The sequence below is a fragment of the Notechis scutatus genome, chromosome 2 (genome assembly GCF_049901735.1).
Source record: "Notechis scutatus isolate UNSWTSFEM ecotype Mainland chromosome 2, rNotScu1.2, whole genome shotgun sequence".
Taxonomy (NCBI): domain Eukaryota; kingdom Metazoa; phylum Chordata; class Lepidosauria; order Squamata; family Elapidae; genus Notechis; species Notechis scutatus.
The window spans coordinates 10,478,436-10,548,565 of record NC_142010.1 but is presented as its reverse complement, the minus strand read 5'-3'; the positions used below and the strand labels follow the sequence as shown (position 1 = coordinate 10,548,565).

Genomic DNA, 70,130 nt, shown 5'->3' with positions numbered 1-70,130 from the left:
GGGATCCCTGCCTCCCCGCCTTGTCCTTGGCTCAGCCATTGTCCTGCGGGGAGAGAGGGTGAGGCCATGCTGGGTTGGGGAGCCGCCGCGCAAAAAACCTCCTTTGGCTACCCGCGATCGGAGCCTCGGAAGCGGGATAGAGGGTGGGGTGGGGTGGGGGGAGGAGGGAAAGAAGCAGCCCGGTTCAGTTTACTCCGGATCCGTTTCTCCCGCCTCTGCTACTTTTATTATATATATATATATTTTGCAAGCGAGCGGGGGAAGTTCCCTTCTGTTGCAAACACCTCCCGCCCTCCTCGCTCGCTCGCTGGCTTACCAACGCCGTGCATCCTCCGGCACATTTCTTCCTCTCACTCGATCTACCCTCCTCCCTCCCAAAAAAAGGGAAGGAATTAAAAAAAAAAGAAAGAAAACAACTCGGATCCAGTCGGGGCTCGCCAAGGGCTCGCTCCCTCCTCCCCTCCGAAAAAGAGGGGCCTGGGTTTCTCAAGCCTCTCGGAGCTCAAGTTTCTCGTCCTCTCTGGGAAAACGGCGGCCCTCTATCGGTTTAACCCGTCCGGCACCTCGGCAAGGAAAGGATCCGTTTCCCCGCGGCTTCTGACTAAAATAAAATAAAAGGAAACGACCGGTGATCTCGTCCGGTTCCCCGCAATTAGAAGCCCCCCCCCCGGGGCATTTGGGAGCGCGCGCCTTGGAACCGGTGCGTAAAAGCGCAGGCCGCGGAGCGCGCGTTTTGGCGCGGGGATTTGAAAAGGGCTTTTCCCCCCCCCCCCCGAAACCTCCCGGCTTTCAAACCGAAACAAACCCAAAACACACACAAACACACACACACAAAGAGAGATCCAGAAAGGGGCGCAGGAGAGGGTTAACCGGAGGTGGGCAGGACTGAGATATTTCTTGGTGGGGGGGGGGGAGAGAGAGAGAGGTGGAGGAGGCGGAAGGCGAAGGGTTGAAGGAGGGGTTTCCAACCCAGACAAAGCTTCCCATTGAAACAACCAAGTCCGCCTGTAGCAGACTTTTTGCGCGCGTGTGTGTGTGTGTGTGTGAGAGAGAGAGAGATATCGACGCGGAAGGAAGGACACACACGCACATACACACGCACATACACACACAAACACACACACTGAGATCGCGTACACACGAACAAAATAATAATAATCAGGCCAGGGGTTGCGACGGAGCCCCCGGTTACCTGCTTTGCGGGGTTCTGAGAACAAAGAATCCGGTGGCGGTTGGGGATCGTGGGGGCGGAGAGACGCGCTTCCCAGCTTTCAGGATGGCAAAGTCGAGGGAAGGTACTGACTGGGTCAGTGTTAAAAATACACACACATGCACCTGTCTGTCTATTCATCCAGCCATCCATCTATCTATCATCTATCATTGTCATCTATTTATCATCTAGCTATATCTATCATCTACAGATCATCTATTTATCATCTATCGTTTATCTATCTATCTCATCTAATTATCCACCCATCCATCTATCCATCATTTCATCTGTCATTTATCATCTATCTATATCTTATCTTATCCATCTATTCCATCCATCTATCTATCCATCTATCAATCCATATTCCATCCATCTATCATCATTTATCTATCTATCTCAATTATCCATCCATCTACCCATCTATCAATCCATCTGTTATCATTTATCTACCTAATCTGTCCGTCCATCTATCTATCATCTATTTATCATTTATCTATCATCTATTTATCTATCTCTTATCTAATTAGCCATCTATCCATCAATTCATCTATCATTTATCAATCATCTAATTAGCCATCCATCTATTCCATCTATCAATCCATGTATCATCATTTATCATCTATACCTAATCTGTTCATCCATCCTCTATCTATCTATCTATCTATCTATCTATCTATCTATCTATCTATCATCTATCCTCTCTACAGGTAATCCTTGATTTATGATCAAAATTGAGCCCAAATTTTATCTTGCTAAGTGAGAAATTTGTTCAGTGAGTCTTGCCCCATTTTACGACCTTTCTTGCCACAGTTGTAAAATGAATCACTGCAGTTGTTAAATGAGTAACACAGTGGTTCAGTGAATCTGGTTTCTCTGTTGACTTTGCGAGAAGGTCGCAAAAGGGGATCACGTGACTCCAGGATGCTGCCACCATCATAAAAATGAGTCACTTGTCAAGCATCAGAACGTAAATCACATGTCCACCTGGATGCTGCAACGGTCATAAGTGTGAAAAATGGTTGTAAGTCCCTTTTTCCAGTGCCTTTGTAACGTCAAACGGTTATTAAGTGAACTCTTGTAGGTTGAGGATTCCTTGCATTTGTTTGTTTAGCTTTTTTTTTATCCTGTCTTTATTACTTTACAGATAACTCAAGCAAACATGCCTAATAACGTGTTCTCCTGGTTTCCCCATAACAACAACCCTGTGAGGTGGGTTGGGCTGATAGAGAGAGTGACCAGACATAAGCCACCCAGGCGGCCTTCATACCTATGTTTGTTTGTTTATTAAATTTGTGTGCCTCCGGTCTCCTCTAAGCAACTCTGGGCGACTTACAGTATCCTAAATCCGCGGTCGCTAACCAGTGGGTCGCGGGCCACTGGTGGGCCACGAAAAAATTTGGATGGTTTGCAGAGAAATGTCACTCCCACAACACCCCCCAAAGCAATTAATCCAGGCTGCGCGAGAACGCAAGGCTGCACTGCCCACATGGCCCACAGGAACCCTCCCTGCCCATTTACTCCTTACCTGGAAAACTTGCCTGCTAAGTTGCTATTTTTCCTTTTTTTCCCCCTGACCATCAGCTGTTTTGCTGTGCCGGGAGATTTAGATTAGCTAGAAAACAGGAAATGTTGGGTTTCTTGCTTTCTAGCTAGTTTTTAGAATATTTTCGGCTCACCTTGCTTAGGACTGAAGCTTCTGTTATTCAGTGCAGATTTACTGCAAGCAAATTTTATGTGACAGACTCAGGTAGCCGATGGCAGATAGATAGATCTCTGAATGATTCTGTGAGCAACTCAATCTGCCTTCCTGCTTTGGCTGATTCTGGGTAAAAGTTGCTCTTTTTTATTAAAAAAAAATCAATATTTATATAAATATTTATAATATTTACATACAAGCCATGCCCAGCCAAGTCACGGGATCACCAAGCCACACCCACAAATTAGGCCACGCCCACAGAACCTGGGATTTAACGTTATGAGTTTGGTGGTCCCTAAGGTCCAAAAGGTTGGCGACCCCCTGTCCTAAATAACAGAATAAAACAATTATATGAGATGAACACTTTAAAACATTGGTCATTTAATAGCTGAAATGATAAAATTAATGGTAAAATTAGAGATATTGTTGGCCTCAATTGTGGTCATAAGTTGAAGACTACCTGTACATTCCAGTTTCCAAGTACCTGAATTTTGACCCTGGGGATGATGTGATGGTCGGAAGTGCAAGGACCAGTCATAAGTAACACTTTTCAGTGTGGTTGTAATGTTGAAATGTTGCTAAATGAGTCGTTGTAAGTCAAGGACTACCTTTACCGCGGGCCTGGCCATCAAACCCTTAAACCTTTCAATGTCTATTTAATACAGTTATTTTTCTCTTGGTTGGAAGATTCCATTCCTTGCAATGGTTGCAAAAATAAGAGGATCTCAACAGACAATTTGTCGAAATCCAGACTACGATAAAAAAAAAAAACAGGAGGAGGGTTTAAAGCAGATCCTACCCTCCAGATGGTTTGGGAATAAGGAATTCTGGGAGTTGTAATCCTGCCATCTGGAAAGCACCAGATGGAAAAATTGCTGTTAAAGCCTGGTTTACATATCACCAATTAAGCCTTGATGGGTGAGCCTTATTCAGCAGATCGTAGCTTAGCAAAAGCCCAGCCACCGTCCACCGAGTCTCTCTCTTCTTTTTCAAACCAGAGCAAGACAATTTCATTCATTCATTGCCTTCTAAGCCGACTGTTATTCTTAAGAGCCAAGACTTTGCATCTTTCTGCTTCACAGAGGCATAATAGAAGCATGGCATTTGATTGAGTGACATTTGGATCTTAATAATAATAACAACAATGACATTCTGACGGCACAAGACCAAGCCAAGAAGCTGAAGAAACAGTGGGACACCTAGGAAGCTGCTGCAAGAAGATTTAACAGATAATCGGAGTTGGAAGGGACCTTGTAGGTCATCTAGTCCAACCCCCCCCAGCCCAAACGGGAGACCCTACACCATTTCTGACACATGACAGTCCAATCTCTTCTTGAAAGCCTCAAGATCGCACTGACTGACTACAAGCAGCGGCACGACAAAGTAGCAGCAATGGTGCATTGGAAGATCTGCAAGAATATCATTTGCCTGTTGGCAAAAACTGTGGGGACCCATAAAATAGAGAAAGTCGTAGAAAATGAAGAAGTTAAACTGCTCTGGGATTTTAGAATCCAGACAGACAGGCACCTGCCACATAACACCCTGGACTTAGCAGTTGATGATAAGAAAGATAAAAAAAAGTCTGGATAGTGGGTGTGGCAGTGCCTGGAGACAGCAGAATAGAAGAGAAAGAATTGGAGAAGATAAAAAAAAAAGACCTACAAATAGAAATAGAATGACTGTGGCAAAGGCAAGCAAGGGTAGTGTTAGGAATATAAGTCACCTAACAGGTATTTGGGTTAGAAATATATAAACCAGGATAAACATTTTAGTACTATGTCTTTAAAAGAAAATGCAAAACTGTAATTAGGTGTGGTTTCTCAAACGGCCATAAGATGGAGCCAGAAACCTGGGTTGTTTCAGTCTTAGTCTCAGAAGAGAGTGTGTCTGTATCTCTGTTTCCTTCTGTTGGAAAGTATTGCCGTTGCTCCATTTCTTCTAATTGACTGATATTACTGGATTTAATGTAAGTCTGATACTGAACTGTTTTTGACACTGGAATTTGATATTTGGATTATCCCTGGATGAAAACTGACTGATTTTACCTGTGAATGACTTTGGGTTGCTTATTTTGGACTTTGCTTAAACCTTTCTGGAAGTAAAAACCTACATTTACTGTACAGTGTATCTGTGTGCTGTGTGTGTATTATTCAAACACTACTCTCAAATACGTCTCCCTGTATGCGCTCATTCTCCTAACGGGGAATTACCTCAACAGGTAGTACCAATAGTAACTGATACTTTGGGTGCAATTCCAAAACAACCAGAGCACCACTTGAACACATCGGCTGAATCCATCAGTCAATTGAGAAGATTTAAGACAGCTATCAAGTCAACATTGCAAAAAGATTGCACCAGTCTTGTACTGGTAGAACATGCAAACCCAGTCTAACATCAGGCTGCTTCCAGATGATGATGAGATTCTGTAGACACTTGTCAAAAACACTTCCAGAGTTTGTTTGCCGTATACTGACCAGGTAATATCTGTGTTGTTTCCGGTATAAGGTCTGCAGCAACCACCAAGTTCAGGGAGGCACCAATGCCTCCCAAACCCTGAGCCCAGTCTGCCTCTCTGACACATCAGGCTGACTTGCTGATGATGATGATGATGATTGTGCTGTCCAGACAGTATATAGTTAATTGGGATTTGGGAGCTATCCCGCCCGGGGGAGGGGCCCCCGGCCACCCCCCCCCCCCCCCCCCCCCCCCCTTTTTTTTTTTCTTCCTTCTTTCTTTTTTTTCCTTTTTCCCCCCCCCCCCCCCCCCCCCCCCCCCCCCCCCCTTTTTTTGCCCCCTCCTTAAGGGAATGCCTCATGGGAAACGTAGTTAATGCCTTATGGGAAATGTAGTCCATGTCATGTGATCACATCTGTAACCCTGATTGGTCACTGAACTGACCTCTGCTTGGGTTGGGGGAAGCCTTTGCTCCTTTCCTTGCCTGGACCCAGCAGGATGCTGGATCCCTTTGCTCCATCGTTATGGGATGAAGATAACTGTATTTTCACACTATGAAGTCGATTTCGACATTAGATGAATCTCGACATAGCTGTGAGTTATACCTTGGAGGATGCCTTGTGATCCAATAAAAAAACTTTGTATGGAAGCCTTTGTAGAGTTTATCTAACCGTTTTTATATTCAGCCAGCAACACCAGTCAATGGTATTTGTAATGCATTTTTGAATGTTCAGTTGACTGACTTTCATGTTTAATGAATAAAGTTATATAATAATAATCTTCATCATCATCATCGCTGTACCTGGAGACGCCACAGTCGAAGAAAAAGAACTGGGGAAAAAAATCACAAAATATCGCGACCTGGCCATTGAAACTACACGGTTATGGATGAAACATGCAACAGTAATACCCATTATCATCGGGGCACTTCGTACCCTGTCCAAGAATTTTACAAAACACATCAAGAAATTGCAGCTTCCTGCAATAACGCCAGCAGAACTGCAAAAAAACTCTGCTGCTCGGAAAGTCGTATATTTTAAGAAGATACTTGGTTGATACCTAGGATGCTGGCAGCAGAGGTATTCAGCAGGTTCTGACCAGTTCTGGAGAACTGGTAGTGGAAATTTTGATTAATTTGGAGAACCGGCAAATACCACCTCTGACTGGCCCTGCCCCCATCTATTCTCTGCCTCCCAAGTCCCAGCTGATCGGCTGGGTCTTCTTTTGTTGCCCTGCACAGGAGAACGGAGCTGGAAAGCAGGTTAGTGGGGTGGGGAGGGAATGGGGATTATGCAATATTTTCCCCTTGCCATGCCCACCAAGCCACGCCCACCAAGCCACACCACGGCCCACCAAGCCACGCCCACAGAACCGGTATTAAAAAAGTTTGAATCCCGCCACTGGCTGGCAGCAGCCATTAGCACCAGTCACTGGTATTTGTGATACATTTTTAAATGTTCAGTTGACTTGAGTTTCATGCTTAATGAATAAAAGAGATAATAATAGCAATACTTTAAAAAGCTGGCAACATTACCAAATATATCAGCCTTCCTGGATATCCTAACATCCAGATGTGTTGTCAATACAATTTGTGGGCTGGATTCTCATATTATCTCATAGCTATTTTCTTTAGCGCCTGTAGGCCAGACAAGGAATAATGCATGGAAACTAAACAAGGAGAGATTTAACCTGGAGATAAGGAGAAACTTTCTGACAGTGAGAACAATCAACCCATGGAACAGAAGTTGCCCTCGGAAGTTGTGGGAGCTTCATCACTTGAGACTTTCAGGAAGAGATTGGACTGCCATCTGTCAGAAATGGTGTGGGGTCTCCCGCTTGGGTGGGGGGTTGGACTAGATGACCTGTAAGTTCCCTTCCAACTCTGATTATCTGTTATATCACATGAGACCTCATATATTTAGTGCAGTGTTTTAAGATGGGGGGGGGGGGACGTCAACTCCCGGAATTCCCTGGCTGGGGAATTCTGGGAGTTGACGTCCACTCATCTTAAAAGTTGCCGAGGTTGATAAATGCTGTTTTCCAGGAAGGGAAAGAATATGTTTCCTGGGGATTATGGTCATTGTAGTCCAACCTCTGAAAGATTCTGAGTTGGGCTGGGGAAAAAAATATCTAATGAAGGAGAGGGACATTAAGACAAGAAATTGTATCTTCCAACAGATGTGTAAAGAGGCAGACACTGCTTCCACTTCAGGTAGTCCTCGGTTTATGACCACAATTGTGCCCCACATTTCTGTTGTTAAGTGAGACTTTTTTAAAGTGAACTTTGCCCCATTTTATGGCCTTTCTTGCCTCAGTTGTTACGTGACACACTGCAGTTGATCAATTAGTAACCCGGCGGTTAAGCGAATCTGGGTTCCCCATTGACTTTGCTTGTCGGAAGGTCGCAAAAGGGGATCATATGACCCCCGGGGATACTGCAACCGTCATAAATATGAGTCAGTTGCCAAGAGTCTGAATTTTGATCACGTGATTGTGCGGCAGTTACTCCAATTACATCATGAGCCTTAAGCCACACTCTGAAAAACTAAAGAGCATTTATTTGAAGGTCTGGCCTTTATCTGGGCATAGCCAACTCTGAGATACGTAATTCACTGTCACCCTTGATCCTGCTTTTCCTCCCACCCCTCTGGGAACGTCCCACCCAACGAGAAACGTCCATAGCCAGAAGTCGTCAATCATGTTCTCCAATTAGATTTTTGCCGGCAGAAGCTTCAGTCATCTATCTAATCAGGGTTTGAAGAAAATATGAATGGAATGTACTTTCGATTCCACACTGCCACCTGTTCTTTGAAACTCCCCCCACTTCCTTCTGTTGTCAACTATAAAACATGTATACAAAATGTTTTATGAGTTGACAGTCATAACTGTGGAAAATGGTCCGAAGTCACATTTTTCAGTGCCGTAGCAGAGGTGGATATTCAGCAGGTTCTGACCAGTTCTGGAGAACCGGTAGCGGAAATTTTGAGGAAAGAACCGGCAAATACCTCCTCTGACTGTCCCCGCCTCCACCTCTTCTGTGCCTCCCGAGTCCTAGCTGATCGGCTGGGTCTTCTTTTGTTGCCCTGCACAGGAGAACGGAGCTGGAAATCAGGTTAGTGGGGTGGGGAGGGAATGGGGATTTTGCTGTATCCTCCCCCTTCTACGCCCGCCACACCATGCCACGCTCACCAAGCCACACACACAGGACCGGTAGTAAAGGCACGTGGTCCTGTCCACCATTAAACCTTTCCAAGCAACTTCCATGAATATAGTGTCTTTTTTCCCCACTTGGAACTGAACCCAGAAGGATATTTTCTTCCAACAGTTTTAACAATGGGGGGAGGGAAGTCTTTGACATGCAAAGCCCTCTCCTGACCCTTTTCTGGCGGAGTGGTGGGGTCTGAAGAAAGCTCACAGCAATCTGGTTAGCCATCTGGCCTCGTGTCAGCAAGCGCCTCCCCTTGGGGCTCTATAATTTCATTTTCACGCTTCCCCTTGGGGCTTCATTCGTGCTTCCCCTTGGGGCTCTATAATTTCATTTTCCCACCTTGCTGTCCCGGGTCATTGCTGTGCTTGTCCTCTCTCTGGCCTAAGAGCGCAGGGCTGAGCTGGGAATCAACCCCCCAAAATGAGGTTGATTTAGTCCTTCAGTCAAACATTTGAGAAGTCCCTGCAATAGATCTCCAGAAGATTTCTGTGGTAAAAAAATGGGAAATCTTATTCTTTTTATTACACAGAAACACACCTGCACATTTACAGCTGATCCATGCTCGATGGGGAATTCTGGGAGTTGAAGTCCACCCTTCTTAAACCTGCTAAGGTTGGGCGGAGGGCGGGGGAACACTGGGGAAAAAGCCAGGAGACTGTGAAGTTTTGTCTTCGGCACAAAGCCAGCAGGTGAATATGCCTGGTCCCTCCTTCTTGGCCCCAGGAAGAAAGCATCAATGGTAGACCCAAAAATGTGACCCCCCCAAAAGGGCAAGGAGTTGGCCAAGGTCGTCGCAAAGATTTGCAGGCTCACATACACACACGTCTTCCATTACAACCCTGAGCTCCATGTATCTGCCCGACAGGTTGTGTATTATAGTACAGAACTCTATCACTTCTGTCTCATCTGCTTTTATTACACCTTCTCCCAGGCCCTCGGAGAGTCCTTAACATCAGCCATTGCATGGAGGTAGCAAATGGCATCCCTTCCTTTGACCCAGCCATGCATCTTTGGGGGCAAGGTGGCCAGGAATTGCTCCCAGTTCACCAGCTCTAAGATCTCTGCTCCTTGGTGTGTGTGTCTCTCTACTTCAGGGGTCGGGCTGATACTGGTTCACCCTGGTTTGGGCGAACCGGATGCTAATTTGACGTCTGGTTCACCAAACAGGTAGTTGCAATGACTGGCTGGCCCCGCCCACCCTGCCCCTCCCAGGAGTCTCCACGTGGCCTGTTTTGAATCCCAGGTAAGTGCAGGGCCCACGCGAAGGCTCGGGGAGGGTGACAAATGGGCCTCCTAGAAATTCGGGAAGGCCGGAAATGGGCCCATTTCCAGCCTCCAAAGGGCCTCCGGAGCCTGGGAGGCCGTTTTCACCCTCCCAGAGGCTCAAGGAAAGTCTCCAGAGCCCGGGGAGGGCAAAAATACCCCCTCCCGCCATAGTGCAGGACCATGATGGCGAACCTAATGGCATGCAGAGCCATTTGTGTGAGCACGCGAGCCCTAGCTAAACTTACCTGCATTGCACATGCGCGCGCCTCCCAGTTGATTTTTGGCCCGTTTGAGGCTGTTTTCGCCCTCCCAGAGGCTCGAGAGAAGCCTCTGCGGCCTCGGGAGGCCGAAAAATGGGCCTTCTGGAAATACCACAAGTGCCCATTTTCAGCCTCCGGAGGGCCTCTGGAGTTTGGGGAAGGCTGTTTTCACCCTCCCGGAGGCTCAAGGGAAGCCTGAAACTAGGCCCATTTCAGCACTTCCGGTATTTCTGGAAGTTTTTCGGCCTCCCGAGACTGCAGAGGCTTCCCTCAAGCCTTGGGAGGGCGAAAATGGCCTCTCAAACGGGCTGAAAATCAGCTGGGAGGTGCGCGCATGTGCAGTGCAGGTAAGGGGGGCAGGGCGCATTGCATTGTGGGTGCCGGAACGTGTGCGTGCGCGCGCTATTGCGTATGCATGTGCTATTGTGCATGCGCGCGCTTTTGGTGTACCACAACAAAAAGGTTCGCCATCACTGGTGCAGGAGGCTGACTAGGCCACCCACCCACCAGGGCCACGCCCACCCAGCAACCAGGCAGAGAACCGGTTGCTAAAATTTTTGAAGCCCACCCCGCTCTACTATCAAACACCAGTGAGTGGTAGAGATACCAGGGTTGGCTGTGCACCTGTGGCAGACCTTCAGCCTCTTGGTAGCAGAAGTGATAAAAGTTCAGCCAACGCAAATGAAATTCAACGTAGAAAGAAATAAAGTTTTACACTTAGGCAAGGAAACCCCAACGTACACGTACAGATTAGGTGAAACCTGGCTTAACATCAGTCACTGTAAGAGATCTTGGAGTCCTAGTGAATGGATAGGAAAGCACTCCGGGGGGTTAACGTCATTGCCCAGAGGATCATGGGTTGCCCTCTCCCCTCTTTGGAAGAGCTTTATAGCTCCGGCTGCCTCAAGAAAGTTCAAAACATTCTCAAAGATCCATCTCATCCTGGGCACCCATTTTTTTAAACTATTACCATCTGGCAGACAGGATAATAAAAATAAGGACAAATAGGTTGAAAAACAGCTTCTATCCCAGGGGAATAGCTCTGTTGAATTCTGCTGTATAGTGCAGTGTTGGTGTGGTGTTGCGGGTTTTCGGTTCAATGTGTGGAGTGTGAAGGATGTGTGTTTGTGTTTATTTTCATGGTCATGATATGCACTGAAGATAGTGTTTGATTTCATTGTATGAGGTGCAATGACAATAAAGTAAACTAAAACAATCAATTAAATATGAGTCAACAGTGTGCGGCGGCTGCTTAAAAAAGCCAATGTGAGACCCTCAAATATGGGAACGCTGCTATCATGTCTCCCCTGGTCCTTCTCTTCACTGGACTAGTTGTTGTGGCTGGCTGGAGAATTCTGGGAATAAAAGCCAAGGTGATCCATGGAGTCAACCCCCGCTTGATCGAGATAATCAATCAGCCAGTCCATCGGCTGTCTGGCTGAGGAATTCTGGAAGTCCAGGTCTACATGTCTCAAAGTCGCCAGGTTTTGAGGAACAGCGCTCTAAACTAGGGGTCTCCAACTTTGGCAACATTAAGCTTGGCAGATTTTTGTTGAAGTCCTCCAGGCTTAAAGTTGCGAAGGTTGGAGGCCCCTGCTCTAAACAATGCACTCTATGATCCCATAGGTCCACTCTTAAGCATTTAAGGGTCCCAAAGGTGCTTTTTCAAGAGGCAACTGGACTTTCTTGTTGCTGTTTTTTTTCTTTTGAAGACATTTTGCTTCTCAGCCAAGAAGCTTCTTCAGCTCTAGCTGGATGGTGGGGAATGGAAAGGTTTATATATTCCATGCAGACAGCTGGTCATCGGCATTCGTTTGGACTAGAATCAGATAACAGATAATCAGAGTTGGAAGGGACCTTACAGGTCATCTAGTCCAACCCCCCATCCAAGCGGGAGACCCTACACCATTTCTCACAAATGGCAGTCCAATCTTTTCTTGAAATTCTCAAGTGATGAAGCTCCCACAACTTCTGAAAGCAACTTCTGTTCCATTGGTTGATTGTTCTCACTGTCAGAAAGTTTCTCCTTATCTGCAGGTTGAATCTCTCCTTGTTCAGTTTCCATCCATTATTCCTGGTCTGGCTTACAGGCGCTTTAGCAAATAGCTTGACCCCTTCCTCTCTGTGGCAGCCCCTCAAATATTGGAAGACCGCTATCATGTCTCCCCTGGTCCTTCTCTTCACTAGACTAGCCAGGCCCAGTTCCAGTAACCGTTCTTCATGTTTTAGTCTCCAGTCCCCTAATCATCCTGGTTGCTCTTCTCTGCACTTTTTCTAGAGTCTCAACATCTTTTTTATAGTGTGATGACCAAAACTGGATGCAGTACTCTAGGTGTGGTCTTACTAAGGCTTTATAGAGTGGTATTACTACCTCCCTCGATCTTGATTGTATCCCTCTGTTAATGCAACTTAGGATTGCATTAGCTTTTTTGGCTGCTGCTGCACACTGCTGGCTCCTATTTAGCTGGTTGTCCACTAAGACTCCAAGATCCCTCTCACCGTTACTGCTATTGAGCCTGGTTTCACCTCAATCGTTGAGGCCACATGGAGGTTTATCTGTGTCCTCAGGGTCACCTGAGTGGTGCAAACGGGTGTGGAAGCTTCTTGGCTGCAGGGTGTTTTTCGGCCATGTGCGTCGCAGGCTGTTGGGGATGAGTCTGTGTTGAAGGGGTTAAGCATTTAGGGGGTTAAAACCTTAGAGACGCCTCTTCGAAGCCGTGTCCTAGAGCGGCAGCAAAGGTCAAAGTCCGGCTGGATGGTATAAGAAGGAGGGGGGGAACTGAATGAAACGCAAAAAGAGCGGGGAAAAAAACATGAAGGTTCCTTCCGGTTGGAACGTCCAGCAGCTGCACGGCAAGAGATGAATGGGGGCCGCGTGGTAAGTGGGGAAAAACGGGGGCCGGGAGAAGGCGCCGGTAACGCAAAACGGGGCGGTGGGCTGCAAGGCTCTGCGGGCGCAGAGGCGGCGGGGACGCCCGTCTGTGCCGTCTTTAAGCCCCATCCTCCCCCCCCCTTCGCTTTCCTTTAATCACCAACTCCATCCTCCCCAACGATCTTCCCTGCTACATCACCAGATGAGATAAGCTTTATTGTCATTGTTTTACTGTAAGCAAACTGGCCCACGTTAAAAATGAAGTTTTGTTGCCTGCTCTCAAAAGAATCTGTCTGTCTATCTATCTATCTATCTATCTATCTATCTATCTATCTATCATCTATATATCTATCTCATCTATCATCTATCTATCTATCTATCTATCTATCTATCTATCTATCTATCTATCTATCTATCTATCTATCTATATATCTATCTATATCTATCATCTATCTATCTATCTATCTATCTATCTATCTATCTATCTATCTATCTATCTATCTATCTATCATCTATATATCTATCATCTATATATCTATCTATCATCTATCTATCTATCTATCTATCTATCTATCTATCTATCTATCTATCTATCTATCTATCTATCTATCATCTATCTATCATCTATCTTCTATCTATCTATCTATCTATCTATCTATCTATCTATCATCTATCATCTATCTATCATCTATCATCTATCTATCATTATCTATTTATCATCTATCTATCATCTATCTATCTATCTATCTATCTATCTATCTATCTATCTATCTATCATCTATCTATCGATCTATCATCTATCTATCTATCATCTATATATCTATCTATCTATCTATCTTCTATCTATCTATCTATCTATCTATCTATCTATCTATCTATCTATCTATCATCTATATATCTATCATCTATAATTATCTATCATCTATCTTCTATCTATCTATCTATCTATCTATCTATCTATCTATCTATCTATCTATCTATCATCTATCTATCATCTATCTTCTATCTATCTATCTATCTATCTATCTATCTATCTATCTATCTATCATCTATCATCTATCTATCATCTATCATCTATCTATCATTATCTATTTATCATCTATCTATCATCTATCTATCTATCTATCTATCTATCTATCTATCTATCTATCTATCTATCTATCTATCATCTATCTATCGATCTATCATCTATCTATCTATCATCTATATATCTATCATCTATATATCTATCTATCATCTATCTATCTATCTATCTATCTATCTATCATCTATCTATCTATCTATCTTCTATCTATCTATCTATCTATCTATCTATCTATCTATCTATCTATGTATCAACTATCTATCTATCTATCTATCTATCTATCATCTATCTATCATATATCTATCATCTATCTATCTATCATCTATCATCTATCTATCATCTATCTATCTATCTATCATCTATCTATCTATCTATCTATCTATCTATCTATCTATCATCTACCTACCTACCTACCTACCTACCTCCTACCTACCCACCCACCCACATTGATAATACACACATGCTATATACATATACATACGTACATATATACACACAGACACACGTGCATATGTATTTGTGTATAAATATATGTGTATGTACACACACGCACACACACACACCATATGGCAAAGAATGTTCTTTCTGCGCCAACTCAGAAAGCTCAAACTGCCCAAGGAGCTGCTGATCCAGTTCTACAGAGGAATTATTGAGTCTGTCATCTGCACCTCTATAACTGTCTGGTTTGGCTCTGCAACCCAACAGGACAGACACAGACTTCAGAGGATAATTAGGACTGCAGAAAAAACAATTGCTACCCACCTGCCTTCCATTGAGGACCAGTATACTGCACGAGTCAAAAAGAGGGCTTTGAAAATATCTACAGACTCCTCACATCCCGGACATAAACTGTTTCAACTCCTTCCCACAAAACGACGCTATAGAGCACTGCACACCAGAACAACTAGACACAAGAACAGTTTTTCCCTGAAAGCCATCACTCTGCTAAACAAATAATTCCCTTAACACTGTCAAACTATTTACAAAATCTGCACTACTATTACTATTAACCTTCTCATCACTCCTTATCACCTATCCCCTCCCATTTGTGACTATATGACTGTAACTTTGTTGCTTGTATCCTTACGATTTATATTGACTGTTTCCTAGTATGATTTGATTGCTTATTGTACCCTATGACTATCATTAAGTGTTGTACCTGATGATTCTTGACTCTTGACGAATGTATCTTTTCTTTTGCACCAAGACAAATTCCTTGTGTGTCCAATCACACTTGGCCAATAAAAGAATTCTATTCTGTTCTGTTCTATTCTATTCTGTTCTGTTCTGTTCTGTTCTATTCCTGTTCTATTCCTATTCTATTCTATTCTATTCTATTCTATTCTATTCTATTCTATTCTATTCTATTCTATTCTATCCTATCCTATCCTATCCTATCCTATTCCATTCCTATTCCATTCCTATTCTATTCTATTCGTGTGTGTGTGTATGTGTATAGGAATAGCTCAGTGGCTAAGACGCTGAGCTTGTCGATCCGAAAGGTCGGCAGTCTGGCGGTTTGAATCCCTAACACTGTGTAACGGAGTGAGCTCCCGTTACTTGTCCCAGCTTCTGCGAACCTAGCAGTTCGAAAGCATGTAAAAATGCAAATAGAAAAACAGGGACCACTTTGGTGGGAAGGTAACAAGTGCGCCTTCGGTGTTTAGTCGTGATGATGGAGACGTCGCTGGCTCTTTGGCTTTGTAACGGAGATGAGCATAACCGCCCCCTAGAGCCAGAAACGACTAGCACATATGTGCGAGGGGAATCTTTACCTGTGTGTGTGTGTGTATGTGTATCAATACTTATGTATGTATAAACACTGCCTATACATTTAAATGGTGATGGTAGAAAATGTTGGCTGAGGGGGAAGAGATGCTGCCTAGGGAATGATCAGATAAAGGACCAGGGAGCCCACTGCTAAATAACAGCTGGGAGAGAAAGAAACTCCAAAAAAAACCACCTTTAGTTTACCAGCTGTGAAAAAAAGAGAGAGAGATGCCAAGGGATTTATACTTGCAAGATTCTTGCTAATGTAGCCTTACCATAAAATAGAATTAGTTTATCTGGATGGATTTCCATTCTGGTCTACTTGGAAAGACTGACAATTTTAAAAAAAGGGATTGGGTAGGAAGTATGGATAGTCCTCAATTTACAGCCATTCCCTTAAGTGACCGTTCGAAGTTACAAGGGCAGTGGGAAAAGTGACTTATGACCTTTTTTCACACTTACAACCGTTGCAGCTTCCCCATGGTCACGTGATTTACATTTGGGTGTTTGACAACGGACTCGCCTTTATGACGGTTGCAGTGTCCCAGGGTCATGTGATCCCCTTTTGTGACCTTCTGACAAGCAATGGGGAAACCACAGATTCACTTAACAATCGTCAGCATTCCAGAAAACCTCCACTCCAACAGACATCTTCACAAAAGTTCTGTTTTAATTGGATAGTAAACTGGCACGTCTGGGGAATCCCGAATCTGAAAGTTCCCGGCTTCCTTGCAATCAGTAAAAACTACAAATCCACCCCCTGCATCCATCCTCACCTCACATGCCCCAATCATCCGTCCCAACTCGAAACCTCCCCTCACCCAGGTGCAGAAATAATGTGACCTTGACTTAGAAAAAGAATGTTGTTATGTCTAACTACATACACTCCAAGAAGTCCCCCCCCTCCCATTTTCCCAGGCTCAAAATGTGGCTGTCATGGCCTTGTTGGAGTCTGATTCTGAGGTGAAGATGGAGCAGCTGACACGGTGTGGGAGTGTGGCTCCAGTGGCTATGGAAGAAATGGGGGAAGGGAACAGTCTAGCTGGGCATTCATAGGAAGACCCAGGGCCACCTCCTCTTTATCCTAGGACATGCAGGGAGAAAAGGAGAAGGGAGCAACGTGGCTTATGGGAGAGAAAAAGGCTCTGATCCCTTTCATTAGTTGCAGCTGGGAGAACAGGATATAAGAGGGGCGTCTGCACACAGCACCTTGGTGGAAGCAAAGCCTGCGAGGCTTATCTGAGTTGGCATCCTCCCAACTGTGGGTGCTGCGTTATCTTTTGGAAGTCTGCAATTTATCATCCTGGCCTGCCTGTTAATTACTTCAGTATGGTTTGTGTTGGTTTTTTTTTATTTCTAATTATCTTTACTTTGGGTTCGGACTGCATTTCTTCCCTTCATAGACTGTTTTTGGGAAGAGTATGATCTCCAGCCAAGGATAACTGGACATTGGGGGCCAAGTTGGAGGCATTAAAAAGGGAATTTATTCTACTTTTGGGACTTTGTTATTTTTGTATCATGCCCCGGGTCATCACAGCGGCAGCGTGGAAGCATCTGGTCTCAATATGGCTTCCATAGCTGACGTGTGTGTTGCTAATTTCACAACTGCAAGGATTCACTCAACTAACGTGTCAGGAAAGGTTGTAAAACGGGGCAAAGCTCACTTAACAACACTTAGCAACAAAAAAAACATTGTAATTTCTACCGTATTCCCTCCCCCCCCCTTTTCAGAAAGAAGCTTGTTGGCATTGTGCAACGCACCTACCTCTAATTACTGGCCCCCTGGCAAATGTCCTGTAATCCCAAAAGGCCCGCAGGGATATGCTCTGGAAGGCAAGGCTGAGGGTTGCCCATTAACCTTGTGCAGAATGGCGATGGAAGAGGGAGCCCTGTTGGATTTGGGGCCCGCAAGCCAGGCCAGGCAAAAGCCAGAGAGGACCTTGGATGAGGAAATGGAGGAGCAGGAAGAGGAGGCAGACGTGCCAGCTGAGGAGGAGATGGCGGGATGGGAGGATGCCTGGCGGGAGACCACAGATGCCAGAGCAGGAGCGAAAGGGAGCGAACATGCTGGAACCTTCCCGGCTGGAAGTACCAGCGCTTTCCTGATCAGCTCCCCAAGAGACTTGGGTAAAGAAGAGTTGGACCTGGGGGTTCCCATCTGTGAGGAGAGCCAGTGGAAAGACTTACTTAAGGCAGTGGAGGCTCCTGGACTCGGCTGCTCAAGCCTACGAGAACTGCGCTCCTCCCTCCACGCTACGTCTGGGATTCTTCCAGCCTCTGTCGGGGTGAAGGCCGAAGGTACCCAGTTCACCGAAAAACAGGAGACCCAAACCCAGCCCGATTTCGTTGGGGGATCCCAAGAGCCCCATGGAAACCCGGAACCCTTCAAGCCGCCGAAAGAAGAGGTTCCGGAGGCAGACGCTGTCGTTTCGGAGGCTCAGCGTCAGCACTTCCGCCAATTCCGCTACCAGGAAGCCGGAGATCCCCGCGAGGCCTGCAGCCGCCTCTGGTTCCTGTGCTGCCGGTGGCTGAAGCCGGAGAGGCACACCAAGGAGCAGATCCTGGAGCTGCTGATCTTGGAGCAGTTCCTGGCCATCCTGCCCTCCGATCTCCAGAGCTGGGTGCTGGAGGGTTGCCCCCAAACCTGTGCCCAGGCAGTGGCTCTGGCCGAGGGCTTCCGGCAGAAGGAATGGGTACCTGAGACGTCGGCTGAGCAGGTGAGAAGGGCGCGTGGTTTGGGATGAGGGATCGGAGGCTGTGGCCCTAGCTAGAATTGCACTGACCAGCCATTCTCCACCTTGGCAACTTGAAGATGGTAAAGGACTTCAACCCCCAGAATTCCCTAGTCAGTCCATGTAGTCTTTGACTTAACGATCATCATGGAGCCTTTCCCTATTCGTTAAGCGAAGCCGTTGTTCGCTATGGGCGTTTTATTGCCAGAATCCAGAAGTAAAATGGTGGTTTTCGGCACAAATGTTGTCCATTCCAATCACATGATCGCGGGATGCTGTAAAAAGTGGTAATTGCAGACTGGTTGCCAAGCACCCAAAATGCAGTCATGTGACCACAGTAGGGTTAGTCCAGTCTCTTTGAAAGCCTCCAGTGATGCACCACCCACAACTTCTGAAGGCAAAGCTGTTCCATTGGTCGATTGCTCTCACCCTTAGGCGATTTCTCCTTAGTTCTAGCTTGCTTCTCTCCTTGGTTAGTTTCCATCCATTGTTTCTTGTCTGGCCTTCTGGTGCTTTAGAAAACAGTTGGACCAGGGTCTGCTTTTTTGCAAAGGGGTGGGAGTAGAGGAAAGCTAATGCAATCCTAAATCGCATTAACAATCCTAAATTGCATTAACAGAGAGATACAATCAAGATCAAGTGAGATACTAACGCCACTCGATCAGATCGGATCAGATTCAACTTTATTGTCATTGCCCGTGAACCCAGGCAGCGAAATGTAGTTAGCATCTAACCAGCAGTGCAAAACAGCAATGAATATAAATCTGTGAATATACATATCTATCTATGGAAGGAATATATATACGACTGTACAAAGTGTTTATGAATTTTGGTATAACGCATAGACATATTAAGTATAAGTATAATGCACTAGGAGTTTATACAAGATATATCATATATTATCAGAGGAAGATCAGTGTGTATGTGGAGGTAAATGAATTATGGAATTCAGTAAGGAAACGGCTGTGTGATAGAAGCTATTCCTTAGCCTGCTAGTTTTGGACTGCAGGCATCTGAACCTCTTCCCAGATTGGAAGAAGAGTAAACAGTTTACAGGCTGGATGGGAGGAGTCCTTAACGATGTTGTGAGCTTTTCGCAGACCTCTTTTCATCTGAATGTCCACAATGGCAGGAAGTGGGATCCCTATAATGCGTTGGGCGGTTTCCACCACCCTCTGTAGTGCCTTCTTTTCTCTAAGGGTGCAATTTCCATACCAAGCTGAAATACAGCTGGTTAGTATGAAGCTTTAGCGAGACCACACCTAGAGTACTGCATCCAGTTTTGGTCACCACACTATCAAAAAAGATGTTTGAGGCTCTAGAAAAAGTACAGAGCAGAGCAAGCAGGATGGATGAGGGGACCGGAGACTAAAACATATGAAGAACGGTTACAGGAACTGGGTAGGTCTAGTCTAGTGAAGAGAAGGACCAGGGGAGACATAATAGCGGTCTTCCAATATTTGAGGGGCTGCCACAGAGAGGAGGAAGGGGTCAAGCTATTTTCCAAAGCACCCGAAGGCCAGGCAAGGAATAATGGATGGAAACTGAACAAGGAGAGATTCAACCTGCAGATAAGGAGAAATTTTCTGACAGTGAGAAAAATCAACCAATGGAACAGAAGTTGCCCTCGGAAGTTGTGTTGAGACTTTCAAGAAGAGATTGGACTGCCATTTGTCAGAAATGATGTAGGGTCTCCTGCTTGGATAGGGGGTTGGACTAGATGACCTATAAGTTCCCTTCCACCCTATCTGTTAAATTGAGGGGGGCTTCCCAACCTACTGGGTGGTGCCAACCAGATGTCCTTTAAGGCCTCTCTGCTTCTTTGACCTTAGCACTTTCTTTTCTGTTTCAGTTGTCGGGGAAAGAGCCAGCCCTGAATTTTTCTGGGCCTGAGCAGAAATCCTTGGACTATCAACAGGGAGATGACAAGGGAATTTCCAACATTCATGGTAAGTTAACTGATGGGAAAGTTTCGTCTTTTTTCATTGGCAAAGCATGAAGGATATCCTAACTCTGTCTGGATCTGAGATGTTTGGATCATCTTCACACTTCACTTTGTCATAGAAGGATCAGGATTTTAAATCAGGCTGCTTGCCCGCGTTAGATTAACCGAGGTGGAAAGGGACTTTGTAGGTCATCTAGTCCACCTCCCCACCAGCACCCAAGCAGGAGGCCCTACACCATTTCTGACAAAATGGCAGTCCAGTCTCTTCTTGAAAGCTTCCAGGGATGAAGCTCCCACAACTTCTGAAGGCAACTTCTGTTCCATGGGTTGATTGCTCTTGCTGTCAGGAAATTTCTCCTTATTTCCAGGTTGAATTTCTCCTTGATCCAGCGGTGGGATTCTACCGGTTCGAGTGAACTGGTAGTAAAAAAACAGCTACCAGCTTGGCCGATCCGGTATTTCTTTTTTTTCCTCGTGATGATCAGCTGTTCCGACGATCAGCTGTGCTGGGATCCCCGCCCCCCGTCTTACTGCTACACCCAGGAGGCTTCCCTGAGGCCCAGGAGGCAAAAAGGAATGGAGGAGAAGGAGGAGAAGAAGAAAGAGGAGGAGATGGAGGAGGAGAAGGAGGAGGAGAAGAAGGGGAGAAGGAGGAGGAGGAGGAGAAGAAAAAGATGAGGAGGGAGGAGGAGAAGAAGAAGGAGGAGGAGACAGAGGTGGAGGAGGAGAAGGAAGAGGAGAAGAAAGGAGAAGAAGGAGGAGGAGAAGAAGAAGAGAGGAGGAGAAGGAAAGGAGAAAGAAGAGGAGGAGGAGGAGAAGAAAGAGGAGGAGGAGGAGGAGGAGGAGGAGGAGGAGAAGAGGAGAAGGAGGAGAAGGAGAAAAGGAGGAGGAAGGAGGAGAAGGGAGGAGAGGAGGAGGAGGAGGAGACGGAGGAGGAGGAAAAGGAGAAGGAGAGAAGGAGGAGGAGGAGGAGGAGGAGAAGAAGAAGGAGAAGAAGAAGGGAGGAAGGAGGAGGAGGAGGAGGAGGAGGAGACAGAGCGGAGGAGGAGAAGGCGAAGCAGAAGGAGAAGGAGGAGGAGGAGGAGAAGGAGAAGAAGGAGAAGGAGGTGAAGGAGGGAGGAGAGAGGAAAGAAGAGGAGAAGGAGGAGGAGGAGAAGATGGAGGACGGAGGAGGAGGAGGAGAAGAGGAAGGAGAGGAGGAGGAGAGAGGAGAAGAAGGGAGGAGGAGGAGGAGGAGAAGAGAGGAGGAGAAGAAGGTGGAAGAGGAGGAGGAGAAGGAGAAGAAGGAGGAGGAGGAGGAGGAGAGGAGAGGAGGAGGAGATGGAGGAGGAGGAGAAGAAGGAGGAGACGGAGGAGGAGGAGGAGGAGGAGAGGAGGAGGAGGAGGAGAAGGGAGGAAGGGAGAAGGAGGAGGAGGAGACGGAGGAGGAGGAGGAGGAGGAGGAAGGAGGGAGACGGAGGAGAAGGAGGAGGAGAGAAGAAGGAGGAGGAGGAGAAGGAGGAGGAGGAGAGGCGGAGGAGGAGGAGGAGGAGGGACGGAGGGAGGAGGAGGAGGAGGAGGAGGAGGAGAAGGAGGAGGAGGAGGAGGTGAGAGGAGGAGGAGGAGGAGGAGGAGGAGGGAGGAGGAGGAGGAAGGAGAAGAAGGAGGAGACGGAGGAGGAGAAGGAGAGGAGGAGGAGAAGGAGAAGAAGGAGGGAGGAGGAGGAGAAGGAGGAGGAGGAGGAGACGGAGGAGGAGGAGGAGATGGAGGAGAAGGAGAAGAGGAGGAGGAGAAGAAGAGGAGATGGGAGGAGGAGAAGGAGAAAGGAGAAGAACGAGGAGGAGACAGAGGAGAAGAAGGAGCGAGGAGAGGAGAAGGAGGTGGAGAAGGCGGAGGAGGAGGACAAGGACAAGAAGGAGGAGGAGACGGAGGAGGAGAAGGAAAAGAAGGAGGAGAAGGAGGAGATGGAGCAGGAGGAGGAGGAGACGGAGGAGGAGGAGACAGAGAGAAGGAGGAGGAGAGGAGGAGGAGAAGGCGAGGAGGAGGGAGGAAGAAGGAGGAGAGCGGAGGAGAGGGAAGGAGGAGGAGGCGGAGGAGAGGAGGGAGGAGAAGAAGGAGGAAGAGGAGGAGGAGGAGAAGAAGAAGGAGGAGGAGGAGAAGGCGAGGGAGGAGGAGGAGGAGGAGACGGAGGAGAAGGAAAAGAAGGAGGAGGAGAAGGCGAAGGAGAAGAAGGAGGAGGAGGAGGAGGACGGAGGAGGAGGAAGGAGAAGGGAAGGAGGAGGAGGAGGAGAAGGAGGAGCGGAGGAGGAGGAGAAGGCGGAGGAGACGGAGGAGGAGGAGGAGGAGGAGGAGAAGGAGAGGAGGAGGAGGAGAAGGAGGAGGAGACGGAGGAGGAGGAGGAGGAGGAGGAGGAGGAGGAGAAAAGGAGGAGGAGGAGGAGGAGGAGGAGGAGGAGGAGGAGGAGATGGCAAAGGAGGAGGAGGAGGAGGAGAAGGAGGAGGAGGAGGAGAAGGAGACGGAGGAGGAGGAGGAGATGGCAAAGAAGGAGGAGGAGGAGGAGAAGGAGGAGGAGAAGAATTTGTAGGAGGAGGAGGGAGACGGAGGAAGAAAAGAAGGACGAGGAGAAGGAGGAGGAGGAGAAGAAGAAGAAGAAGCCACTCCCACCTAGCCATGCCCACAGAAATGGTGGTAAAAATATTTGCATCCCACCCCTGCCTTGATCAGTTTCCATCTATTATTCCTTGTCCGGCCTTCAGATGCCATGGACAATAGCTTGACTTGCTCCTCTCTGTGGCAGCCCCTCAGATTTCCTGGAGGAGGCTGCGCAGATCGGTGCCTTTTTTTATCCCACCTCTAAAAAGGGGGGCAATCCCAGCGGAAGGTCTTACTTAGCACAAAGAGCAACCACCAATCACTGCCAGGAGCAGAAATAACAGGCGGGAGCACCAAAACTATATGGGGAGAGGGGGCATAATTTTGGCAAGTCAATTTCTCCCCCTCCCCTCTGTATTTTGTGGCACTCGATGCCTTCACATTTTCACTTTGTACGTTGGCTTGGGAAGCACTTTTGGGTTCCAAATGGATTTGGAAATAATCGTACAGATAGAAACAGATTGTCGGTTGCAGAAAAGTGCGGATGGAATTTATTACTCTTTTAAATAAATATTGGGGTTTAGCCAACCCTGAGTTATCTCAAAGAAAGCTAAGCAAGTTAAACCTGGTTTCCTATGGGGAGGGGAGACCACCAGGAAATCCAAAAGACCAGAGATGGTATTCAGCCGGTTCTGACCAGTTATGGAGAACCTGTAGCGGAAATTTTGAGTGGTTTGGAGAACCGGCAAATACCACCTCTGACTGGCCCCCAACCCTTCTCTGCCTCCCGAGGCCCAGCTGATCACCTGGGTCTTCTTCGGGTTGCCCTGCACAGGAGAACAGAGCTGGAAAACAGGTTAGTGGGGTGGGGAGGATGCCAGAACCCTGATAAAACTTAACAAACAAAGATAATTCACGCTTTGCTTCCAGCAAGGTTCTGTGTACAAACACCCTGTTTATCCTGTTTTCCCAGCTGCAGCTAATGAAGGGAATCAGGGCCTTTTACTCCCCCGTAACGCATGTTGCTCCCTTCTCCATTTCTTCCTGCGTGCCCTAGGATGAAGAGGGGCTGGGCCTTGGTCTTCCTCTGAATGCCCAGCTGGACTGTTCCCTTCCCCAGTTTCCTCCACAGCCACTGGAGCCACACTCCCACTCCCTGTCAGCTGTTCGACCTCCCCCTCGGAATCAGATTCCAACAGGGGCATGACACTGGGTTCAAACCCCTATATAGGCCTAAAGCTCATTGTCTTACCACCTTATTTCTTGGAAAAAGGCCTTTTTTTTTTTGGTCTTTGCCAAGCTTCATCATAAAATTGACTAAAGCGTTCCCCAGATGAAAAAGCCACCATCTTGGGCCCCAAGAAAGCATATCGCATAGGTCAGGGCTCTCCAAACTTGGCAACTTTAAAGACTTGTGGACTTCAACGCCCAGAATTCAACTGGTGGACTTCAACGCCCAGAATTCAACTGGTGGGCTTTGATTCCCACAGCTGGCTGGGGAATTCTGGGAGTTGAAGTCCACAAGTCTTAGAGTTGCCAAGTTTGGAGACTCTTGATATAGGCCAAGGGTGTCGAACTCGACGCCCGTGGTCCATATCTGGCCCACAGGGTACTTAGATCTACCCGAGGGGCCACCCTGGAAACAGCAAAGGACTGACCCGTGGTGCCTCTGCCAGCAAAAATGGAGCTCAGGGGCTCCATTTTTGGCTGCGATGGCCTCCTGCAGCCCTCTTCCAGCTCAACATCACTCATCCAGGTTCCGTTTTCACTGGCAAAGGGCTGCAGGAGGCCGTCACGGCCAAAAATGGAGCCTGGGCGGATCTCCTGGAACTTCGTTTTTGCTGGAAGATGGCTGCAGGAGCCATCACAGCTGAAAACGGAGCCCGATAGGGCCAAGCAGAGCCTCACCGAGCTTCCTTTTCACTGGCAGAGGCCTACAGGAGGCTGTCATGGCCCAAAATGGAGCCTCAACGAGTGATGTAAAGCTGGCCACACCCACTCCTGATGAAATTGCATTTGACACCCCTGATATAGGTGAACAAGTCTAGAGTTCTCCCACATTGAAATATGAATTGAAAGTGAATTTAAAGTTCTAGTGAATAGTGTGGCAGTGTGAAGCCAAAAGGAAACATTGGTTTTCCCCCCCTTTCATCTCTTATTCCTTCTGCAGGTGAATCTTTGAGCAGCGCTGATAAAGCCGCCGATCTTCCAGAAGTTTCAGGAGAAACCACCAACGGGGTAGTGAAGGGGAACTCGGAGCTGAAGGATTCCCTGAACGGTGACCTGCAAGCCATTCCCAGAATTTGGCATGGAATTGAAGGGGAGCGTTCTCCAGAGAAGAACATTGGGAAGGCCGTTCTTTGTGAAGCCATTGAGCTCATCGGAGGAAGCACAGAACCAAAGAGAGTCCATCAGGGGAGCAGTGAGGCTGCCGGAGGAGCAGATGATCCCTCGGATATCATCGAATTTCAGGTGACCCACACGGGGAACATGCCTTACAAATGTCCGGACTGCGGGAAGAGTTTTAATTACAGCACCAGCCTGGTTAGACACCAGAGAATCCACACCGGAGAAAAACCCTACAAATGTTTGGATTGCGGCAAATGTTTCTGCCAGAGCTCAGGCCTCACAATTCACCAGAGGATCCACGCGGGGGAAAAGGCCTACCAGTGCTTGGATTGCGGGAAGAGTTTCCGCGTGAAGTCTCACCTGATCAGGCATGCCATCATCCACAAAGGGGAGAAGCCGTACAAGTGTCCAGAGTGCGGCGTCAGCTTCTGCGAACGATCGGAGCTTCGTATCCACCAGAGGATCCACACAGGAGAAAAACCTTACCACTGCGCTGACTGCGGGAAGAACTTTTGCCGGAAGGCGGATCTGACGCTCCACCAGAGAATCCACACCGGGGAGATGCCTTACACGTGCTTGGAATGCGGGAAAGGGTTTCGCTGGAGCTCCAATCTCATCACGCACCAGAAAACTCACACCGGCGTGAAGCCGTTCGAATGCGCCGAGTGCGGGAAGAGTTACTACTCCAACATGAGCCTCGTCCGACATCAGCGGGTCCATACTGGAGGCACCCCGTACATCTGTTCGGACTGCGGGAAAAGTTTCTGTGACAGCACCAGCCTCACCCGGCATCAGAAGATCCACACGGGGGAGAAACCATACGTCTGCCTGGAGTGCGGGAAAAGCTTCAACCGTAACTCGAACCTCATTTCCCACCAGAGGACTCACACGGGGGCCAAGCCGTTCCTGTGTACCCATTGCGGGAAGAACTTCCGGTCAAAATCGGAACTTCACCGGCATTACACGGTTCACGCAGGAGAGAAAAATGTAAAGTTTTTGGCGGGAGACACTCTGGAGGATCCTGCTCACGAGAAAACAGCCAGTGAACTGGGAATTAGGAATGAATAGAGGTGGCAGGACAGGGGCATGTGGCGAAGGACAAGTAGACCGTCCAGAACAAACATGAGATTTTCAATAATTCTTGGAAATCATCCAGTTTTGGCCAGAAAGCATTTGGTGGTGCCATGTAGCCCTTGGTAAAACTGTTGATCGTCCCAATGGCTGGTTTTCTTCCTTATTTTTCTTCCTCTACAGCAGGGGGGCGAGTCTCCAAAGTCGACAACTTGTGGACTTCAGCTCCCATAATTCCTCAGCCAGCTGTGGGCGTTGAAGTCCACAACTTGGATTCTGGGTGTTGGAAGTCCACAAGTTGAATTTTGGGAATTTGAAGTCCTCGAGCCCGGCTGGAGAATTCTGGGAGTTGAAACCCACAAGCTGAATTTTGGGAATTTGAAGTCCTCAAGCCGGCTTTGCCGACTGGAGAATTTCTGGGAGTTGAAATCCACAAGTCTTGAAGTTGCCGAGTTTGGGGATCCCCGCTCTACGATTTTATTTTATGGACTATGTTTTTTTTTTTAAAAAAAAACATGCACACTTGCCCCTCCAGTTGCTTGGGAAAACAATCTAATGTTTACATCAGGAATATTTTGCTCCTTTGATACGGAATGATGAATGTGATGATGTTTATTTTTGTACGATATTTTCAGGGAAGGGGGTACATTTTTGTCTAAGGCGATTACGTCCTTGCATAGGGATCCCTTTCTGCTGGCTGACCCTTGTTAGGTTTCCTCTCTATCAAGGAGACCTTGAACAGATTTCAGATTTTTCTTTAAAAGGAAGTGGGGAATATAGCTCTTAAAACATTGGACTAAAGATTCCTTTACTTGTCTACATTGGCTAGCTAGGGGCTCATGTGGGATACCAGGTAATCTTTCCAGGATCTGTAAATCTAGTTGATAATCCCTCTTGAAGACCGAGCAGGAAACTTTACATTTTCTTGCTTGGATCTCCCTAGAGTAGTATTTTTTTCAACCTTGATAGCTTTAAATTTGTGTGGACTTCAATTCCCAGAATTCCCCAGACAGCAAGAATTCTGGGGATTGAAGTCCACACAACTTAAAATTGCCAAGGTCGAGAAATACGGCTCTAAGAGCCTTTGTGTGATAAATCTTAAGAGATTTGCTCTGTACATCAACAGTATATAGGAATGATAGTACCTGGCTTCTACTTTATCCACATAATGTGATTTTTTGCCCCCCTGTGGAAGTACTTAATTAAGTTATTAGGAAGGCCAAAAGAAGGCATTTAAAACATAATGGTTTAAAACAAAGTATTTGTGATTTTAGTTCTGCTCGCACGGTGGTTCCTCAGCCATCTTCTGTAGCTTTCTTTCTGAATACTTTGAGAAAAAGATATTCCCTTAGTGTATTATGCTTTGCATGGTATTTTCTAGGTTGTCACTTACTTTTTTTCCCCTTTTATAATTATGATTTTTTTTAAACAATTAACTAAGTAAAACTCATTAAAGAGCTGTTTCTGACATTGATGCTGTTATTTAAATCATGTTTTCCCATCTGAAAAAAAAAATGAGGTTGCAGAGTTGGAAGGGACCTTGTGTAGGTCATCTAGTCCACCCCACCCAAGCAGGAGACCCTACTACACCATTTCTGACAAACGGCCATCCAATCTCTTCTTCAAAGCTTCCAGTGATGAAGCTGCCACAACTTCCGAAGGCAAAGCTGTTCCACTGGTTGATTGAGGATGATGAGAGAGCTTCCTATGATTTTTGGCCCAAAGAATTGGAGGATGAATTGTACTCTAATTCCAGATAGTTGTCAAAAAATACTTCTTTGGTTTTTTTAGTTGTCAGCAGAAAGGGAGTGGGGGAAAGCAGTGCATCCCTTAAAGCCGTGAATGGCGAACCTATGGCACGCGTGTCACAGGTGGCACACAGAGCCATTTGTGCCGGCATGCGAGCTTCAGGCAAACTTTCCTCACTGTGCATGTGTGTGCCTCACAGCTGATTTTCAGCCAGTTTGAGGCCTTTTTGTAGGCTTTTACAAGCTTTGTAGGCCGAAATCTAGCCCTGTTTCGTCACTTCCGGTTTTTTTCCAGAAATACAGGAAGTGACGAAACGGGGCTAGATTTCGGCCTGCAACACTTGTAGAAGCCTGCAGAAGCCTTCCTCGAGCCTTTGGGAGGCCGAAAAAGGCCTCAAACTGGCCGAAAATCAGCTGTGAGGCGCAGTGCAGGTAAGAGGGCAATGGGGGCGGGTGGGTGCGTGCGGGGGGGATTGTGTGCATACATAGAGGACCTTGGGAGGGGCGCGCTTTGCCTTCTGGGTGCTGGCACGCAAGCGCGAGTGTGCAAGCGCGCACACAATTTTTGGCACAGGAGCCCAAAAAGGTTAGCCACCACTGCCTTAAAGGCTTCAGTTAATCGCTTTGGCAACCGAAGCTTCTGGCGGGCAAGATTATTACTGGAGAGCATGACTGATAACTCTTGGCTATGGATGTGTCCCATTGGAGAATATACATGCAGGGCATGGGGGGAAGACCAGGGTCAAGGGTGAAATGAATGAGTTGGCTGCAACCGGGAAACGCCGACATGTCAACTCCTAATAAATCAATCTTTTTTACTCTGAGAGATGTGGCTAGAGACTTATGATTTGAATGGGGGTGCATGTCGGATCATGACATTAGTCCTTGGCTTACCACCATTCGTTTCGTGATCGTTCGAAGTTACAACAGGATAAGTAGTCCTCAAACTGACGACCACAGTTGATTCCGGAATGTCTGTTGCTAAGGGAGGCAATTGTGAGTTTTTCCGTGTTTGATGACTTGTCTTGGTCCAGTTGTTAAGTGAATCACTGGAGTTGTTAAGTTAGCAACACGGTCGTTAAGTGAATCTGGCTTCCCCATCGACCTTGCTGGTCAGAATGCCGCAATGTCAGGGCTTCAGCAGCTACCCGCATTTAAATCATGAGTCTCGAGCCAAACTTCCAGAACTTCCAAAGGATTTATTGGGAGTTAACATGTCCGGCACTGCCTGGGTTTAGCCGACTCTGAGACACATCACTCATTGTCACCCTTGACCCTGTTTCCCCCCTCCCCCTGGGTGTATCGTAATTTATATTCTCCAATGGGACACATCCCTAGCCAAGAGTCATCAATCATGTTCTCCAGTTAGAATTTTGCATGGCAGAAGCATCGGTCCCCTAGTTACTATCTTTGAAAACATTTATGGAATGCACTTTCAGTTTGCAAGCTGCCTCACTGCTCCCCCCCTCCTTTTCTGTTGTCAACTCTAAAAAGACCATAGATCAAAGATCATATTTGATGAGTTGACACACAAAAGGGGAATCACGTGACCCGGGGACAGTGGCCAAGCATCCGGATTTTGATCACATGGCCATGGGGACGCGGCAACCATTATAAGTGTGAAAAAATGGTCATAAGTCACTATTTTCAGTGCCACTTTGAATTGTCACTGAATAAATGGTGGTAAGTCGAACTACCAGACCTGAAAATAATGGCTAATCTCCAGTCTTCACACTTACGACCATTGTGGCATGCCCAGGGTCACATGATTAAAACGGGTGCTTGACAACCGACTCATATTTGTGACGGTTGCAGCATTTGAGGTCATGGGGTAGCCATTTCTGATCTTCCCAGGCTGGCTTCTGACAAGCAAAGTCCATGGAGGAAGCCGGATTGGCTTTACAATCACGATTCACTTAACAGATTAACAGAGTTGGAAGGGACCTTGTAGGTCATCTAGTCCAACCCCCTGCCCAAGCAAACCCTACCCCGTTTCTGACAAATGGCCGTCCAGTCTCTTGAAAGCCTCCAGTGAAGCTCCCACAACTTCCGAAGGCAACTTCTGTTTCATCGGTTGATTGCTCTCATTGTCAGAAAATTTCTCCTTATTTCCAGGTTGAATCTCTTCTTTTTTCAGTTTCCATCCATTATTCCTTCTCCCGGCTGCAGAAAATAGCTTGACCCCCCTCCTCTCTGTGGCAGCCCCTCAAACTGTCAAGTTTGAAGACCCCTGACTTAAATTACTGAAAACCATTAACAATAAAACATGATTGTTCTTTAGGTAAGTGTGGGTTTCTGTTTGAAATGTTCCTTTTCCCATCTCTCCAACAACAACATCAACTCATTTTGGCCACTTATGGCAGGGGTGTCAAATCCGGCCCGCGATGTAGTCGGATCTGGCCCAGCCACAGGGCCATCCTGGTCTACCCAATGCAAAGAGGAAAGTTCGGGCCATCCTGGCTTTGGCCCGATCTCAATGCAAAGAGAAAACATGCCACCAGTTTGGGGAGTGGCGTTAAACTGGCCGTACCCACCCAGTCGGCCATGCCCGCCTGGCCAGTGGTGGGATTCAATTTTTTTTTTACTACTGGTTCTGTGGGTGTGGCTTGGTGGGCATGGCAGGGGAAAGTTACTGCAAAATCCCCATTCCCTCCCCACCCCACTAACCTGCTTTCCAGCTCCGTTCTCCTGTGCGGGGCAACCAAAGAAGGCAACCCAGCCAATCAGCTGGGACTCGCGAGGCAGAGAATAGATGGGGTTGGCGGGGCCAGTCAGTGGTGGGATTTGCCGGTTCTCCGAACTTCTCAAAATTTCCGCTACCGGTTCTCCAGAACTGGTCAGAACCTGCTAGAATACCCACCTCTGAGCCGGTCCCCCTGAGGTCAACCACGGCCCCGAATCTGCCCTCAATGAAATTGAGTTTGACACCCTGCCTTTTGGGCTCCTAAATTGCACTACTTTGGAAAATGGATTAATTCAATAGCATCCCATATATTAGCAGACGGAGAAACCATGTTCTTTTTATTGCTGTATTCCTGTCAGTTTTTTTCCCCCCCAAGAGGATATACTGGAATGACTCTGCTTTTCTTCTTCCACCCTTTTCAGGTAGGCAGACCCATTATTTTGCACAACAGGCTAAATTGGTTTAAATTGATAAATTTAGCATAGCAGTGCGAGATCCAGCCGCTTTAGTTGTAAACCAGTATCATGGCTCTTTATGTTGTGTGAATCCAGGCAAGAAAGCTTTATTAGAATAGTTGTTGTTTGGGAACTGCCCAAAATCTGATATAAAATGGACAGCTCAGTCAAGTAGGCCTCGACTTAACTGGTTGCTTAAAAAATGTTCAAAGTTACAATGGACCTCCCCAGAGCTATTTAGGATTTATTTTCAGAGTTACCATGGCTGCAACACACATCCTGTGGTCATGCAATTGTATTTTGGGTGCTTTGTGGCTGTTTGCAGTGTCCCGGAATCAAGCAAACATAATTTGCAACATTTTCTGCTGGTTTCTGGTGTTTATTTCTGGGTTTTCACACACACACACACACACACACACAACACCACCACCATCTGAGGAAATAGATTTGCATGACAGTCATGGTGATGGTTTAACCGTCATAACAATCATAAACAGATTTAGTAGTTTAAAATTCTTTTGGCCTGTTTCACAAGTGGTGGGAAACTAACTAATCGTTGTATTATATTATCCAGCATACAACTAGGGAGGACATTATATATGTTAGTCTTTTTTTAAAGATACTTTTTAATGTTTTGTTTGCTGTATTTTTTTCTTCTTTTGTCCACCTTTTCCAAAAAAAATATATATGGTGTTTTCTGTTTTAACGTTTGCTGAATAAACTAAAATTTGAGAAAATCCATCATTAAAAAAAGAGTCATAACATCAGATCTAATTGTGTGATGCCTCAACATATGACAAGTGGTGACTTACCACCAGAATTCCAGGTTCAATTCCCATAATACGTTGAGGGTTATCAGTATAAATGTTTTAAACAAAACAATGAATCACTAGAATAGGGGTGTCCGACCCATCATGAAGTGCTTAGATTTGGCCCATGGAAATAGCAAAGGACCGGCCCGCGGTGCCTCTGCCAGAGAAAACTGAGCTTGAGGGGCTGTGCACAGCCCTCTCGGGCTCAGTTTTCGGCCGTGACGGCCTCCTGCAGCCCTCAGCCAGCAAAAACAACTTAGCGCCCAAAGGCAGAGGGCTAGCAAAACAAACTAAAAACAAAACAAAAGGAGAAATGTTTCCCCTTTTGCATTTGAGCATGCAAGAAGGGATGGGAAAGGAAAAAGGAAAACAGGAAAGACGAAGGGAAGATGGGAAGGAAAAATAAGGAAAGAGGGGAAGGAAGAGGAGAGAATAAAGAAGGAAGGAAAAAGAAAAGGAAGGAAGGAAGGAAGATTATAATGGGAGTGAGGGAGGGTGTCAGCTTTGGAAGCCATGTTCCACACTGCTGCATAGCCTGAGAAAATGGGAGGGGTGTGTGATTTCAGTTGAGTAGTTCTAAGTAGACAAAATTAAATTCTTTTGTTACTTCAAGGTGTATTAAGTGTGGCGCAGGATGAAAAAAAGATCTTACACTGGGACGGATCGTGATTGGTCCATGTGATGTGATAATGGCAAAAAGGGGATGGATTGTAGTTTGGGACATTGTGGGAAGTCCGGGAAACTTTTAGTTTCGAGATTCCACAGATGTGCCAGGTGCTCTTCTAATAAAGGTATTTTGGGGATATGTTTGTCTCTATTGTGGTTAGCCAGCAGCAGGTGTGGACGGCTGAGGAGAGCGAGGACTCAGATGAGGGGCCAGGACCATTAGGGAGTGGACTGCTGCCTTCAGAGATTGTGGGGGCTGGCAGCAGTGATGAGGAGGTTCCCGAGGAGCCTGTGCCAAGTGCGGATACGGCTGCTTGCAGGAAAGAGCAGCTGCAGCAGCACGAGTGACTCAGGAGTAAGGCTGCAAGGTAATGGCCCCTCCTCCAAAAGCTGTGAAGTGAACGTTCTTTGCAGAAGGCAAAGACGTTTTGAAACTACAGCCTCGTGGACATTCCAGTATCCTGAGTTTGTATTTGAAGATTTTTATTTTGCAAATCATTTCTTGTCTGTTATCTTTTTGGCAAGTCTCACACAGTTTGGCAAGGCTTGTGCTTATCACAGCTAATTACTTTGTAAGGTTTCTGTTCTTTTTGAATTGTGTTTGATTTATTGGAAAAGGGCGTGGGTCAGTCTCGGAGTTACTCATTGGAACGGAGGTTTGCTGGAACGCTGACAGAGGGTTTGAGGGAAGACAGGTGCAGAGGTGGTATTCAGCAGATTCTGACCAGTTCTGGAGAACTGGTAGTGGAAATTTTGAGTAGTTCGGAGAACCGGCAAATATTGCCTCCTGACTGGAGATTTTACAGTATCCTTCCCCTGCCACGCCTACCAAGCCACGCCCACAGAACCGGTAGTAAAAAAAAATTGAATCCCACCATTGCACAGGTACCCTTGACACAAGTGACGTTGAGCTGGCCACGCCCACCCCAGCCACACCCCCGGCCCTCCAAGGTTAAACACAACCCTGATGCAGCCCTCAATGAAATCAAGTTTGACACCCCTGGCCTAGAATGAAAGCTTACCTTACTTAGCAAATTTATGGTTGTATTTAGATTTCAATCCTGATTCAGTTCTCTAAAAATATTAAAACCATGGCAACAATCTTAGGGGAATCTGAATGGCATTTGAAAAGTTCTATTTTGGCTTCCCTGACATAAATGTGGATGAGGTTTTGTTTTTTATTTTTATTTTACAAACAGTGAAGTCTGTCTGGGCAGGTCACAAGCACTCAACACTTAAAAAGTTTTGTATAGATATATATTTTATTATCATTTTTTTCATACTTACAAGAAATGTACGAAGAAGTTAACACTTCTTTCATTTTGGCAAAGTGTAAAGAAGATTTTTCTTTCCTATTTTGGGGGGGGTGGGGGCATGGCAATGGGAGTTTTGTATTAGTTGCATATTGTTCTTTCTTTGCAGAAAGACAAGGCGGTATAACTTACGCGGAAGCTTTTGTCCTTTTCTTGAATGTTTGTAAAAAAAACAAAATTGTCCGTTTCCGAGTCTCCCACTTCTACAGCTGTCCCATTTCTGTCCCATACAGCATTTTAGAAACACTTTATTCAAAGTAACAGACGCAAAACGACCCTTCTTAAAAGGCCGGTGTCTAAGGTAAGTTCAGGAAAAGTAAAATAATTCTAATGGAGAAAACACTCCAGTCTGAACTGCTTTTCCTACACTTTTACGGTATTTTTCAGTATTTCTTTGAATTCTCCTTCACGGTCGTTTGCTTCCAACGTCCATTTTGTTCTTAAAGTCACTTCCTTCCAGCGTCCATTTTGTTCTTAAAGTCGCTTCCTTCCAGCGTCCATTTTGTTCTTAAAGTCGCTTCCTTCAGGTGTCCATTTTGTTCTTAAATGGATTGGTCGTTTCCATTTCAAACATCTACTCCAAAGGCATGTCAATATCATGAGCGTTGCCAGAATTCCTACTCTTAATGTTCCCTTTCTTTTTTATCAATTCCCTCCCTCCCCCTATTATTCATATTTTGCTGCCTACGAAGACCATGGTTCTTTTCTCTTTGGTTGTTGCCTGGTGGACAGTTGGAGGAGCATTATCCTTACCAAGACATGGTCTACCTTTCCACGTTAAAAACAGTTTTTTTAATATCCTGGAAAGGACCAAAAAAGGCTTAGTAGCGGTGCCACTTCCCAAATGGAAGACCTCTTTCCCCATTGGTAAAGGAGGAAGGACATTTTCGCTCAATACATCTCTTGTCTCAACGTCTTCTGCACCGATTCTAAGATGCCTGACCAAAAACACTAGATCTTGTGGCACCTGAAAATCCACCGAGTCTCGCCAACGAAGTATTTTTGTGGCTTTTCTCCTGGCCTGATCCTACTACCTCCATTTTTCCCTTTTTATAGGAGCTTAGGGAAGTCCCAGACTTAGGCAGTCTTTCCATTTTTCCAAGATTGTGAAAAAAGAATTCACTCAGAGCGCGGGACAGGGATGTCTCCATGAAGATGACTCAAACTGAATCCCTTTTTAAAAAAACAAAACAAAAGGCAGCAGATAAGGTGACTGGAAAGACGTGGTCAACCTAAGATCTAGACCAAGGGTGTCAAACTCAAGATGCACGCCCTGGAAAGAGCAAAGGACCAGCCTGCGGTGCCTCTGCCAATGAAAACGGAGTTTGGGGAGGATCGTATGGCCTCCGAGCTCCATTTTCACTGGCAGAGAGCTAGCAAAACAAAAAACCAAGCAAAAGGAGAAATATTTCCCGTTTTGCATTTGAGCATGCAAGAAGGGACAGGAAAGGAGAAAGGGAAAGAGGAAAGAGAAACAGAAAGAAGGAAAGATGGGAAGAGAGCAAGGAAGGAAAAAGGAGGAAAGAGAGGAAGAAGAATGAAGAGGGAAGGAAAAAGAAGAAGAAGGAAGGAAAGGAGGAAGGAAGGAAAGGAAGGGAGGGAAGGAAGGAAACGAAGGGAAGGAAGGAAGGGAAGGAAGGAAGGAAAGAAGGGAAGGAAAGGAGGGAAGGAAAGGAAGGGAGGGAGGGAAGGGAAGAAAGAAAGGAGGGAAGGAAGGAAAGGGAGGGAGAAAGGGAAGGAAGGAAAGGGGAAGGAAGGAAGGAAGGGGAGGAAGGGGAGGAAGGGATGGAAGGAAGGAAGGGAAGGAAGAAAGGAAGGAAGGAAAGAAGGAAAGGAAGGAAAGAAAGAAGGAAGGGAAGGAAGGAAAGGGAAGGAAGAAAGGAAGGGAAGGAAGGAAAGGGAAGGAAGAAAGGAAGGGAAGGAAGGAAGGGAAGGGAAGGAAGAAAGGAAAGGAAAGGAAGGAAGGAAGGAAAGAAGGAAGGAAGGGATGGAAGGAAGGAAGGAAGGAAGGGAAGGAAGGGAAGGGAAGGGAAGGAAGAAAGGAAGGGAAGGAAGGAAAGGAAGGAAGGAAAGAAGGAAAGGAAGGAAAGAAAAGGGAGGGAGGGAAGGGAAGGAAGAAAGGAAAGGAGGGAAGGAAGGAAAGAAGGAAGGAAGGAAGGAAAGGAAGGAAGGAAGGAAAGGAGGGAAGGAAGGAAAGGAGGGAAGGAAGGAAAAAGGGAAGGGAAGGGAAGAAAGAAAGGAAGGAAAGGGAAGGAAGGAAAGGAGGGAAGGAAGGAAAGGAAGGAAGATTAAGAGAGTGAGGGTCTGAGGGAAGTCTTGTCTTAGCACTTAGCCACCACAGGTGCCTCCCCGACACGAGTTAATGTCGAGCTGGCCACGCCACCCTGACCACACCCATCCCGCCCCTCCCCCATCCAAGGTCAAACCCAACCCTGATGCAGCCCTCAATCAAATTGAGTTTGACACCCCTGATCGAGAGAGTGATGCTACTCCGAAGAAATCAAGGCTCGGCTCCAACCCTCCCCCATCTTTGACATGCTTTAAACTACTACCCACAATTTTTGTACGTATGGAGACCGCGTTAATCCATATGGAGAGCGCTGGGTTGCCTTTCTTTAAGGTAAACAAACATTCATGGACCTTTCTAGCTAGCAGAAGAGAGTCCAAGATATCAGCGCAAGGCTGGTCACCGCAGACGATCAGAGCAGGACGATGGAGACCCATCTGCAGGTCCATCCTATAAACTTGGGAGGCCCTTGAGGGACCTGGACACACTCTCCTTCTCTCTCTCTCTCAGCTGAACCTTCCTGGCAGCGTCCATCATTTGGGCAGATAAGATTAAAAAAAGGGATCCCTTTGTAGGCCTGAAGAAAAGATGGGAGATTAAGTCCAATTGAAAGAAACGCATCTGCAGGGACTACTTAACGGACATGAACTGGAAGCTTTTGCCAGAAAAGAGCTTGTTCTGGTGGCCTTTAAGAATCCCTCTGAAGCTGGCTGATGGATGCAGACCCAGACTCACTGACCCTCTTAGCTCCTCAGTTTAGAAGCAGCACTGAGTTCAAATCCGGAGCAAAGGCTTCCCAATACATGGGAGAAACTCCCCCTGAGAGGGCTTTCTCCGCCTTGATGTGATACATCTTGATGCTCTGATGAGCAGCAAACGGTCACGTTGTGACAGCAAAACGGCATTTTCTCATTGTAGGGCCTTCTTGGTAGCCACTTGGCTAATGAGTCATAATAGTGTTTCTCAACCTTGAGGACTTTAAGATGTGTGGACTTCAACTCCCAGAATTCTCTGGGAGAATGGGGAATTCTGGGAGTTGAAGTCCACGCATCTTAAAGTCCCCAAGGTTGAGAAACACTGGTCCGTAACCTTTTCTTTTAATCAACAGATCGTTCAGGGTGTTTAGGTGTGGATTCTCTGGTGTTTAATCAGATTCTCGTGCGAGCAGAAGCTTTTCCCACAGTCTGAACATTTATAAGGGTTCTCCCCCGAGTGAATCCGCTGGTGGCGGATCAGGTTGGAGCTCTGGCTGAACCCTTTCCCGCAGTCCAAGCACTTGTACGGCCTCTCCCCCGTGTGGCTCCTCTGGTGAATGATGAGTTGCGATTTGGTGACAAACGATTTCCCGCAATCCAGGCACTGGAAGGGATTCCCTTTCATGTGCATCCTCTGGTGCTTCAGCAGCTTCATGTGGGAGTTGAAGCTCTCCTCGCAGTCGGAGCACGGGAACATCTTCACGCGGCGGTGGGTCTTCTGATGGACCGTCAGGTGCGAGCTCTGGCTGAAGCACTTCCCGCACACCAGGCATTTGTAGGGTCTCTCGCCGGTGTGGATCCTCTGATGGACGATCAGGTAGGACTTGGAGATAAAGGTTTTCCCGCAATCCAGGCATTTATTGCTATTCCCGTCGTTGCTGCTGCTGCTGCTGTTGCTGTTGCTGTTGGTGGTTGGGTTGGTGTAGGCCTTTTTGGCCGTGTGAATGGTTTTGTGGGCTAGGAGCTGGGAACTCACGCGGAAACTTTTCCCGCATTCGGAACACTGGTACGGCTTCTTCCCCAAGTGGGTCCTTTTGTGGACGTTGAGGTGGGAACTCTGGCTGAAGCTTTTCCCGCAGGCCAGGCACTTGAACGGCCGCTCGCCTGTGTGCATCCGCTCGTGGATGATCAGGTAGGACTTGAAAACGAAGGACTTGTGGCAGTAGGAGCACTTGTGCGGCTTCTTGGTTTCGTGGATTTTCTTGTGGGCGAGCAGGTGCGAGCTCACCTTGAAGCTCTTCCCGCAGTCCGAGCACTGGAATGGGTTCTTGCCCGTGTGGGTGCGCTCGTGCACCGTCAGGTTGGAGCTCTGCGTGAAGCTCTTGCCGCAAGCCAAGCATTTGTAGGGCCTCTCCCCGGTGTGGATCCTCTGGTGGATGATGAGGTAGGACTTGGCAAAGAAAGACTTCCCACAGTAGGAGCACTTGTGCGGCTTCTTGGCCACGTGCATGCGCTTGTGGGCAATCAGGTGGGAGTGCACCTTGAAGCTCTTGCCACAGTCCGAGCAAATATACAGGTTTTCTCCTGTGTGGATTCTCTGGTGCTTAAGCAGGTTGGTGCTGGAGCTGAAACTCTGCCCGCAGTGAGAACACGGGAAGGGCTTCACCCCGGTGTGGGTGCGCTTGTGGACGTTCAGGTGGGAGCTTTGGCTGAAGCATTTCCCGCACGTCAAGCACTTGAATGGCCTCTCCCCAGTGTGGATCCTCTGGTGGATGATGAAGTAGGATTTGGTAAAGAAAGCTTTCCCGCAGTAGGAGCACTTGTGCGGTTTTTTGGCAGCGTGATTCCGCTTGTGTGCCATCAGGTGAGAATTGAGGCGGAAGGACTTCTCGCATTCGGTGCACTTATAAGGGTTCTTGGCGGCGTGGAGGGTTTGGTGCTGGCTGAGGTTCAACCTGGAGTGGAAGCTTTCGTTGCAGTCGGTGCACTGAAACTGCTTGCCTTTTTTATGGATTTTCTGGTGCACTTTGAGGTGAGCGTTCTGGCTAAAGGTTTTCCCGCACTCCACGCATTTATAGGGTTTCTCTCCGGTATGAATCCGCTGGTGGATAATGAGGTGTAATGCGGCAAGGAAAGATTTCCCGCAGTCCGGACAGGAGTGAAGCTTCCGTCTGGTGTGGATCCTTTTGTGGGCGATAAAATGGGCATGGATCTTGAAGCTTTTCCCGCAGACTAAGCATTTGTACGGGGCCCCTTTCACGTGGACAGCCTGGTGTTTGCTGAGGTTGGTGCTGGAGCAGAAACTTTTCCCGCAGTCCGAGCACTGGAAGGGTTTCACGCCTGTGTGGATGCGCTGATGGACGGTGAGATTGGAGCGCTGGGTGAAGGTCTTCCCACAGGACAGGCATTTAAAGGGCCTCTCTCCGGTGTGGATCCGCTGATGGATGATCAGGTGGGCTTTGGCAATGAAGGACTTGCCACACTCGGGGCACTGGTGCGGCTTCTTCTCCTCGTCGTTGTCATTGCTGGAAAGGCAGGGGGAAATCGTTTTGAAGCTCCTGCCGCCGTCTGAGAATTTGTAAAGATCGTTTTTCTCGTGTTTAATCAGATCAGCTCTCGGCCTAAAGCTCCAGCCGCCCGCCAGGTAGGCGTCTTTTCCTTCGTGGAATTGCTCGTCATCCCTGGGACCGTCCAGCAGTTCCTCGCCCTCCCACAGGGGGGAGCCAGATTCCTCTCTGTCCCCTTGCAGGCCACTTGCTTTCTTCCTCTCGGCTCGGTACCACCCCTGCAGGACGTCCTCCTCCTCCTCCTCCCCAAAGTGGGAAACTTTGTTTTCCAGTCTCCCCCGTTTCAGGCTCCTGTTGAAAACTTGGTCGAAACTTTCGGCATGGGCCATCTTCTCATTCATGCACGACCATCCTGCATCCACAAAATCCAAGAGGAAATATTCAATAAGGCGTTTGCATTAAAAAATAAAATAAAAAGAGGAACAGCGTTAGGCGAAACCAGCCATCCACAATGGCTCCTTCTCTGTCTGTCTGTCTGTCTCTCTCTCTGTCATCTATCTATCTATCATTTATCCATCATCTATCTATCAATTGATCTGCCAATCGATCTACCAATCGATCTATCTATCCATCTATCTATTATCTATCAATCGATCTATCTACCAATCGATCTAATCAATCTAGCTATCTATCATCTATCAGTCATCTATCAATCTATCATCTCTATCTCCGTATCTCTCTCTCTCTATCCATCCATCCATCTATATCTGTCTATCCATCCATTCATTCTCTATCCATCATATATTTATCTATTTATATCTATCTATCTATCTCTATCTATCTATCTTCTCTCTCTCTCTCTTTCTCGCTCTCTCTCTCCATCCATCCATCCATCATGTATTCATCTATTTATCTATATCTATAACTATCATATCTATATATCTACATCCATCCATCCTCTAATTATCTATATCTACCGTGTTTTCCCAAAAATAAGACCCTGTCTTATATTTTTTTTGCTACCAAAAAAAAGGCACCAGGTCTTATTTTCGGGGGATGTCACCAACCGACTAACCTCCCTTGTGCGTGTCACCCCCCGGCCTCCTTTTCTCTATCTGAGGCCTTCAGGAATTTCTTATGCAGCCATCAAGGCTTCCCTGAAGGTCTCTGCAGCCAATAACAAAGCTCCGGATCGATCCAGAGCTTTATTATTAGATACCTTCAGGAAAGCCTTGCCAGCCTTGCCGGCTGCAGAAGAAATGGGCTGGCAAGGCAGGTGTCGGGGTGTGTGAGGCCTGGCTACAACTGTCCGAAGGTAAGTACTAGGGCAGCTCTACCCCCTCCATCCCCACCCTAGCTTAATTTTTACCTGTTCTCTCTGGAGTGGGTGAGATCTTAATTAGGGCTTATTTGGGGGGTAGGGCTTATATTGGGTGCACATATAAAAAATCAAGCTAGGACTTACTTTCAGGGTAGGTCCTATTTTCGGAGAAACAGGGAATCTATCTGTCTACCTACTTACCTATCTACCTAATCCAAAATCTATCTAATAAAATGTAGAGGTCGACTTATGGCCAGAATGTTTGTTGCCAAGCAAGCTGGTTGTTAAGGGAGGAGAGATTTTATGACCTTTTTTTGCCACTGTTGTTAAGCAGATACTGCAGTTGTTAAGTGAACTCTACGGTCATTAAAGAAGCTCAACATCTCGCATTGATTGTGCTTGTTGTTGTTGGAAGCCAGCTGAGAAGGTAAAAAAAGAAAAATGGGGGAGCACATGAGCCCAGAATGCTGCAACTGTCGAAAACGGATGCCAATTGCCCAGTGGTCATAAATCAAGGACTACCTGCATGTGCTCCAGATAAGAGTATATGGTTCTTTCCTCTACTCCTGTTACCTAATTGACAGCTCTCTGGTTCAGAGTCTTTCAAGGAGCTTTGCACTGAGCAGGGAATTGAATCTGGATTTCCCACATTCGAGTCTACCACTCTAACTACTATGCAATACTGTTCCAGCAGCTGGATAGGTAGCTCAGCAGGCTGCAACACCAGGTTAACTTTCTCTAGGGCAGGGGTGTCAACTCGATTTCATTGAGGGCCGCATCAGGTTTGTGTTTGACCTTGATGGGGGGGGATGTCAGCCAGCTCGACGTCACTCATGTTGGGAGGGGGGCACCTGTGGTGACCAAGTGCTAAGGTAGGATTTCTCTCAGACCGTTCCTCACTCTCACTATAATCTCCCTCCCTCCCATCCTCCCTTCCCTTCTCTTCCCTTCCCTTCCTTTTCTTTTTTTCCTTCCCTTTTCCTTCTCCTTTCTTCTTCCTTCCCCTCTTCCCTTATTTTTCCTTCCTCATTCTCTTCCCATCTTTTTCTTTGTCTTCCCTCTTTCCCTTTCTCCTTTCCTGCCCCTTCTTCAAAGTTCAAATGCAAAAGGGGAGAAACATTTCTCCTTTTGTTTGGTTTTTAGTTTTTTTCTGCTAGGCCTCTGCCAGCGAAAATGGAGCCTGAGGAGACAGTATGCGAGTTCCATTTTTGCTGGCAGAGGCACCTTCCTTCCTTCCTTCCTTCCTTCCTTCCTTCCTTCCTTCCTTCCTTCCTTCCTTCCTTCCTTCCTTCCTTCCTTCCCCTCTTTCCTTATTTTTCCTTCCTCATTCTCTTCCCATCTTTTTCTTTGTCTTCCCTCTTTCCCTTTCTCCTTTCCTGCCCCTTCTTCAAAGTTCAAATGCAAAAGGGGAGAAACATTTCTCCTTTTGTTTGGTTTTTCGTTTGTTCTGCTAGGCCTCTGCCAGCGAAAATGGCGCCTGAGAAGACAGTGTGTGAGCTCCGTTTTTGCTGGCAGAGGCACGTGGGGCCGATGACACCCCTGCTCTAGGATCAAATTTTAAATTAGATTGACTAATCTTCCTGCTAGATTATGCTAGTCCACCACTCTAACTAAAGGTAGTCCTCAACGTACAACAGTTCGTTTACTGACCGTTCAAAGTTATGAAGTCATGAACAAAGGGACTTATGACCGTTTTTCACACCTAGGACCGTTGCAGAATTCCCCCATGGTCACATGATCAAAACTTGACAACTGACTCCTATCTACAATGGTTGCAGTGTTCTGATGTCACGGGATCCCTTTCTCCGACCTTCTGAAAGGGAAAAATCCATGGGGAAACCAGATTCACTTAACAACCTTGGCAAGAAAGGTCGTAAAATGGGTCAAAATTAACTTAGCAACTGCCTTGCTTAATAACCAAATTCCTGGGCTCAATGGTGGTCATAATTTGTGGGCTACTATATATTATAAATGACATAATGACCTGCTTAACAACCGGCACCTCTTACAATGGTAATTCCAAGCTCATTTATGGTCATAAATCGAGGGTCTGTATCCTTGCAAACCCCTTATGGATTATTACAGGGGGGGGGGAAAGGAGGGGAAGGTAAAATTCGTTTATTCTCACCCAAGGAGTCAACATCTCTCTCCTGTGCATCCCCGTCAGCCTCGTTTGATGGTGAGTCTTCTCCCTCAGAGAAGTCCAGCGAAATCTCTTCAATGGGTCCCAGCTCCTGGAAGGAAAGGGGAAGACGTCACTTCAAGGAAAGATCTGGAAGGAGAGGCACTACCGGGAAGAGGAGAAAATGGTGGTATTGGTCAGGCACCAAAGTTGGGTGGGTGGGGGCATCAAAGAAGAGGAACCACAGCTACCTTTGACCCGAGACTTAGCTGGACTACAGATGCATTTTATGACGAGCAATTCCATCCAACTGGTCCTAAATCAGGAGTCTCCAACCTTGGCAAGTTTGTGACCTGTGGACTTCAACTCGGGGGTGGGATTCAAATTTTTTAACAACAGGTTCTGTGGGCGTGGCTTAGTTGGCGGATGTGGCTTGGTGGTCATGTGACTGGCTGGGCGTGGCCAACTCAACATCACTCACACTGAGGCACGCATCTCCTCGCCTGGCCTCTCGTGACTGTGGGGATGCTGCAACAGTTGTGTGAAAAAGAATCATAAGTCACATTTTTCAGTGCCACTGTAAACTTTGAATGGTCACTCCACACAAAGTACCAGCAAAGGAGGGGAAAAATAACTCCAGAGAAGTTCCAGAGACAGGAAGTCTAGTCCTGCCAAGAATGTAATAAGGGTTAACGGAGAGACAGTTTCTGTAAGCAACACCAGAATGTTTCCTTCCTGCCTTCCTTACAGGATTAGGCCAGGAATATCTTCTAACAACCGGTTCTCCGAACTGCTTAGAATGTTAACAACCAGTTCTAGCAAATAGGTGCGAACTGGTAGAATCCCACCCCTGCTTCAACTCCCAGAATTTTCTCAGCCAGCGCATGCGAGGTCAAACACAACTCTGATGTGGCCCTCAATGAAATCGAGTTTGACACCCTGTCCTTGATTAACAATCATTTGTTTAAGAACCGTTCCAAGTTCCAATGGCATTGAGCAAGGGAACTCACGACCTCTTCTTCCACTTAATGAGGCCGAGCAAGCCCTGAGACCAGAAGAAAAGAGAGCAGAGCTAGCACTCCGTAGGGGCTGGAGGGCAATTCTGGACCTAAAGCGTTTGAACAAATCATTGGTTTATCGAAAATTCAAGATACTATTCTCCAGTGCATTCTGATTAGTATCAGAGGGAATGATATCATGACCTCTATAGATCTCATAGAGGCTTATCTACATATACCAATCAGACCTGCCCACTACAGATATCTTAGATTTGGTTATTGTGATCGGCACTATGAATATATTGCCTTGCCATTCGGTGTGGCTTCAGCCCTTAGGATTTTTACCAAGGTCCTCGCGGCGTTGGCTGCCTCGCTCAGGATCAAATCTGTCCGCTTACAATGTTATCTGGATGATATTTTAATTTTGTCATCTTCCAGACATCAAGCAAAATTGGATACCAAGTTTACTCTGGAGACCCTTCAGGGTCATGGCTTTTCCATAAATTGGGATAAAAGCCACTTGATCCCCTCAACTAGGCAAATTCATTTAAGGGCAGTGATAGATACCGTGGAGGGCAAGGTCTTTTCTCTCAGGACAGGTTAAACAGTATTCAGTCTTTGGCCAAAGAGATCAGGACCTTAAAGAGGTTCTGGATGTCCCAGCAGCCCTGTATCAAAGATTAAATCGGAATTGGCCCCCCCCCCCCCCAACAGTCAAAATTAAAAATAATAACCAAAAAAAAAATAATTAAAACCAACCCAAAACCACACAAAAAAAAATGGCCACCCCCCCCCCCCACCGAAGCCATCAAAGTGAATCGCTCTGGAAAGTCATTCAAAGATTCCTCCACCCAACAGTAGCCACATATCTGCCTGCTGGCCTGCTTGGGCTACTTAGGACATGCAATTTCCCGATGGCTTCCCCAATGACTTTGCCAGTCGAAAGTCCCAAGGAGGTCCTTGTTTTAACAAGTTAAGATCCTCGCTTCACAACATCAACCAGCAGTGCCGTCATTGATCCAGCCGTGTGATGTCATGTTTTACGACTGCATTGCTTAGGGAATGGAAATTCCTATCCCAATTGCCATTGTTAAGCGAGGACTACTTGTAGTTTACAACAGGAATTTCCATTACAAGTCACACATGCTTTTAGAGCTGATCAAAGTTACATAAATGAAATAGAAGCAGAGTCAAAACTTAATCCGAAAGGTAGTCCTCAGCTTAGGACCACAATTGAGCCCAAAATTTATGTTGCTTGAATGAGAAATTTGTTAAGTGGGCCTTTGCCCCATTTTACGACTTTTCTTGCCACAGTTGTTAAGTGAATCACTGTGGTTGTTAAAATTAGTCACATGGTTGTTAAGTGAATCTGGCTTCCCCATGGACTTTGCTTGTCAGAAGGTCGCAAAAGGGGATCACATGACCTCGGGACACTGCATAACAACCGTCCTAACTATGAGTCAGTTCCTAAGCATCTGAATCATGCAGCCCTGGGGATGCTTCAATTTTCATAAGTGTGAAAAATGGTCATAAGTCGCTTTTTTCAGTTATGCTGTAAGTTTGAACGGTCACTAAACAAACTGTTGTGGTTAGCCGGTGGCAGGTGTGGATGGCTGAGGAGAGCAAGGACTCAGATGAGGGGCCAGGACCATTAGGGAGTGGACTGCTGCCTTCAGAGATAGTGGGGGCTGGCAGCAGCGATGAGGAGGTTCCCAAGGAGGCTGTGCCAAGAGCGCGTGAGTGCAGGATTGCTCGTAGGAGAGAGCAGTTACAGCAGCACGGGCGACTCGGGAGTAAGGCTGCAAGGTAATGGCCCCTCCTTCAAGAAAATAAAAGCCAGCTGTGAAGCGAACGTTCTTTGCAGAAGGCAAAGACGTTTTGAAACCCCAGCCTCGTGGACATTCCAGTATCCTGAGTTTGTATTTGAAGATTCTTGTATTGCAAATTATTTCTTGTCTGTTATCTTTTGGCAAATCATGCACAGTTTGGCAAGACGTCTGCTTATCCCAGCTAATTATTTTGTAAAAGCATTACAAGGTTTCTGTTCCTTTTGGATTGTGTTTGATTTGTTGGACAACGGCGTAGGTCAGAACACAAACTGTTGTAAGTGGACTACGTGTACTTTGCTTCAGCCTGTCCGTGGTGGCTGGCTGGACCACCATAACATTTGATACGGACTTTAATTTTAATCATTAAACTAACATATTTTTTTTCTCTTCCCAACTCATCATCAGCATCTTCTTTTAAACGACCCTATAATCCCTTGCAGGGTGGAGTCTGCGCAACTGAATGGAGCTGAGTGTTTACTGGCCGGATGCCCTTCCTGTCACCAATATGGAGTTTTGTTCAGCAGATATATCCTCATTGTGCCCAGAGACAGAAATATCTGCCTCTACCTAAGATCGAACTCACAGCCTCCTGATTGTGAGGAGAGAGCTCCACCTCTAGGCCGCCGCGCTGCTCAATTCTTCCTAACCCATAATCTCTGCCCCCCGCAAATCCATTCATTTTTCCTGGATGAGGAGAGAATGGGGTCACAACATTAATTTATCATTTTAGGGGGTTGCGTTCTCATAGCATTTGAGAGCTCCTGCAAAACAGGGTTGTATTTCAGCAAGCTGCAAAACCTCAGCCTTCACACCATCGTACATTAAGGAACTGGACAGTTAATCCAGATTTGGGACTCAGCCTATTGCAATAATGGCAAACCTTTTTGTTGTATGTCGAAAGCGCAGGCATGTGCAGTAGTGCGCGCGTGTGCTGGCTCCCACAATACAATGCATTCCGCCCCTCCCTGCACACACGTGCGCTACGCCCCCGCCCGCCCCTGCACCAGTGTCCACTGATTTTGGCCTGTCCGCCATTTTTGCCTGTAAGCCAAGGTTTGTCTCTCCAGGCTGAAATTTGGCCTGATACTGAGTGCCATTTTTCCGCCTCTCCTCTGGAGGCCGGGAGGCCGTTCCCTCCCGAGGGGAAGCCTCTTGCAGCCTCGAAAAATGGGCATTCCGGAAATACTTGAAGTGTCCGTTTTCAGTCTCCGGAGGGCCTCCGGAGACTGGGAGAGGCCGTTTTCGCCCTCCCGGAGGCTTGAGGGAAGCCTCTGCATCCCCGGGAGGCCAAAAAAATGGGCCTTCCGGAAATATTGGAAGTGTCCATTTTCAGCCTCCGGAGGGCCTCTGAAGCCAGGGAGATGCCTTTTTCGTCCACCTGGAGGCTTGAGGGAAGCCTCTGCATCCTCGGGAGGCTGAAAAATGGGCCTTCCGGAAATACTGGAAGTGCCCGTTTTCAGCCTCGGAGGGCCTCTGGAGACCGGGAGAGGCCGTTTTCACCCTCCCGGAGGCTTGAGGGAAGCCTCTGCATCCTCGGGAGGCCGAAAAACGGGCCTTCTGGAAATACTGGAAGTGCCCCTTTTCAGCCTCCGGAGGGCCTCTGGAGCCCGGGAGAGGCCTTTTTGCCCTCCCGGAGGCTTGAGGGAAGCCTCTGCATCCTCAGGAGGCCGAAAAATGGGCCTTCAGGAAATACTGGAAGTGTCCGTTTTCAGCCTCAGAGCCTCTGGAGCCCGAGGGCCGCCCCCGTGTTTGAGGGAAGTCTCTGCTCCCGGTGGAGACCATTTTCGCCCTCCTGGAGGCTCAAGGGAAGCTGGGAGGCGCTATGCAGGTCAGTTTGGCTGGGGCTCGTGTGCCTGCACAAATGGCCCTGCGTGCCACCTGTGGCTTGCGTGCCATAGGTTCGGCCTATTGTGTGAACTGAGCCACAGCACCCTGCTGCAATGAAGGCCCCGGGCGCTCCAAGGCTCACCTCTTCTTCCCAGCTCGCCTCGGCCGGTTGCCTTTGGAGGAAATCCTCAGCCAGGGAAACCGCCTGGGAGCAGGTCTCGGGACCATGTTCCCGGACCCAGCTTTGCATCTCTGGGGGCAGGATGGCCAGGAACTGTTCCAGGATCAGTAGCTCCAAAATCTGCTCCTTGGAGTGTCTCTCCACTTTCAGCCACCGATGACAGAGTTTCTGGAGCTGGCTGTAGACGCCCCTCGGGCCTTCGGCCTCCTGGTAGCAGAAGCGGCGGAAGTTCTGCCGCTGGCGCTCCCTGGAAATGGCGTCCCCCCTCAAGATGGCCGCTTTCACCTTGTCATAGTCCACCCGGTCTCTAGTGTCCAGGTTGCTGAAGATCTGCTCTGCTTCCCCACTCAGGGCAGGCAAGAGTCTGGCCATCCAGTCTTCTCTAGGCCACTGACAGGCCTGGGCCACTTGTTCGAAAGACGCCAGGAAGGCCTTGGTGTTATCCCAGGGAGTGGGCTCCTCCAGCAATTGGGGCGCCTCCCATTCTGAGTGAGGGTACTCCAGTTTCTGCAGAAACTCCTGCCACTGGGCCTCCCAGCGCTGGAGGAGACCATCTCCGGCGTCCTGGTCTCCCGATGGCCTTTGCAAGAACTCCCGAAAGCTTCCAGGCTGAAGGAGGTGAGGAACTTCCTCCGAGCCTTCTCCGGACGAGGAACCCGGCGGCTCTTCTTCCTCCATCTTAATCCGCTGGTGCATCCCTTGCTCCAGCTCGGCATGAAACCGGAGGCCGAAGCTTGACTGGGTCCCCTCCTTGGCAGCCATTTTGTCCCAAATCTGGATGGGCCTCATCCGTGACCAGCCAGCCCGTTTCCTTAGGAGGCTTCCCGGTCCTCAGCTGGATCAAACATCTGGCTGAGATGGTCAATTCCTGAACAGGTTCTCATGTAAGGTTGCTTGGTAAGCGGCAGGCACTCTCTCAAGGCTTTCCTGGTTATGCCATTAACTGTAGTTTAGTCAGATAGTCCGTCTCTGCTGAGGAGCTGGAAAAAGACGAAGAAAGGAATCAGGAATGAATGGAAAAAAGGGACTGCAATATTAAACAAGCTTTTACAGAACTCCTAATTCCATTCTGCACACAGATTTTAAAAAAAAAATTACAGACAGTCCTCGGCTTAAAACAGATAATCAGATTAAACAGATAATCAGAGTTGGAAGGGACCTTGTAGGTCATCTAGTCCAACCCCTACACCATTTCTGACAGATGGCAGCCCAATCTCTTCTTGAAAGTCTCAAGTGAGACTTCTGAGGGCAAGGTGTTCCATTGGTCAGAAAGTTTCTCCTTATTTCCAGGTTAAATCTCTCCTTGTTCAGTTTCCAGCCATTATTCCTTGTCTGGCCTGCAGGTGCTTTGAAAATAGCTTGACCCCTTCCTCTCTGTGGCAGCCCTCAAATCTTAGAAGATTGCTATCCTGTCTCCCCTGGTCCTTCTCTTCACTAGACTAGCCAGGCCCAGTTCCTGCAACCGTTCTTCATATGTTTTAGTCTCCAGTCCCGTCATCATCCTGGTTGCTCTTCTCTGCACTTTTTTTAGAGTCTCAAAATCTTTTTTATAATGTGGTGACCAAAACTGGATGCAGTACTCTAGGTGTGGTCTTACTAAGGCTTTATAGAGTAGTATTAGTACCTCACTTGATCTCGATCTGTTTAGGATTGCATTAGCTTTTTTGGCTGCTGCTGCACACTGCTGGCTCATATTTAGCTGGTTGTCCACTAAGACTCCAAGATCCCTCTCACGGTTACTGCTATTGAGCCTGGTTTCACCCAGTCTATATGTGAACTTTTGGCTTTTCTTGCCTAAGTGTAGGACTTTACTTTTCTCTACATTGAATTTCATTTTGTTAAATATGGCCCAGGGTTCTAGTCTGTCAAGATCCATATGGATCTTGAGCCTATCTTCTTGGTTTACAACCATTCGTTTAGTGACGATTTGAAATTCCAATGGCACTGAAAAAAGTGACTTTTGATCTGTTTTTCATTCTTACGACCATTACAGCATCCCCATGGGTTATGTGATCAAAATTCAGACACTTGGCAACCGGCTCATATTTATGACAGTTGCCGTGTTCCGGTAAGTGTGTGTTTGTGTGTGTGTGTGTGTAAGTGAGTGATCCCCTGAGAGCTTCCAATGATCAAAGTTAACAGGGAAGCTAGATTTACTCAATGACTGTGTATTAACCACTGCGGTAATGTACTTAACAAGGTCATAAAAGGGGGCAATACTCAATGAATGTCTCACTTAGCAACATAAATTTTGGACTCAATTGTGGGTCATAAGCCAAAGACTGCCTGTAATCGCTCTGAAAAAAAAAAATTAAAAGTTTGGGGTTTGACCCAGGAAGATTGTATAACACTGCAAATCCTAAAAGGATAAATGAATGTGCATGTTCCCCCAATAAATAACATTAATCGCCTGCTCACCAAATTGTGAGCCAGTATTGACTGCATTCCAGCTTTGCTGGAGAAAATCGGATTGGCCTAAAAAAAGAATGCTTGAATATGCATAGACACACACTGGAACCACAATTTGAGAACTTTTTAGTGTTATCAAACATTAATCTGTAATTTTGACTGTGAAGAACGGTTGGAAGGACTGGGCATGTTGAGACTGTAGAAAAAGTGCAGAGAAGAGCAACCAGGATGATTAGGGGACTGGAGGCTAAAACATATGAAGAACGGTTACAGGAACTGGGCATGGCTAGTCTAGTGAAGGGAAGGACCAGGGGAGACACGATAGCAGCCTTCCAATATTTGAGGGGCTGCCACAGAGAGGAAGGATTCAAGCTATTCTCAAAGCACCTGTAAGCCACACAAGGAATAACGGATGGAAACTGAACAAGGAGAGATTCAACCTGGAAATAAGGAGAAACTTTCTGACAGTGAGAACAATTAATCAGTTAATTAGCAGGCAATCAGTTTGCCTTCAGAAGTTGTGTAATATCTGTTCTTTGATTGCAAACTGACATCTCTCTGAACCTTGGCAACATCTGTTAGGAATATAAGTCACCTAACAGGTATTTGGGTTGGACAATATATAAACCAGGATAGACATTGTAATACTGTCTCTTTAAGAGAATCCTAAAAGTGTAATTGGGTGTGGTTTCTCAAATGGCCATAAGATGGAGCCAGAAACCTGGGTTGTTTAGTCTTAGTCTTAGTCTCAGAGAGTGTGTCTGAGTGAGTATCTCTGTTTCCTTCTATTGGAGAGTTTTGCCATGCTTCATAATTGACTGCTATTCCTGGATTTGATGTAAGTCTGATACTGAACTGTTTTTGACACTGGACTTTGTTATTGGATTATCCCTGGACTGAAAACTGACTGATTTAACCTCTGAATGACTTTGGACTGCTTGTTTTGAACTTTGCTTAAACCTTTCTGGAAGTAAAAACCTACATTTACTGTACAGTGTATCTGTGTGCTGTGTGTGTATTATTCAAACACTTCTCTCAAATACGTCTCCCTGTATGCGCTCATTCTCCTAACGGGGAATTACCTCAACAACATCTGCTACTACCGATGAAAAAAGGAATTTGACACACCAAACATCTGCCCACCTCTGCCCTGGCAGACACAGCCAAGCAGCTGGTTGTTAAGTGAGTGACACCCCATTTTATGACCTTTTTCTTTTGGCATGGTTAGAATAGCATAGAATAGAGTTGGAAGGCACCCTGGAGGTCTTCTAGTCCAACCCCTTTTCCTGCCGCTCAGCGGCCTCCGCTCGCACCGCCCAGGCTCCGCTCAGGTATCCGGCTGGGGCTGTCAGGAGTTGCTACCGCCGGCGCAGCTCCACGCGGCTCCAGTCCCGCGGTGCCTCGGGAAGGGAAAGGCAAAACCAGGAGCCGCTGCTGCCGTTGCAAAGCGCTGCCGCTGCTCTTCCTTTTGCCTTCCCTTCCTGAGGCAACGCGGACCGGAGTCGCGGAGCCGCGCCAGCAACTCCTGACTCGGGGCCTCCGAGGGGAGGGGAAGGAGGAGAAGGGTGGGGGAAAGGGGGCGATTCCCAAAAAATCGGAATTCGATTTTAATCGGAAGAATATCATGCCTGGCAATCACACGACCTTGAGATGCTGCAACCGTGGTAAAATCCATGCGGGTTGCCAAAATACCCAAATTGTGATCACATGCGTGTTGGGGTGCTGCGACAATTGTAAGCACAAAGCGATTAATCGTAATTAAATCGCATTTTTGAATGGCCCTGAAATTTTGAACCGTCATTAAACAAACGGTTGTAAGTTGAGGGGGCTCAAGGTATGACTGCAGTAGAGCCCTAAAATGTACACTGCGAAGTGAGGAGTTTCTTTTGCCCCACTTTACGACTTTTTCTTGCTGCGTTTGTTAAGCGAATCTGACGTCCCCATGGACTTTGCTTGTCAGAAAAGACGATCGCATGATCCCGGGAGACCGCAACTGTCGCAAACGTGAGCCAGTTGCCAAGTGTCCCAAGTTTTGATCACGTTGAACAGGGGCGACGCCGAAACCGTTGCCGGTGTGAAAAAGTCATAAATCACTTTTTTTCAGTGCTGTTATAACTTTGAATACTAAACAAATGATTGCAAATTGAGGACTGCCTGTAAGATTAGATTGTCAAGGGGGAAGCAAACCTCCAAGGGGGAAAATTAATGTCAGCGTCAGGGATATAGTACTCAAATTTATCAGGAGTTGTTAGGGGGATATTGGGGGCTCTGAACCAGATTGTTAGGTTGCACACGGGAATCATGAGTGAAGATAGGACAACTTTAGCTAGTCTTGAAATAACTAACAGGAAGTGGATCCTGTTAGTAGTTGCATGGGAGAATCTCCCCGGATGAGTTAGCAAAATCAGAATGGAGCTTTACGTGACGGAGCCTACTTGACACAATGGAGGCAGAATAGAATAGAGTAACAGAATTGGAAGGGACCTTGGAGGTCGTTTAGTCCAGTGGTCGCCAACCGGTGGGCCAGGGACGCAAGAAAATTTTGGTGGTCCACAGAGAAATGTCACCCCCAAAGCAATTAATCCAAGCTGCGCTGCCCACATGGCCCGTGGGAACACAAGGCTTGTGTCGCTTGCATTGCGAACAACACGAGGTAGTGAGGGGAGGGGGGAAAGGGCGGAGGGGGGGAACTAGCCCCACTCGCCCCACGTACCTTGCCTGGCCACCGGGATGCTTCTTTCTTCTGCTTTTGGCTCCGTGCAAGGAAAGCAGCAAAAGTCTTTCTTTCTCTCCCCCAAACTCCACCAGAAATGAGTCTTTGGGACCCTGCAAGGCCTCCTGCTCCAAGAGGCTGCACTGACATGACAAGTCTCACCAAGACTCATTTCTGGCAGAGTTTGGGAGAGAGAAAGAAAGACTTCTGCTGCATCTGCTGCTTTCCTTGCATGAAGCCAAAAGTCTCTCTCTCCCCCCCCCCAAGAATCGAGCTGGAGACAGTATCCTGCAATCCAAAATAAAGAATGATTGATCGGTAGGAAAACGGAGTGAGGAATTTTTGTGCAGACTTTTTGGGGGGATTTTCCCAGGGTCTCTAGTCCGTGGGATTTAAAATTATGAGTTTGGTGGTCCCTGAAGTCCAAAAGGTTGGCGACCCCTGTTCTAGTCCAACCCACTACTTAGGCAGGAAATTCTGTATACTGTTTCAGACAAATGGCTATCCAATCTCTTCTTAAAAACTTCCAGCGTTGGAGCATTTACAACTTCTGGAGGCAAGTTGTTCCACTGGTTAATTTAGAACAGAATAGAATAACAGAATAATTGAATAGAATAATTGTTCTGTCAGGAAATTTCTAAGTTCCAGGTTGCTTGTCCCCTTGATTAGTTTCCTTTCCACCCATTGCTTCTTGTCATGCCTTCAAGGGCTTTGGAGAATAGCTTGACCCCCTCTTCTTTGGGGCAATCCCCGAGATATTGGATTTTGCTTATTTCTTTTGGAATGGGTTTTCACCACTTGGAAACCCGCCAACTCGCTTAACAAATGTCTCTCACTGAACACCAGAAATTTGGGCTCCATAAGAGCCGAGGTGGCGCAGTGGTTAGAGTGCAGTACTGCAGGCTACGTCGGCTGACTGCCGGCTGCCAGCAGTTTGACAGTTTGAATCTCACTAGGCTCAAGGTAGACTCACATCCTTCCGAGGTGGGTAAAATGAGGACCCAGATTGTTGGGGGCAACAGGCCGACTTTGTAAACCCCTTAGAGAGGGCTGTGGAGCACTGTGAAGCGGTATAGAAACAGAAAAAAACAATTACTACCAACCTGCCTGTATACTGCAGGAGTCTTACCACCTCTCACAATACTAGACAACACAGTATCAACAGTAGAGACCTTCAAATTTCTAGGTTCTACTATATCACATGACCTAAAATGGACAACTCACATCAAAAACGTCATCAAAAAAGCACAACGAAGAATGTTCTTTCTGCACCAACTCAGGAAGCTCAAACTGCCCAAGGAGCTGCTGATCCAGTTCTACAGAGGAATTATTGAGTCTGTCATCTGCACCTCTATAACTGTCTGGTTTGGCTCTGCAACCCAACAGGACAGACACAGACTTCAGAGGGTAATTAGGACTGCAGAAAAAAACAATTACTATCCACCCGCCTTCAATCGAAGATCTGTATACTGCACCAGTCAAAAAGAGAGCTGTGAAAATATTTAAAGACCCCTCACATCCCGGACATAAACTGTTTCAACTCCTTCCCTCAAAACGACGCCATAGAGAACAACTAGACACAAGAACAGAACAACTAGAAACAAGAACAGTTTTTCCCCTAACACCATCACTCTGCTAAACAAATAATTCCCTCAAACACTGTCCAACTATTTACAAAGTCTGCACTACTATTACTGTTAATCTTCTCATCGCTCCTTATCACCCATCCCTTCCCACTTGTGACTGTATGACTGTAACTTTGTCGCTTGTCTCCTTACGATTTATATTGACTGTTTCCTAGTATGATTTGATTGCTTATTGTACCCTAGGACTATCATTAAGTGTTGTACCTTGTGATTCTTGACTCTTGACGAATGTATCTTTTCTTTTCATGTACACTGAGAGCATTTGCACCAAGACAAATTCCTTGTGTGTCCAATCACACTTGACCAATAAAAAATTCTATTCTATTCTATTCTATTCTATTCTATTCTATTCTATTCTATTCCATTCCATTCCATTCCATTCCATTCCATTCCATTCCATTCCATTCCATTCTTCTACTCTACTCTACTCCTATTCCTATTCTGTCTAGTCTAAGCGCTATTGCTATTTTAGCCATAAGTCGAGGAAGACCTGTATTATAAAAAAACACAAAGCCAACCCACATCAGACACACACCAAACAAAAAGCTCAGGGCCAGTTTGAGAGTCACCAGAGCACTCCTTGAAATTTCCCACAATGCTCCCAAATGCACCACCACCAACCCTCCCTCTGTTTCCTTAAGATAGACTGCCCTGGGATAAAGCATCTCTGTGCAGTAGGACCCTGCAAAACTCTCCCCTTCTCTCTCTCTCTCTCTCCCCGTCTTTCTCTCTGTCTCTCTCTGTCTCTCTCTGTCTGTCTCTGTCTCTCTCTGGCTCTTTCCTCCACCCTGTCCTTTTATTAACTGAGGTCTAGCAACCTGCTTTGTGATTTTCCTTTTTTTTTTTAAGGCATCCTCATGTGCCTCCCCCCTTCCGTTGGCTTGTCTCGTTTTTCCTTGGTTCCTTGCTTGGCTTTTCTAAAAGGAAAAAAAAAAAAGCAGGCAGAAATGCTGCAGGGAGGGCTTCTCCCCCCACCCATTGCCTGGAATGCTGGAAAAGCTATACCCCTGTTGGGTTCCTGCCTGCTTTGCGCCCCCTTTTCAAAGCCCAGCCGTGCAGAGGGAAGGCGGCCTTGCCCCCCACTTCCTCCATCCAGCCCATTTGCTGCGGCTTACCCCATTCCCTCTGCGCGCTCCCAGGCAGCAGCAGCAGCACCTTCTCCCATCTTCCATTCAGCAGCTTCTGCAGGAAATTAAAACAGGAAGGAACTTTTATCCTTTTTTTTCTTCTTCTTTTTTTCTTTTTTTTTTTTTTTGTTAAATGCCTCTAAACTCGCAGCCCCCTTTCATCTTCCGGAGCCCCTCTAGGAATTGCCCCTTCTTTTCCTTTAACCCGTGGAGTGCCAGAAAGGGGGTGGGGGGGAAGAATAATAAAGGGTTTTCTTGTTCTGTTTTATCTTTTTCATCGTTGCCTTTCAAGGCTTCGCCTGCAGGATTCGCAGACGAGTTGGAAGGGACCAAGATCAAGGGAGGTACTAATACCACCCTGTAAAGCCTTAGTAAGGCCACACCTGGAATGCTGCATCCAGATTTATTTATTTATTTGTTTATTTATTCATTCATTCATTTACTTATTTGATTTGTCAAATGCTTACAATATAATAGAAAATACGAATAAACATAAGTATAAATACATGAAGTAGGTATGAATAATTGGGGACAATAGGAAAGGGACGGTAGGCACGATTGTGCGCTTAGGTGTGTGCCACACTATTAAAAAAAAAAAAGATGTGGAGACTCTAAGAAAGAGTGCAGAGAAGAGCAATAAAGGTGATTAGGGGACTGGAGGATAAAACATGAAGAACGATTGCTGGAATTGGGTATGTCTAGTTTCATGAAAATAAAGACTAGGGGGTGACAGGATAGCAGTGTTCCAGTATCTCAGGGGTTGCCACAAAGAAGAGAGGGAGTCAAGCTATTCCCCAAAGCACCTGAGGGCAGGACAAGAAGCCATGGGTGGAAACTAATCAAGGAGAGAAGCAACTTAGAACCAAGGAGGAAATTTCCTGACAGTCATAACAATTAATCAGTGGAACAACTTGCCTCCAGAAGCTGTAAATGCTCCAACACTGGAACTTTTTAAGAAGAGATTGGATAGCCATTTGTCTTGAAGTTGTGTAGGGTTGCCTGCCTAAGCAGGGGCTTGGACTAGAAGACCTCCAGGGTCCCTTCCAACTCTGTCATTCTGTAAAAACCCATTATGTGCTTTTCAAAGGAGGGGGCAGGGTTGACAGACACCCCCCCCCCTTTTTAATCCAGGCTAGTCAATGTGGTTCAACAACAATGGAGTATTTGAGAAAGCAAGGGAAAGGTAGGGGTTTTTTTTGGTATTGTTTTGACCAAGGCTTCCTGAGACACCAACAAATGCACATTAAATCCCAAACCCTTTACATTTTAGTTCAACGGCTGTGAATTATCATCATTCCCAGCCCGTAATGAGTCTCAATCGGTTATAAATAGTCCTATGGAAGTCTGCCAAAGTTCTTCAGGAGAAGTCTGATAAGAAGGCACCTTTATCTTTCTTGAAGTGCTGCCCACGACTGAAGTACCAATGAAGTCTTTCAAAACCAAACGGGAGCACAAATTCACCAGGGAGCTTTCAAGGTTCCAAACCGACCAGAATAAAAGAAAGAACAATGTTGCTTCCTGCAAAGGTTCCTGTCCCTTTGCACTTCCTTTATACCTTATGGGAGGGGCAATCACCTCCAAGCCTTACTCCTGAGTCGCCCCTTTTTGTCTTAACTGCTCTTGCCTTCTGGCAGCTGTGCACATGCATGCACTGAGAGCCTGTTCTGCCTCACTGCTGTCAGATTCTGGAGGCTCCGGAATCAGCACACAACTTCCAGATAGCGCTGGGCCCATCTCTGTATCGGACGCAGGGCCAACATCTGAGTCCTCCCCAGACTCCCAGACTGGCCCATGTACCTCCCCACTGTCCGACTCTGCTGCCGTCTCCGCAGGCTGCTGGCCGACCACAACAGGTATACATTTTATTTTCAATCTCACAAACATCTGGATATATCGATTCTATCTAATGCAGCCTGACTGGCTGGAAGTCTCAGCCTTGCTTATCTCCAGCCTCCCCATAATTGTCTCATTCGAGTTTTCACTTCTGTCCCCCAGAACATCTCCCCCTCAACAGCTTCTGCTCCCAGATATTCTCCCTCGCATCCAAAGACACTTTAGACCAGGGGTCCCCAACCTTAGCAACTTTAAGACTTGCGGACTTCAACTCTCAGCAAAGCTGGCTGAGGAATTCTGGGAATTGAAGTCCACAAGTCTTAAAGTTGCCAAGGTTGGAGACCCCTGCTTTAGAACAGGGGTCGCCAACCTTTTGGACCTCAGGGACCACCAAACTCATAATTTTAAATCTCGTAGACCACTAATATGAATTTTGACTGGCGGTGGCTTGCTGATGTTGATGGGAAAGTCGGTCCCATATTCCAGAGCTGCAGTAGTCACAGGACTGGCCCTTTGGGTCATCCTGGAGCAGCTGCTCCTCCACCCTGGTGCACCGGCTTGCCATGGACTGGAGGAGCTGCTCTGGGATGACCAAAGGGCCAGTCTTATTGTTAAGCCTGGATTCCCCAACGGGTGTTAAGGAAAACAAACTAAACAGAATGTGCAGCGAAGTCAGATAGGAAGACAGGTAAATGTGTGAGATAAGTTTTTTTTAGTTAACACGCAGTAAAAATACAGATACGCTTGTGCTATCAAAAATATAGTTTATTCCATTTAAGAATTATAGCATAGTCATATAAACGGTCCATTAGTCATATATCAATTTCAGTCAAGTCTTGTCGGGGATACTCTATTTGCAAAGTCCGTGTTGAATAGCCAATGTCAGTTCACTTACAATAAATCAGTCCAATCTTTATCTTCTCTCCGTTGAGAAAAATCAACACTCCTTGTTCTCTCCCCGTTCCAGCTAGAACGCAGTCATCAATCCATCCAGTAATTAGGGATCAGTAAGCCAGAGAGAGAGAGAGCTGCATTTGCCTCGCTTCATATATAGTGCTTTTACAACCACACCCTTAATTACATTCTTGCAGTTAAAGTTACACACACTTTAACTAACAAACCATGATACCATATTTATTATTTTTACCCAAACCAGTTAGGGTAAACAATGTTATCCCTAACACTTATGACTACTGCAGCTCTGGAATATGGGACCGACGTTCCCACCAACATCAGCAAGCCACCCCGGGGCGGATTTCCCTCCACCGCCATTGGTCTTACCTTCCCGTTCCAGCTCCTCACTGAGTTGTGTTGGGGAGTGGGAGTGCACGAAGGGAGGCTCAGCCAATCTCATTGTACACATGCTGTACTCTGACAATAAAGATAATAATAATAATAAAGATAATAATAATAATAATTGATCACATACTGAGCTGTTGCAAGACAATAGCTCAGACTGACTACAAACAACATCACAACACAGTCGCTCAGATGGTCCACTGGAACTTGTGTCACAACTACCATCTGCCTGTAGCAAAGAACTGGGTGGGATCACGAGCTTGAAAAAGTGGTTGAAAATGAGCATGCAAAACTACTGTGGGACTTCCGAACAGAGACTGACAAAGTTTTGGAACACAATATCACGATTGTGGAGAAGAAAAACGTGTGGATAGTCGACATTGCCATACCTGGTGACAGCAAAATCAACGAGAAACAACTTGAAAAAGTCACCAGATATTAGGACTTGAGAATCGAACTGCAGAGACTCTGGCATAAACCAGTGCAGGTGGTTCCAGTGGTACTCGGCACACTGGGTGCTGTACCTAAAGACCTAGGCAAGCACTTAAAAGCAATTGGCGCTGACGAGATCACCATTGGTCAGTCGCAGAAGGCCACCTTACTGGGATCTGCTCGCATAATCCGCCGCTACATCACGCAGTCCTAAACACTTGGGAAGTGTTCGACTAGTGATTTGTGGTATGAAACTCAGCATGGTTATCTCGTTTGCTGTGTATACTGTCATTGTTGTGTATTATAATAATAATAATCTGTGTCACTACTTTTCTTGCCTTCCTGAATTAAAGGATCCCTTTTCTGGCAGCTGGCTTCCCTGTCTATTTCTTCTCAGCACCGGTGACTGCTTCCCAGCTAGGAAATGAACTCAGGAAATTTCTTCCAATGAGGAATCCCCTGACCTCAGGACACGGCAACCATCATAAAACTAATCGAAGAGAGAAGCAACCTTTACAACTAAGAAGAAACTTACCCACAGTGAGGACAATTAACCAGTAGAATTGGTTGCCTTCAGAAGTTGTGGGTGCTCCACAACATCTCCACAGTAGAGAGTTGGAACTGGTCCCTTTCAACTTTATTATTCTGTATCTTTTTTAAAAAAAATCTTCTTCTCTGTTCCATAGTATAAACACCAACCAAAGCTGGAACTAGCAACCAAGACAAAGGTGGGGGGAGGAATTATTTTATTTTTGTCCAAAGTTGCTAGCTCAATGAGCAAACAGAATCTTAGTAAAATAAAATAATTTGCCCACACGTCTCCCGGAAGGTATTTTTAAAATTTTTATTTTAAGATAACGAAGCCCTCTCTATCTATAAAATAGAGAAACAGACATGCGATACCGTCTAAAACTTTAGCTGTTGAAAAAAAGTTACAAAGCTGAAGACAGGTTAATCAATGAATTCGAAACATTGTCTTAGAGAAGAGCCAGCATATTTAGCATTTTAACGCAGCTGGGTGGAAACCAGAAACATTTAATCCACAAGATGCTAATTACGTTCAGTTTGAAAACAGCACTATTACAGAACAGAGAACCTTAAGGGAGTCTTGTAAAACACAGAGGAAAAAAATAAAAATTTTGTCTAACGCCAATGAGTACAAATTCTGGGAACAAATACTCTTTCCATTCACCTACACTGTAATTTTCTTTTAAGATCTGAGCAGCACTTGAGCATTTCGGAAGGTACTTGTGTTATTGTCATGCGAGAATGTATGGTGGGCATTTCTAAGCTAGACCACCTTTATAAAAAGTCTCCCATCTTTTGTGACCTGGATTCTTATCATACTGTAGGGTTTTCTTTCTTCCTTTGGGGACTTCTGCAAAATCTTCCAAATGGCTTATCAACGTTACGAAAAACTGGGGCCAAGATTGAGAACAATACTCCAAAAGATGAAACCACAACCTGTGTTGTGCCGTTCATATATCGCATTGAGATTTTAATATATCTAAAGAGCTTCACGCCTTTTAAACCTCTGCTTTGCTGCCCTTTAACCTACCCTGGGCCCTGAGCAAGTAGATTTCAGTTTTCCAAATCCCATAAGCTACGTGGGGTAGCCATTTGGGGAGTGAAAAGTTAACATGTACAGGGAATAAAAGACTGGGGGGAAAACTGCTCATCCTATTAAGAGGATTAATGACTTTCCTTTGATTGGTTATTAAGGCAGTAATTTATTCAATCAGTAAATTGCAAATAAGTTGGCCTCCTAGTAAGTATGCATTCTTAAGATCAGCTACCTGTGAAACGAAGTACTTACACAAGCAGCATCTGGAAAGCAGCCTTTGGAAAAACCAGGAGAGAACAGAATATACAGGCAAGTCCTCAATTTAAAACCAGTTTCCAGCTGTTTAACGACCAGCATGATGTGCAACTCTAATGCTGGTCTTAAATCAAGGACTGTCTGTTTCTCGTTAAACTGCAGAAAGAGTTCCCAAGCTTTTCTTAATCTCGTGGCACCCAGGGAAACAGATCGACAGTTCCAGTCATATATTTTTTTTGTCAATAAAGCAACAAGCACAAAAGCAATTGGGAACTTTTGATTGCAACGCAAGCATAGCTTTTTCATTATTTTTTTTAAATGAAAAGCTGGCTGAATAAAAAGTGTTGAAAAAAATAACAAGATGGCCAACTTTGCATGGGATAAAAAAAAAAAAATCACACCAGGAATCTGCAACCAGCTGCAATAGATATTGGATCCCTTATGGCTCTGTGATAAAATACAGCCTCAGTTTCTCCCCAGTTCAAGAAAAATATATTAGACAGCTGAAATCTCAGGACATTTCAAAATTCTCCCCGGTAAGAGAGGGATTTTCAAAATCTCACAAGAGTCGGTGATTTCTGGCCTGCTTTTCTCCTCCGCCATTTTTTTTTTTTTTACTTCAGAGAAAGATAATGCTAAAAACTGGACGAGACGCTATTGCTGATTCCTGTTCGAATTCAAAGCTGCAAAGCTTTCTCTTTTTTTCTTGTTGTTGCTGTTGTTGTTCCCGTCGGGTCAGAGATTCATCTTGTTTTGCAGGTGGGTCTGTTGATGCTGGACGCGTAGCCACTTGAGATCGAAGCCTTCCCCGCAGTAGGAGCACTCGTGCGGCTTCTTCCCAGTGTGCTGGCGTTCGTGGCGGACCAGGTCTGACCACCAGCAGAACCCTCTCCCGCAAAAACAGCACTCGTAGCGTTTCTCTCCCGTGTGCCGTATACGGTGCCGGAGGAAACTCGCCATTCCGTTGAAATCCTTGCCACAATCCTCGCAGTGTTGGGTTTGGTCCTTGGGGGTCTGCGAAGCAGGAGGTGGCCGTTCTTTCAGCTTCGGTTTCACTTTGCGGGGAGTTGAAGAGCGTATTTCCACCTGGATGGGTGGGTGGCTCTTCCGCAGCCTCTCGGAATGACGGCGCGGCTGGACGACGACGTCTCTTCTTTGCTTCCAATGGCAAGAATTGGCTCTGCCAGGAAATACCGCTCGGAGTTTCACATCTCCAACATGTCCCCACTGCAGATTTTTCTTCTTGCTGGTCCGTTTGCAACCTGCTGAAAGGAAGAGTAGGAATATGCTCAGGACTTACAACAGTTTGTTTGTTCAGAGGCTGCCACAAAGAAAGGGGAGTCAAGCTATTCTCCAAAGCACCTGAGGGCAGGAGAAGAAGCAATGGGTGGAAACTAATCAAGGAGAGAAGCAACTTAGAACTAAGAAGAAATTTCCTGATAGTTAGAACAATTAATCAGTGGATCAACTTGCCTCCAGAAGTTGTCAATGCTTCAACACAAGAAGTTTTTAAGAAGAGACTGGACAGTCAGTTGTCTGAAATGGTAGAGGACAGGGAGTCTTCAAACCTGGCCACTTCAAGACATGTGGACTTCAACTCCCAGAATTCCCCAGCCAGCCATGCTGACTGGGGTCATCTGGGAATTGAAGTCCCCAAGTCTTAAAGTGGCTAAGTTTGGAGACCCTTGGTATAGGGTTTCCTGCCTAAGCAGGGGTTGGGCTAGAAGACCCCAAGATCTCTCCTCTCCTCCCTTCCCTTCTATTCTATTTTGTGACCGAAGTTACAATAGCAGTGAAAAAAGTGGCCAATGAGCGTTTTTCACACAACCACCATCGCAGCACCCCTAGGATCAACCGCTTGGAAACTGACTCATACTTATGACGGTGGCAGGGTCCTGGGGGTGGTGGTCATGTGATCATCTTTTGCGACTTTCTGACTAGCAAAATCAACAGGGAAGCCAGATTCATTTAACAACTCAAGTTACTAACTTAACCAATGCAATGATTCACTTAACAACTGTGGCGAGAAAAGCCATAAAGCAGGGCAAAGTTCACTTAGCAACTGTCTCGCTTGGCAACAGAAACCTTGGGCTCAATTGTGGTTGTAGGTCAAGGGCTACCCGCATAGAACACAGGAGTGTGATGACCCGGGGCATGGCACAAAGGCAACACAGTCAGATAATCAGTAGAGTCCCTTTATTAGCTCCAACTTTGCCCCCAATGTCCTGGTTACCTTCTGGCTGGAGAAAATTCTCTCAGGAACAGCCTTTGACTGCAGGGAATCAAGTCCAAAACATGGTCAACAAAAACTGTAACCATAAGTCCAGTCAAGGCAAGATGAGGTAATTAGTTTGGCAGGGCAGGAGCAAGAATTCCAGACATGAAGGCAAGGCAATAACTCCACATGGCTAGGAAGATGGCCAGGAATGCAGATAACCAAAGTCAACAAAAGATAAACTCGCGTTTGCTCCCAGCAGCTGCTGCATTCAGCATGCATCTCTTTTAAACTCTCTTCCCAGCTGTGGCTAATGAAGGGAATCAGGGCCCTTTCCTCCCCCATAAGCCACACAACCCACATTGCTCCCTTCTCTTTTCCTCCCTGCATGGCCTAGGGTGAAGAGGGGTGGGCCTGGATCTTCCTCTGAACTCCCTCTCCCTTGCTCTCCCTCTCCCCTGCTCTGCCCAGCCGGACTTTGCCCTTCCCCACCTTCCTCCATTGCCAACAGAGCCACACTCACACTCCCTGTCAGCTGTTTGTCTTCCTCCTCGGATTCAGACTCTGACAGGGGCATGACACTGTATTTCAACAACCAAGGGTGTAGATGCGAGAATAACCTTGGGAGACAGGAGGCAGAATTGGAACTTAAGTGTTTCTCAACCATGGCAACTTTAAACACCGTGGACTTCAACTTCTAGAATTCCTCAGCCAGCCATGTTGGTTGGGGAATTCTGGGAGTTGAAGTCCACGCCTCTTCAAGTTACCAAAACTTGAGATATACTGGCCTAGATAATGGTCAGATAAGAGAACTTTCAGCCCACAGAAGAAATGGGGTTGTGGAAAGCATCACAGGACCTTCCTTAGTTCCCTGGAAAGTAAATATAGGGAGGGGAGAAGTTTTCAGACTTGCAAGAGTCTGTAACCTTAAAATAACAGAAGAACACAGTTGGAAGGGACCTTTGAGGTCTTCTAGTCCAAACTTCTGCTCAAGCAGACCATATACTATATTTCAGACAAAGAGGACTCACAATGATTGAAAGCACGCCTGAACTACTCATCTTTCCCCGAATTTTTGAAATAATTCCATTTAAGGTATGAGTGTGCAACCTTTTTAGGACTGACCTCTGTGGAATGTGTAAGGAATTGCAGGAAGAATGCAGCTGGCTGTGGTTAGGTTGGAAAGCAGGTGTGCCCAATACATATCTACATTTTAAAAAATACTATTGACTAGGTAAGGATCCCCAGGATTGGAATAGAATAGAATAGAATAGAATAGAGAATAGAATAGGAGCGTTACTACTCATGGTTTTGATTTCCTCTCTAGACCACCTCAAAGGCCTGACAAAGGGTAAACTTCGAATCTGAAGGCCTGAACAGGAGCCCTGAACAGGAGCTTCCGCATCATTCACCCATAAAATACTCTAATTTTATATATTTTCTTGTGCTGCCAACAGGTCGTGTTCTCCATCAGATCGTACCCAGCACAAACAGAAAGCCTGAAGTGTACCGAATTTGATTCTTAGGGAGCCAGCTAAAGTGATCTCCTCAAAATCTGACGTGTTTGCGGTGCTTTTTGTCTATCCCACTTTTACTCCATGGCTGTTTTCGAGTGCAACCGCCAAACCTGGCACCTAATCTTTTACTTATAGCACCCATTAGCCCTAGCAATTTCCAGTCACTATACAGCAGGGGTGTCAAACTCAAGGCTGCCCTGGAAACAATGAAGGAGTGGTCCGCGGTGCCTCTGCCAGTGAAAACAGAACTTGGGAACGCTTATGTGGGGCCCCCTCAGGCTCCGTTTTCAGTCGAAAACAGGGCCCTGGTGGCCACACGGAGTCCCCTCAGGCGCTGTTTTCGCTGGCAGAGTGATAGCAAAACAAACTAAAAACCAAACAAAAGGAGAAATGTTTCTCCTTTTGCATTTGAGCATGCAAGAAGGGACAGGAAAGGAGAAAGGGAAAGAGGGAAGCAGGGGTGCGATCCTACCAGTTCGGTACAGTTCTATAGAGCCGGTAACTCTGAAGAGTAGCTGACAGCGAACCGGTTTGCTGGGACAAGGTTTTGGTTTACTGTTTGGCACTCCCGCCTGCCCAGGTTCTAGGCTGTCCTATAGTGCAGTAGAAAATTTTGGTGGTCCACAGAGAAATGTCAACCCCAGAGCACCCCTCAAAGCAATTAATCCAGGCTGCACGGGAACACAAGGCTGAGCCACCCACATGGCCCGTGAGAAGCCTCCCCGCCTACTCACTCCTTACCTGGCAAACTTGCCTGCTAAGTTGCTATTTTTCCTTTTTTTTTCCCACCCCGACCACCAGCTCTTCTGCTGTGCTGGCAGATTTAGATTAGCTAGAAAGCAGGAAATTGTTGGATTTCTTTCTTTCTAGCTATCTTTAGATCTTCGGCTTTGCTTTTAAGCAGAGCCGAACCTTCCTTAGGACTGAAGCTTCTATGATTCAGTGCAGACTCAGGTAGCCGATGGCAGAAAGATAGATCTCTGAATGAATCTGTGATTCTGTGAGCAACTCAATCTGCCTGCCTGATTTGCCTGATTTTGGGTAAAAGTTGCTCTTTTTTAATAAAAAATATATATATTTACATAAATATTTATAATATTTACATACAAGCCACGCCCAGCCAGTCACGTGACCAAGCCACGCCCATAGAACCGGTTATTAAGAAATTTGAATCCCATCCCTGCCTGTGTGTGTGTGTGTGTGTGTGTGTGTGTGTGTCAGAGAGAGAGAGAGAGAGAGAGAGGGAGGGTAGGGAGGAGAGGTTAGGTCACACTCTCTCTCTCTCTCTCTCCCCCAACATCAGCAAGCCACCATCAGTCAAAATTCATATTAGTGGTCCCCGGGATTTAAAATTGAGTTTGTTGGTTCCTGGGGTCCAAAAGGTTGGCGACCCCTGCTTTAGTGGCTGCGTTTTCCTCCTCAATTGCTTTGCGCGGCACAGCTGAGTGCCACACGTCAGCTGGAGAAGATAAATGCTTGCCTGAGCCTGTAGAGTGCACGCGTGCGTTTGACACGCATGCGCGAGCTCCCGGAAACCGGTTATTTTGCCGGTCGGATCCCACCCCTGGAGGGAAGACAAAGATGGGAAGATGGGAAGAGAGCGAGGAAGGAAAAATAAGGGAAGAGGGGAAGGAAGAAGAAAGGAGAATGAAGGGGAAGGAGAAAGAAGAAAAAGAAGGAAGGAAGGAAGGAAGGAAGGAAGGAAGGAAGGAAGGAAGGAAGGAAGGAAGGAAGGAAGGAAGGAAGGAAGGAAGGAAGGAAGGAAGGAAGGAAGGAAGGAAGGAAGGAAGGAGATTATAATGAGAGTGATGGAGGGTCTAAGGCAGGGTCTCCCCTTGGCCACTTTAAGCCTGGAGGACTTCAACTCCCAGAATTCTGGGAGTTGAAGTCCTCCAGGCTTAAAGTGGCCAAGGTTGGAGACCCCTGGTCTAAGGGAAGTCCTGCCTTAGCACTTGGCCAACACAGGTGGCCCCCTCCCCGACACAAATGACGTCAAGCTGTCCATGCCCACCCCAGCCACACAAACCCCCGAGGTCAAACACAAACTCAATAAAATCAAGTGTTGACACCACTGCTATAGAGGAAGTTCTTGATTGGAAAAACAAAACCATCCCTTCCTCTGCCAAGCCAATGGGACACTCCTATATTTCGATAGCAGGATAGTAATTGGTGCATTTAAAAAAAACAGTAATAAAAAAAGTTCTTACTGGGATAAAGTTGTGGTGGTAGTGGCAGGATTTGCTGCTGCTGCTGCCTGTCTGTGTTGGCTGGTCTCTGCGTTGATGCCACCTCTGGTTGAGCCTCTGCTTCTTCTGGCCCCTGAAATGGGGGAGGAAAAAAAACACCAGATGCCGCTACAGTATCCACACTGATACAAAAATTGTTGACCTATGACACATCCTTTTGCCCAGGTGAAGGTTACGAACTGAAGAGTCTCAGTAGCATAATGAGCCGTTTAATGGTGCAGTGGATAGAGTGCGGTATTGCAGAGCTAAGTCTGCCCACTGTCAGGTGTTCGATTCTGACCGGCTCAATGTAGACTCAGCCTTTCCATCCTTTCCGAGGTGGGTAAAATGAGGACCCAGATCATTGGGGACAACAGATCAACTCTGTAAAACCGCTTAGAGAAGGCTGTAAAGCACTGTGAAGTGGTATATAAGTCTAAATGCTATGGCTATGGAGCGGTATATATGTCTTAAATGCCACTGCTATATTAGAACGCCGGCGGTGACAGTTCACAAAAGTTCACATTGGGAAGTTTGCACATTTAATAAGAAATCCACAACAAGGGGCAGAAATAAGGTCCAAAATCCATCATGGTCTTGCAAGAGCACTTAAGACTTATATACTGCTTCACAGCGCTTTACTGCCCTAAGAGGTTTACAAAGTGCCTCCCCCGCCCAACAATCTCCACCTCGGAAGAATGGAAGGCTGAGTCAACCTTGAGCCTGGTGAGATTCGAACTGCCAAATTTCAAGCAGCCGGCAGTCAGCAGAAGTAGCCTGCAGGGCGGCACTCGAACCACTGCAACTCACTTAACAGGGTCATTAAGCGACGTCTCACATAATGACCCTATTGGTTAGCACCTTCCTCACCTGTTCTCCACTCCTTTCAGCTGTTTGGAGCCGTCTCAGAAACTCCTCAGCCAGACCGACAGCTTCCAGGCAGGTGTCCGGAGTACGTTCCTTGACCCAGTTTTGCATTTCCCGCGGCAGGATGTTCAGGAACTGTTCTAGAAGCAGGAGCTCCAGAATCTGCTCTTTGCTGCTCCTCTCGACCCGCAGCCACTGGCAGAAGAGCTCCTGGAGCCGGGCGAGGACTTGCTGTGGTCCCTCGGCTTCTTGAAAGCAAAACCGGCGGAACTTTTGACGTTGCTTCTCTCTGAAGATGGCCTCACGGTGCAGGATGGCTGACTTCACCTTCCAGTAGTCTTCCCGATCCTCAGCGGAGAGGGCTACGAAAGCCTTCTCAGCCTCCTCGCTGAGAGCTGGCAGCAGCCGCGTCACCCACTCTTTTCTCGGCCAGCGGCAAGCCACGGCGACTTTCTCGAAGGAGGCCAGGAAGGCCCGAGGATCCTCCCACGGAGTTAGATCATCCAGCAGCTGCTTCTCGAAAACGGTGTCCTTCAGGAACTCCTGGAACTGCGTCTCCCACAGATTATGCAGGCTTTGGTCCTCTTGGTGGTGGGGCATTTCCAAGAATCCCCCTATCCCTCCAGCTTGGGGGGCAAGAGAGGGCTGGGACCCAGCTCCTAAGCCCAGCTCAGCCTGCAAACTTGGAGGGTCGTCCCGTAGCCCTCCTTTCTTGGCCACCTCCATCTTGATTTCCGGCCCTTGCCGGAGGTCCCTTTTCTCCTTCCGCAGCTTTGCTTTCCTCATTTGGCCGAAGTTAGGACCGCCTTGCACAACCCCTGCAAAGAGCCGTTTAAAATGGCGACCACCGAAGCACCCAAAGTGGAGACGCGAGGAAGAATTTCTATTCTGGCTGCCTCTCAAAGAACTGGAGGGTTTTGTGGGAGCAAGCTTCCAGACAGCTAAAAAAAAAAAAGAGGAAGGAAAATGCAATTATCGCTTGCAGGATTTTGAGGGATGTCAAAAACACTTGCAAAGAAATCACGAAGTCCAGTTTGTGAAGCAAAAGACTCTCACAAAATGATTCGGTTTGCAAAACGTAATCACCAAACCGGTAGTAACGCTGGTTTAATCCCACCCCTGCGGTAGACACATTGGTGCGCTTATGCACACCCCTTACAGACCTCTTAGGAAAGGGGTGAGGTCAATAGTAGACAGTCTAAGGTTAAAGTTTTTGGGGTTTGGGGAAGAAACCAAAGAGTCAGGTAGAGTACTCCAGACATTGACCACTCTATTGCTGAAGTCGTATTTCCTGCAATCAAGTTTGGTGTGGTTTACTTTTGAGTTTGTATCTATTGTGTGCTCTTGTATTGTTGTGGTTGAAGCTGAAGTATTCATTGACAGGTAGGACATTGCAATATATAATTTTATATACTATACTTAGATCGGACTGAAGGCGGAGTAGTTTTAGGTTATCTAGGTTTAAACTTTCAAGTCTGCTGGCATAAGGTATTCTGCAACGAGTAGAGGAGTGGAAAACTCTTCTCATGAAATATTTCTGGACTTTCTCAACTGTATTAATATCCAATATGTAATGTTCCAGACTGATGAGCTGTATTCAAGTATTGGTCTAGCAAATGTTTTGTATGCTCTAGTTAGTAGTGTGATATTACCAGAGACAAAGCTACGCAGGATTAGGTTAACAACTCTTAATGCCTTTTTGGCTATGTATTTACAACGGGCTCTAGCACTTAGATCCATTAGAGATGAGTACTCCAAGGTCCTTGAAGAGTTGGGGTCATCAACAAGGTCTTGACTATTCAGCTTGTATTTTATTTTCTGATATATATATATTTTGCCAATAAGTAAGACAGAGCATTTGTTTGTTGAGATTTGAAATTGCCATTTGTTTGACCATTCTGGAATTCTGGGAGTTGAAGTCCACAAGCCTTAAGGTGGCCATGCTTGAATCTAAATCAAGGGTCTAAATCAAGGGTCTTCCCACTTGACAGCTTTGAGACTTGTGGACTTCAACTCCCAGAATTCTTCCTCCAGTCATGTTAGCTCAGGAATTCTGGGAGTTGAAGTCCACAAGTCTCAAAGCTGTCAAGTGGGAA

At 46.6% G+C, this 70,130-nt stretch overlaps 3 protein-coding genes across 3 annotated transcripts; 1 reads left to right on the top strand and 2 right to left on the bottom strand.

Annotated features, from left to right (window-relative positions):
* Nucleotides 1–12,813: 12,813 nt before the first annotated feature.
* On the top strand, nt 12,814–26,989 carry LOC113424441 (uncharacterized). The gene is made up of 4 exons (XM_026686132.2): nt 12,814–12,972; nt 17,552–18,537; nt 20,405–20,501; nt 25,239–26,989. Exons 2-4 carry the CDS (start codon nt 17,689–17,691, stop codon nt 26,483–26,485), a joined length of 2,193 nt encoding a protein of 730 aa, XP_026541917.2. The 5' UTR covers nt 12,814–12,972; nt 17,552–17,688; the 3' UTR covers nt 26,486–26,989.
* A 9,440-nt stretch (nt 26,990–36,429) lies between these two features.
* LOC113424438 (uncharacterized) lies at nt 36,430–55,988 on the bottom strand. The gene is made up of 4 exons (XM_087952891.1): nt 55,816–55,988; nt 47,894–48,912; nt 43,104–43,209; nt 36,430–40,066 (listed from the first exon to the last, which is right to left on the bottom strand). The coding sequence occupies exons 2-4, from the start codon at nt 48,719–48,721 to the stop codon at nt 37,575–37,577; spliced, it is 3,426 nt and encodes a 1,141-aa protein (XP_087809017.1). The 5' UTR covers nt 48,722–48,912; nt 55,816–55,988; the 3' UTR covers nt 36,430–37,574.
* Nucleotides 55,989–60,239: 4,251 nt separating this feature from the next.
* On the bottom strand, nt 60,240–68,965 carry LOC113430276 (zinc finger and SCAN domain-containing protein 16-like). The gene is made up of 3 exons (XM_087958828.1): nt 68,038–68,965; nt 67,150–67,261; nt 60,240–62,472 (listed from the first exon to the last, which is right to left on the bottom strand). Exons 1-3 carry the CDS (start codon nt 68,818–68,820, stop codon nt 61,946–61,948), a joined length of 1,422 nt encoding a protein of 473 aa, XP_087814954.1. The 5' UTR covers nt 68,821–68,965; the 3' UTR covers nt 60,240–61,945.
* Between the last annotated feature and the right edge of the window lie 1,165 nt (nt 68,966–70,130).

What these genes read in the sequence shown, in the direction of transcription:
- LOC113430276 (XM_087958828.1), bottom strand. Translation starts at nt 68,820, where the DNA reads ATGAGGAAAGCAAAGCTGCGGAAGGAGAAAAGGGACCTCCGGCAAGGG. An exon ending in CTGAAAGGAGTGGAGAACAG is followed by an intron (nt 67,262 to 68,037) that starts GTGAGGAAGGTG and finishes CCCCCATTTCAG; the next exon opens with GGGCCAGAAGAAGCAGAGGC. An exon ending in ACCACCACAACTTTATCCCA is followed by an intron (nt 62,473 to 67,149) that starts GTAAGAACTTTT and finishes TCCTTTCAGCAG; the next exon opens with GTTGCAAACGGACCAGCAAG.
- LOC113424438 (XM_087952891.1), bottom strand. Translation starts at nt 48,721, where the DNA reads ATGAGGCCCATCCAGATTTGGGACAAAATGGCTGCCAAGGAGGGGACC. An exon ending in AGGCGAGCTGGGAAGAAGAG is followed by an intron (nt 43,210 to 47,893) that starts GTGAGCCTTGGA and finishes CTTTCCTTCCAG; the next exon opens with GAGCTGGGACCCATTGAAGA. An exon ending in GAGAGATGTTGACTCCTTGG is followed by an intron (nt 40,067 to 43,103) that starts GTGAGAATAAAC and finishes TTGTGGATGCAG; the next exon opens with GATGGTCGTGCATGAATGAG.
- LOC113424441 (XM_026686132.2), top strand. Translation starts at nt 17,689, where the DNA reads ATGGCGATGGAAGAGGGAGCCCTGTTGGATTTGGGGCCCGCAAGCCAG. An exon ending in CTGAGACGTCGGCTGAGCAG is followed by an intron (nt 18,538 to 20,404) that starts GTGAGAAGGGCG and finishes TTTCTGTTTCAG; the next exon opens with TTGTCGGGGAAAGAGCCAGC. An exon ending in GGGAATTTCCAACATTCATG is followed by an intron (nt 20,502 to 25,238) that starts GTAAGTTAACTG and finishes TTCCTTCTGCAG; the next exon opens with GTGAATCTTTGAGCAGCGCT.